Source organism: Gambusia affinis, linkage group LG15 (genome assembly GCF_019740435.1).
Source record: "Gambusia affinis linkage group LG15, SWU_Gaff_1.0, whole genome shotgun sequence".
Classification (NCBI taxonomy): domain Eukaryota; kingdom Metazoa; phylum Chordata; class Actinopteri; order Cyprinodontiformes; family Poeciliidae; genus Gambusia; species Gambusia affinis.
This window is the reverse complement of record NC_057882.1, coordinates 8,328,477-8,389,735: the sequence shown is the minus strand read 5'-3', so window position 1 is coordinate 8,389,735 and position 61,259 is coordinate 8,328,477. Positions and strand designations below refer to the sequence as shown.

At 40.0% G+C, this 61,259-nt stretch overlaps 1 protein-coding gene across 1 annotated transcript; it reads left to right on the top strand.

The window, feature by feature from the left end:
• The first annotated feature begins 18,379 nt into the window (after positions 1–18,379).
• Positions 18,380–60,434, top strand: jam3b (junctional adhesion molecule 3b). Its single transcript, XM_044140723.1, has 10 exons — positions 18,380–18,515; positions 48,938–49,006; positions 49,085–49,198; positions 49,272–49,424; positions 49,924–50,126; positions 52,960–53,059; positions 54,276–54,405; positions 54,529–54,583; positions 55,915–56,097; positions 56,187–60,434. The coding sequence occupies exons 1-9, from the start codon at positions 18,467–18,469 to the stop codon at positions 55,948–55,950; spliced, it is 909 nt and encodes a 302-aa protein (XP_043996658.1). The 5' UTR covers positions 18,380–18,466; the 3' UTR covers positions 55,951–56,097; positions 56,187–60,434.
• Positions 60,435–61,259: the final 825 nt, after the last annotated feature.

Here is a 61,259-nt window from a genome sequence, read left to right as displayed (position 1 = left end):
CCGCCGCTGAAACAAATCTTGCATAACAAGGGGTGTGTGGGTGTGTGTGTGCGTGTGTGTGTGTGTGCGTATTCGTTTGTGGATGATCTGTGATTTCTTGTAAACTCTCCAAGGAGCTTCACCAACCTCATTCTTCCACCGGCCACCCATTCTTATTCGATGAAGGATTCTCTCTCTCTTTCTTTTCTCTCTCTCTCTTTCTCATCTGTCTGAATGCGTAGCCTTTCATGACTCTGAATTGGGGAACAGGTGAGCACTGCACTGCTGAGACTTATTGATCGTGTCATTTATCTCACAGCACAGCCCTCGGAGACGCGGGGGGAACATTACTCACCACCTTATTACACCCTTAACTCATTTTGACAGGTAGGAAAACCTCCATCTCGGTGGAAAAGCAGCTTCGGTCTGCCAGGTTCATCACGATTAGCAGATGATTATCTAAAGGGTTTGTTCTTTTATGGTGAGTTTGAATGCCCTCACCCAATATAGAATTGCATTTGGAGAAATCTTCCAAATCTGCGAAATGTTTTGGTTTCGAGGATGTAGATCCAATCCGGCATGAAAATAACCTTTAAGAAGACGGGCGAGGTTGTTGTGCTCTGCTCCAGTGCTTCACACTCAGTTTGCAGGTCTAATTTTAGCCCTGACTGGCTTTTACCCCTTTGAGGATCAACATTTTTGCCACGAGGTTTATCATAATAGTTGTAGATACATAATCCAGCCTTCTGGATGAAAGCAGTGAATGATCTTCTGGCAGGTTTGCTGTGGATGTCTCAGGTAATCTTTTTGCACCGTTGCTTTATTCAGAATTTTATTTCAACGTTTTGCTGATTCTCATTTGCCAACTTAACCTGTCATCGCATTTGTTGGTGTGGAGCAACTGAAATAGAGGAAGGATGAGTATTGACCCCCAACCCAAAAAAATAAATAAATAAAAATCAAGATGCCCTCATGTTGCAGTTCAAATCAGTTTTAGTTTTTTTGGGGGGGTTTTTTGCTGCTTTTTTCCTTCGGGGCCCAGATGAGCACAGGATGAGGCGCTGCCATGGAGAATTCTGGGTGACAGAAGCTCTTAGTTTGCCTGTCTATCAATTTGTAAGATGTGAGACATGAGGGATATAAATACACCGTCTAGATCCCCTCGTCTCCATCCTTCAACAGTCCTCTCGCTGTTGGTCCCTCTGATGGCAGACTGTCAGGCTCCCACGGCACCGGGTGGAGGCTGGAGGTCCGCCCTGGTGTGCCGAGTGTTTCTCGGTTCCCGGCTCTGATAAGGAACCTCAAAATACCAACAACCTTCATCTTAATCAGTGTGTCCGGCCACCACGACCCAACGTAACAAACACCAGCATTAGATTTGCACTTTACCGCTTTTTGAGATTCTTCATGGCCTGGCTAACGTATTTAGGCCACGTCACAATACAACCAAATGTCTCGGAGGACAGATGCTCCGTGTGTCTTGACTTCTCCAAATTCCAATCAGACCGACGAGACAGTGGATCCCCACTAACTGGGGGTTCAGTGTTTCACCTATTTGTGGATTTTTTTGTCTTTATGTACGGTATTCCTGTGAATACATAACGACAGTGTATATAGAGGAGCATTTACCAATTCACACATGTTTTTGTAAAGCACATCTAAAATATTCAATAGAAAATTCAGCTTGTTAAGCTGAAATACTTTGGTACTATTATTGGTTTGCATTTGCAAAGCAGCCAATTCAGGAGGTCTGTCCAATTTCCTCAGTGCTGATTGCCTGTAAGGAAATAAGGAAAATAGTCTATGTTAGCTTCTGTGGTAGTGCTAACACAGTTTACAGCACATAGTAATTCATGATAAGGTATACGTGGTGTTTAAACGTTTGAAATATGCAGTAATAAATGGCTATTGAGGTGCCTCAAGGCGATTGTGCTACTGAAACCCTGCAAAAACTGGACATCTTCAGTACAGCAGATTGTCCAGTTTTTGTAAAACCAATAGAGGTTTTTTGAATACAGTCAAATTTTCAGTGACATGTAGTGCCGTGCCTTTTACTCGTATTCTTCTCCTGACTGATTCCTTTTTTTACAGGGTGGTGATTTTAATCTTTTGTAACTCGTCTGGAAACTGTGGCATCAGCTGAAGGGTTGAAATAAGCAAATGTAAGGACAAACCTACCTGGAGAGGTGAACTTCATTTCAGCTAGATCAGATTCACTAGAACGGACAGCAGGTGTGAACTCAAGAAGAACTGAATGTGCAGGTGTTTGTTTACAAGGGCAAACGTTAATGCCACAAACATTTATGCTCACCACGTAAAGTCTCATTAAACATTCAACCTGCCATTTCAGAGTTTTTGCTATTTCCAGATTCCAGGTAGAAAATAAGGACGCTCGCCAGTGAAAGAAAAACCTTCTCTTTTTTTTCCCCATTTGACATTAATTCCAGTCTGAATCAAAGATTCCTACTCTGCAGTCCGGAAGGTACCTCACCCTGACCTGTTCCCAAGTAAAGGTTGCCGTGTCAGCAAGTATCTTCATCTTACACTTAAATGTGGTTCATGTTTTCTACTGGGATGGGTTATTTTAGGTTAGAATGAACCAAACACATTCACCAAAGGAACTAAATGGGATTTTTTTTGTTGTTGTTTTTTTCTCTCTGTCTGCTGACTCGGGAGTTCAAATTCACACAAGTGGCTCCCTTTGCTGCATTATGAGCGTGTCTCTGTTTATCTTTAGTCGAATTACCTAAAAACATCATGACGCATTACAAGCAGGGCAGAGAGACTCCCTATAATGCGAAAAACTATAAAATTTTCAATACTGGCTGCAATAAAATCCCCCAACGAACCACTAGAGTAGCAATAAACTTATTGGAAGTGAGATCATGTGGGTAACTTGACAGCCCCACTCCCTGGGGAGACGCCTAGAGAAAAAAAGGTTTCAGTTTTCACCGATGTGTGTTTGCTGAGAGCAAAAAAAATTGCCTTAAATATTCATGTGTGGTGGAAAAAATAACGGTACAGTCAGTGCGGCAAGACGAGCATTTACACGTTTAGAAATGTGTAAAAAAAAAAGAAAAAAGAACAAGCATAAATGAAAAAAACAATTTGAAAAGTGAATTATCTGAAATGTATTAACAAGGACGATTGACATTGAAGCAGCCTGATGATTCATAAACACATACACCATGTCCAGATCTACACAGTCATTACACCGAAGTTTTCTGGGAAGCCTCTGCACCAATCAGAGAGATTTTACAAATATGAATAGTCAAAGTCTCTTACAACCTCTTTCCTCCTCCTTCATGATGCTCACTTTGAACTTCAGCATAGAGTTTCTGTCATATTATTTGCTCTTTTATGCTAACAGGCAACATTTGTAAATAGTAAAAAGATAAAAATGGGTGAACTGCACGTTTAATCACGCCTTCCATTTTAACTTTGAAGTCAGAAAAGCTGAATTCTTTAGAGGGTGTTATTTTTTTTTCCCCGGGCAGTTTTGGGGAGCTTTTGAAGTCATTCAACATTTTTTATTAAACATGAGACACAACCATGTGTTTTCATGTAAGGAGCCGCTGTTAATAACATGATGATAATAAACTCACACTGTGTAAGGCCCTCGACCCTTCCCCGAATAACATGGTGTTAGCAACTCAGCTGTAAAAAATAGATGCCATTGAAACAGAGCAGATTTTTTTTTTTCTTTTCTGGTGGCAGTTAACCAGAGGGAATCCAACCATTATTTAGTTAGGATTCAGTTGCATTTATATGCAACATGTTAATAAAATGTTGTCTTACAACTCTTCAGAGAATACCCAGAACGGACATTTGTGACAGAAACAATAACTTCTGCTGCCTTGGCAGGCGCAAGCAGTTTTTCTGAAAATCAAGAAACCTCATCATTCCCAGGCTAAAAATCCAACACAGCTGTTCCCTCTTAACAGCTTTGATAGCAGCAGGAATAAACAGCCTATTAGCAATACCATCAGCATATCATTAATTAATGAAGAAGTAGTCTGCATGACTCTGAGTGTTCAGTGATGTTTTCCAACAAACCTGTGACACACACACACTGGTTTTTATTTAGTGGTATCGGGGTAAAGATGGCTGAAAGGGAGAGCATTATGCAAAATTCACTTTCTTGAGCTTTACTTCATGTTATAATGTTATTCCCTCATCAAAAATATACCTGGAGTGTTCATTTGATTCTTTCATACATGTGTGAGGAATCCTTTCATCTCCCATGGCAACCGTTCAGCTGGGCCAAACACGTGGAGCAACAGAGCCTCGCCTTTAAGGATGGAGCTCCTCCTCAGAGCCACAGTTTCCAAGTTTCCACATTTCCAAGCTCTCGAGCATCGGCCTCACAGATCAACCCTCCGACTCCTCCACTCAGTTCCTTCAGACTAGCTGGCAAGCAATTGGCAAACAACTGATGGAACTGTGAATCTGCTGAGCTCCTTATGCCAGCTACTTCTCAGTGCAATGCTGGTAAAAACATTATTAATGGGTTAATAGAGGAGCAATGTTGTAATGACTATCTGTAGTGGAGTGTCAGGAAGAACAAGAGTTTCTTAAAGAGACAGATGCCCAATTTCAAGGCGCTAAATTACGGTAAGTAACAGAAGGTAACATAGTTAGTTAATTTTCCTATAAAATGGCACTACACTTTTTTGGCCCATTGTGAAGTTTGAGAATAAGACCCTGTGGACGTCTGAACAGACGTGACATTCAGCTGCAGCCCAGCAGCTTGAGGTGAGGACCCACTCACGGCCGGTTCGGAGGCCCACAGTGAACACTTCTCTTTGGGGGTCAGGGTGCAGCCCTCAGAGCGATAATGCCTCTATTCATGCAGGGCAGAAATGGTTGATGAACGGCTCGGTTTGTGTGGAAACCAAATCGTTTGCTGGTTCTTCCACCCTCAACTGCTCTCAAGTGAGGGATTTCTTTTTTCAGCAACTTCTCTGACAAAACTCCCTAATCTCGTCAACATAACCCAGAATGAAAGAATATTGTCAGGAGGATGTTGGCAGATCCATCTGCCCTACCCTGACTTCTAGAGTAAATGTTCTTTTTTTTCCCTTTAATTTGTCACCCACTTGAACACCGCAGACTCTTTACAGGCAGAGGGAAATAATTAATTGATGAATGAGTATTATGACATCATTAAATATTTTATATATCTGCAGTGGGAGGAGAACAGCAGTGCAGTGGTTGGGCTCAGGGTTTGAACCTGCTGGCGTTGCTATTTGGAGTTCAGATGTTTTCTCCTCCTGTTTCTACTTCTCCAGTCTGAATAAATGCAGGAAGGGTTAACTGGGGGCTTGTCTTGACTGCATGCAAAGAGTAACTGACTTATTCTGTGACATGAAACGATTGCCACTGCTTGGCACCAATTTCAAAAGTTCTGGCTGCATCAACTGTAAAAGCTGAGGATTTAAATGTGCAATGAATGTATTTTATTGATCCTTTGCTGACATTTTCCCAGAAGCCATAGAAAGATGGGCAACAATGACCTTGTTTCGGTTTGGGAAAGCCCACACACCCAAACAGGTCTGCATTCAGACCACCATTTGGTTTTGATGAACGTTCCCAATATGGCAACTTGGCAGCAGCCATTCATTTTCTAAAGACATAATTTCATGATCAGACACACATTCGCTGACTGTCCTTTACCTGGAACTGGTCCTAGAGTCAAATGGTTGAGCAGCAATACATGGGCTAAACCAGACTTACCCGCTGCAGCTCAGTGCACCAAGAGACCATCTCACTAGGATATCATCTGTTGATGCTTTTTTTTTTTTTCAGATATGGAATTTTGTAAGATCCGTGTTGAAATTTTAATTCAGCCTGAAGCGTTGACATGACATATTAACTCATTACCATCTAAAACACCAGGGGAGCTGGAGGCTGCTTTAAGAGCAATAGGGGTTCCTTTAAACGGATGTTTTCAGTGATGGAAGATCAGATTATCAAAGAGTAGGTCTCAAGATCAATCTACCAACCCATCCGTCCATCTGTCCGTCGTCTACTCACTAGATTGTGATGGGCCACAGTTTTATTTTGTTGGTCAAAAACTAAACGGTTTCGAAAACATTAGAAATCAGCTTCCTCTCACAGTCCAACAACGTGGCGGTCTGCTTGATCTTTCTTTCATTGAAAAGAAAAGTTAGGAATTCGTTTCGCTCCTGCACAGGGATACTGATGGTAAGTTTTGTTCTACAGAGACCCGAAGCAGTTCTGTGGAAACAAGACTTCAGTCGGCTGCATTAAGTAAACAATGATGCAGCTTAACGATTATAGTGGAATACATAAGAAATGTTATTAATGTCTTGAATTTTTGAAAAGCGTTTATCGGGAAGAAGTTGTCTCAAAGGTATATTTGCACATTAAAATATTTTAAGAATGATATGAAGTGAAAGTATACTCCATCTAATCTCCGAGGAATTTAGACCAGGAAGCTGACTTTATCTATGTCACAGCCAGTCAGTCTGCATTACGTCCAGGCTAATGCACTGACTAAGGGGGCAGCACAGGTGATGAAAGGATTCTTAGATAAAATCCCCTCCACCGCTGCTTGGATCAGTCAGAAAAGTCAACGCATTAGAATGATCACATCTTGATGGATTTGACACGTTAAAAGGTGTGGAGCAAACCAGTCATCCTCCTTCAGGGTGTGATGACGTACAGGGCCGTTCTGTTCCATGTTTCTGCGGAGCTTTTTCTGCAAGACCAGAAACAAGGTGGTCAAGTTTGGTAAAACAACCAGCTCACCAACAACATCTGTCAGCTGTCAGGGACAGTGTTTGGAAGTCACTCCAGTGATTCTTTCGCATTAAAAGTGGTCAGTAAACACAGAGAACATCAGCTGTTTGTCATGAGAGGGGATTCCTCTCATGTGGTTTAAATCTGTAAAAGCTGCCTGCACTACCTGCACACACTCTCTGGAACATCATTAAAGGAAGAGCTACCACTTGTCTCTGTCGTTAAGGGGCAGTATCATATATTTTTCAGGCACATAGTCCCATTTTAAACAACTATGCTACCATCACTTGATTGATATCTGATTGATATCAAATTCATTTCCTAATTTGGTGCCTTCAGATTCGGCAGCTGTCTCTTTAAAAACCCCAAAGTCAAAACCCCCACTGCTGCTGGCTAGTCTGAAGGAGCTGGGTGGCGGCTTTACAAGGGAGGGCTGCTTGTGGAAGTGTGGAAGCCGCAGCTGCATCATGAAGGCGGCACTTGGTCCAACCAGACGTTTTACACAGCTGAACGGTTGCCGCGAGAGACGAAAGGATTTGTCAAACAATCATGAAAGAATCAAAGCCACACTCCAGGTATGTTTTTGATGATGGAATAACATTATAACATGAAGTAAAGCTCGAAAAAGTCAATTTTACATAATATTGCCCCTTCCAGGAGCAGAAACAAGGAAACAAACCAAGATAAGTTAAGGAAACTAATGGCAAAGTTACATTAGATTGTATTTAAAGAAGTCGTTTTTATGCGGCAAGCTGGTTAAACAGAAAAGTTTTAACAAAGTCTTGAAACATGCAAACTAACATAAAACAGGTCAGAAGGAATGTTTGATTCAATCAAGTCCATCCAATTAAATCTTAGAAAGTAAAATAGGCAAATATTCAATATTCAGATGTGCAGAGCTGGTAGACCTGGCTGTAACTGGATTGAAAGGTGGTTCTAAAGACTTTTAGGCAGATTTTTATCTTCAAAAATGATTCAGAGCCATATATCCTTTTCCTTCAACTTCAAAATTATGGACTTCTTTGTGTTGATCTACAGCGGAGTGCGCAAGTCCAGTCCTCGAGAGCCACCACCCTGCAACTTCTGCCTTAATCGGGGCTCCAACACAGCTGAGTGAAACGGCTGACTTCCCTCTGCAGAGGGTTTCCATCCATTTGATCCAGCCGTGTTACTCTCGGACTCTCTCCACTGGTCTATAGCATAAAATCCCAACTAAACACGTTGAAGTTCTGTAGTGTCACATTTTTACACCACTTCTGTAAGATGCTGGTTTTACCTTAGTTCTATAATGAGGTTTTTTTTCTATCTGATTTGCAGACATATTATTTGTATTTTGAATGAGCAAACTGCATAACGGCAAGTTTGGACGTCTGCGTTCATAGATGGTGTTCTTTTGTTTTTTTTTCCTCATCCTCAGCAGTGATGGCACAAGCAGCGCTGTGGACATTTTCAAGATAAAAATCTTCATTGGTTGCATTTGAATGCAGCTAGGAGTTTCACCCTCACGTGCTGTAAAAAATGATAATATTGTACCGGACTGATCTTGGAAATTTAACTGAGTCTGAGAAAGAGAAAAAAAAACGTCTTCTTAGACCAAAACAGATCTTAATCACGTCAATGTGACAGAAGGTGGGACTTTCAATGGGTTGGAAAACGTTTCCTTTGAGTTGAATAAAAGTTTTTTTGTCTTCCACTTATGTCACAGAAGAGTCAAAACCTCCGAAACACGAGTGAAACAGCCCTGACGGTAGAGCCAAATTCCCTGACCTGAAAATATAAATGTTTACCTCTGACTAACATTTCTGAGCAAGCGGAGGGGGAATTTCACTCCTCTTTCCTGCTACAGAGTCCAACTTGTGTGTCTGGTATCTGAAAAGCCGAACATCTGAGCTGTGGGTTGCAGTCAAAATATCGCAGTGTTGAATTTGATCAGTGTGGGAACGTCCAAGCAGAGATGGAAGATACGAGCTTGTGTGAGAGGAGAAACAAATGGCTTGCCCGGGGTGAGAGAGCAGCAGAAGGCTCGGTCTGGTGGAACACGTGTCTGGCTTTAGCTCAAATTAGGACACCACAGAGTCACAGTTTGGAGCGTTTGCAGGGGCCGCAGCGCCTCAAGGTCACGCCAAGCTAAACAGAGGCAAGCAGCTTTTATGTTTTCTGCTCAGGTCGGTCAGAGAAGGCAGTAGGAAATTATGAAGTCTTACATTCAGTGGGTCATCTGTTATATAAGCAAACCAGTTGTATGTTTTACATTAACAGAGCGTCATGTAATAGTAAGCGAACACATTAATCTCACTACGGTGACCAGAATGTCCAAAATGATCTGCTTTCAAACTGACTGATCAGATCAGAACATGTGTCGATTCCTGTGAGGAACAGGGGATTCTGGGAAAATAATGCCAACTAAACTGAGGAAAGTAATATTAGTGTAAATAACAGCTGGTGTACGAACTCCACAGTAGCTGTTAGCCACTGTTCTCCAGGAGTGGAGTTCATCATAATTAAATGCAGAGCCCGATACCCTCCACGTGAGTTTAACGCCATTCTACTCACTGCGGTTTTCATACCACCGGATGCTAACGCCAGCTCGGCCGTGGGAGTCCTGCATGATACTATCAGCAACAACCAGAACAAGTACCCCGAGGCTGTTCACATCGTTTCTGGGGACTTTAATCATGCTGATCTGAAATCAGTCCTCCCCAAATTCCATCAACACGTAAAGTGCACAACCAGGGGTGATAAAACTCTGGACAAGCTGTACACAAACACCAGACAAGTCCCTGCTACTGATCCCTGCTTACACCCCCCTGCAGAAATGTGTCCCCATCACAACCCGGAGTGTCACCATCTGGCCTGAGGATGCCTCCCACCAACTACAGGACTGCTTCCAGAGAACTGACTGGGAGGTTTTTGCACATCAGGACCTGGAGAACCACACCTCAGCAGCCTTGGACTACATCAGGTTCTGCACAGACAATGTCACCAGGAACAGACTCATGAGGATCTATCCGAATAGGAAACCCTGGATGACTAAGGAGGTCCGGGGCCTCTTGAAAGCCAGGAACGCTGCTTTCAGGTCAGGGGACAAAGCACTCTACAGTTCTGCCAGAGCCAACCTGAGAAGAGGCATCTGCCAAGCCAAGGCCTCCTACAGAGGGAGAATAGAGAAGCAGCTCAGGAGCAACAACACCAGGCAGGTGTGGCAGGGTGTCCAGCACATTACCAGCTACAGATCCAGCAAACAGCCGTGCACGGAGGGAACCACTTCCCTGGCAGAGAAGATGAATATCTTTTTTGCCCGCTTTGAGGCGACACCTACAACAGCTCCATCACAGCTGCCTGTCCACAGCAGCTCTGCTCTCACAGTAGAGGAGTGTGAGGTGAGGCAGGTGATGAGGAAGGTGAACTCAAGGAAGGCTGCGGGACCTGACAGTGTGTTGGGACGAGTGCTTAAGGACTGTGCAGACCAACTGGCTGGAATCTTCACAAAGATTTTAACCAGTCCCTGTCTCAAGCCACTGTCCCTCCCTGCCTAAAATCCTCTGCCATTGTCCCCCTGCCGAAAAGAACCAACACCAACACCCTGAACAACTACCGTCCAGTGGCACTCACAACGATCATCATGAAGTGCTTCGGAAGACTGTTGCGGAGTCACATCCTCGCCTGCCTGCCTGCTGAGCTGGACCCTCTCCAATTTGCCTACAAAGCAAAGAGGTCCACAGAGGACCCTGTATCCACAGCACTTCATGCTGCTCTGACCCACTTAGAGAAGCAGGGGAACTACGTCAGAATGCTCTTTGTGGACTTCAGCTCAGCATTTAACACTATACTCCCCCAACGTCTGGTGTCCAAGCTAGTAAACTTTGGGCTCCTATCAGCCACCTGCAGTTGCATCCTGGACTTCCTAACAGGTCGCTCCCAGAGGGTCAGACTGGGCCCCCACGCCTCCACTGCTCTGAGCCTGAACACCGGATCGCCACAGGGTTGCGTGCTCAGCCCACTTCTCTACGCCCTCTACTCTCATGACTGTGTCTCCACCCACCTCAGCAACAAGATCATAAAGTTTGCAGATGACACGACTGTTGTTGGTCTCATCTCAGACGGGAAGGTGGAGCTGGAATACAGGGATGAGGTGAAGTGGCTGTCAGAGTGGTGCAAAGTCAATAACCTGCTCCTCCACATCTCCAAAACAAAGGAGCTGGTGATCGACTTCAGGAAGAACAAACGGACATCCAGCCTCTCACCATCAGTGGGACCTGTGTGGAGAGGGTCCCAGTGTTCAGGTTTCTGGGCATGGAGTTGGAGGACAAGCTAACCTGGAGCACCAACACCAAGGAGCTGCTGAAGAAGGCACAGCGGAGACTGTACTTTCTGAGAATCCTCAAGATCAACTGTCTCCCCTCAGTCCTGCTGCAGGCCTTCTATCACTGCTTTAAAAAGAGACAGTGCTCACGTACAGTCTGTGTGTCTGGTACGGCAGCAGCACATCCTCAGACAAGAAGGCGCTCCAGAGCGTTGTCAGGGCAGCAGAGAGAACCATAGGCTGCCCCCTCCCCACCATGAAACAGGTTTACACTTCCAGCCTCCGCAAGAAAGTTATGGATATTTTAAATGACTCTTCACACCCTGGCCATGGTCTCTTCCAGCTGCTGCCATCGGGCAAGAGATACAGAGCAATAAAAACCAGGACAAATCGCCTAAAAAAACTGTTTCTGAATGTATAAGATAAATATAACTTCGGATATGCTAGGAGAATTTTTTTTAACATCATACTTTCTTGTTTGACAAAAGAAAAGCAAAACTTTCAGTTCCCGGTTGGCGTAACAGACGAGATGTTTCCCTCCGCTTACGAGTGCGCTGCTGGAGAACAGCAGGAAAGGAGTGAGCTTGAAACACTAACATGAAAAAAGAAAAGGAAAACATTTGAGCGTACAATGCCGGCTCGGCGCCAGCAGCTCAAGTTTTGATCGAATGAAGAAAGTGTGAGCGGTGTTTCCAAGTCCTGAAAGTAAATCTGAGACTTCGGCAAGTCTCTTGGCTTTTTTATTATTTAAAAGGTACAAGGAACACAATGAAAACAAAAGATGCAACGTAGTGCATATGGATGTGTGTGTGTGGTGTGTGTTGGCGGGTGGATGTGGCTTGGTTCCATTTTATCCCGCATCTCACTAGAAAGCTTGATGCATTTAGTGCATAATTTAGCCATGTTGTAGCTGTGTACACTTTGGGATATGGCATAATTGTTCAATGGAAATAACTGAAGTGTAAGTAGTACATGTGCAATGATGTATACTTGTTGTATCTGTCTTTTATTCTACAGCAGCTTTTACAACACGATTATCCCGGCAGGGACAGTTTTATTTTGTAATTTAATGATCATCATCAAAAATAATTTTTCTCCAAGCTTCCAATTTTCTAAAAGGATTAATGTGGCTGTACAGAAATGTCAGCTCGTTTACAGGGAATAGCAACAAGACTCTAAATTAGACTTCTTTTCATAGATCTTTTGCTTACCATGGCTTGTTTACACAAACCAAACCCATATCCCTATCTAGTGTGTGCTTACAAAAAGCATGCATCCTAGCATGCTCTCATGGCATGTTCTCCTGTGTTCGCTCCTTCACTGCCTAATCAGATTTGACACAGCTTTAACCGTCCCATCCCACCTCTTCTCGACAAGATGTAAGGAGTGAAAGTCATGCCTTCAAGATATTTTGTTACTCAACATTCCTTAAAAAGAATTTTAAAATCAGCAACATTTCAGACAGTTAAACATTAGAAGATAGTTTCATTATTATATATATATATATATATATATATATATATATATATATATATATATATATATATATATATATATATATATATATATATATATATATATATATATATCGTAAAATGTTTTATTGATAATGTACAGTGTTGATTTTGTACCACATTTACCTTTTGAAAAAAGTAAATTTATTAGTATATTTATTATATAGCTTCTTTACTAGTGTCTAACTTCTTTATTAGCGAGTTTCTTTTTAACTTCTAGCTTCCTTATTAGCTTCTAGATTCTTTACTAGTGTCTAACTTCTTTATTAGTGAGTTTTTTTAACTTCTAGCTTCTTCATTAGCTTCTAGATTCTTTATTAGATTCAAGCTTCTTTATTAACTTCTAGCTTCTTTATTAGCTTCTTGTTTCTTTCTAATCTTCTAGCTTCTCTCTCCCTTTCTCTCTTTGTCTCTGCAGAGACAAAGACAAGGGTTTCTGGTGTGGGAATCTTATGGTGTCATTTTTGGTCTTCACTTACTTTCAGCGTGTGCTTGAGCATTTTGCTGCCAAGTGTGAAGTGACCAGGTTATGAGTGAGCCCCTATAACTCTGAGGACATTGCTCTTAATTGGAAAAGATGGAGACTCCATTTTTTCAGGGAGTCAGTCATTCTAGGTGTCTTGTTCCTGAGTAATGCCGTCATTGGAAGGACTTGGGATAGAGGGATTGGGGGCTGTGTCTGTTGTAGGAGGAAAGAGAAGGGCCAAAACATACAACGCCTCTGGAAAGTATTCACAGTGCTTCACTTTTTCCACATCTTATGTTACAGACTTATTCCAAATTGTATTAAATTAATGCAATTAATTTCGAAGGCATATGCACACTTTTATTTTTACAGATTCAGTTTTAATAAATTGCTCTAGTGCTACACTATTATAGTGAGTAAAAAAAATAAGGTACGTTTTGCTTCATTTGTTCTTGCCACAGAGAAAATATTCCTACAAAGATTTACTTTGTACAATCAAAACAAATTTATTCATTCACATTTCTCCAGATAGCTAATTACAAGCAGACAAAAGGAGAAACAGATTAGTGTAAAAATTACCCAGCAGATTTATTTATTTATTTTTTATATTTTTGAAATACTTAAAGGGAGCGTAACAACATGTTAACCGTCCTGTTGTCCTCGGGTCAAAATGACCCGCCACTGTGTTAAAACTCCCCAAAAATCCACTAAATTTTATTTCAGGACATGCTGCAGTAGCCTATATAGAAAGTATGTTTTTAACATGTCGTGACAGTATGATATGAGACATTAACTGTGAAAAGATCAAACTTCTCAATGCACCTCTTCCAGTCAGGGACAACCAATCAAAGCTGTCTGTTGATCTTGTGAACGGACTGCTGAATAATGGCAGAAGAACAATTCACCGCAACAGGAAACCTGTTGATCGGCTGTCGAAACAAGGGGTGGATATCAACAGTAAAATAAAAATATTCTAAAAAAAAAAATCCGATTTGAGGAGCTAAGATAATATCGGCTGCTGACCTGAACAGTTTGCAGCATCTGTGTTGTCCTGATCATTGCTGTGTCTTTAGTTTTCATTTTCCTCTTTCGCTGCTCTTCCAGCGTTTTCCTCTTTCGCCTGTCATTTCACGTACGGCTCTTCATCTTCTGCACATAGGTACGGGCCAGCTTCCGACCTTGTCAGCTATCACTTTGTGCTCCCCTCCTGCATACACTGGTCCGGACCACGTGCGTTTCCAGTTTCTTTGTTACCCTTTTGTGTCCCTTTTATTTTGTTACCTGTTTGCCTTTCTGGTCCCTTTCAAAAGCCCGAGCCGCATGTTTCACAGACAAATCTGCTTGAATCGGATACAGTTTCCAGAACGAAATTCTGCTCTCCGGCTGAACTGGAGACAGGACGTCGTTCACGTGTCGGCTGACTGTCGAGTGTGCACATTGTTGGAGCAAAAAATACTTTATTTGATTGATCGTAATGTAATCGTCTGCCAACATTTCTAAGAAAAGAACCTTTGGCTTTTTGTAGGCAGTGCCGCTTTGAGTAAAGCTGAAGCTGCTGCCATGTTTTGTTTGTAGGGCAGGATTAACTTGGCATGACAGCAATACGAGGTCCATTGGGATGCCATTAGATATTACCATCTGGTTGGCAGATCCACGTCTGACTGCATGGGCAAGAAATACACCAATCATAGGTGAGCTTTGATAAGCAACCATTCATCCCCACGGCCAAATGTAATGATTGAAATGTAACAATAGTTTTTATGGGACACCAAAAGGAGGTCGTATGTTAAAGTCAACTGCAGGTAGGCTAGGTGGCAGGTGATTAAGCAAGCAGTAAAAGTCCAGCGAAACATCCACTGCAACAAAAAGAATAATTTGTTTCTCAGAGAGTCTGCCCTGACATGCTCTGTAATCATTTTTACCTCATGCAGAGAAACTGTGCTCTTTTGGTTGTGTGTTTTCCCCCCATCGGCTGTGGGAGCAGAGTACATAAAAGCCCTTTGGTCCAATTCTGTTTTCCCTGACAAGAGGAAAGGGGAGTAAAACACTTCTACAGTCATGCACAGTTGTTGTTGTTGTTTTGTTTCTTTCTAACCAGGTTGTTACAGAGTAGACTCACTCTCACAGAGAAAGATGTTGAACCGGGTCTGTGTGCCTGGGTGGAATGCTGACAGCTGAGATGTTCCGCGGCACAAAGCGTTGCTGTCGTCGAGGCTGCGAAGAAGTCAGAAATGGGTTTTTGATGAGCGAATCCGAGGATCTTGCTGCTTTCTCTGACTTAAGTGTGTTTCCTCTCCTGATAGATCTTCATGAGACTCCAGGAAGATTCCCTTCAAATGTTCAACCATAAATATTCTCACGAGACAAAGTAAACATGAACTGTGGCATTCAAATGTACATTTGGTGCTCCGTGTTTAGAATGCTGCTTTGTAATATTTAAAAAGTTTGTGTTAAAGGCAAATATAAATTCTAAGTATTTTTGGCTTTACAAATTGGAAGGTAACACATACAACATTAAACATTTAAATCAAATAACTGATAAACCTGGAAGATTTCGTGCATAACGCCTGAGCTTCCAAGGTGTTCCTCTGTGAAACATTATCTTTATTACACAAAAAAATAGGTCCTATTGTGGGTAAATTGAACTTCCACTTGTAAAATCAAATTTACTCTCCACATATTTTGGGATGCTTGAAAATCTATCAAATCCTAAGACTTACCTGTTCTTAAATTTGAATATAGCAAAAAAAAAAACTTCTTGTTTCTCTGTGATTAATTAATTTTATTCACCATTTTTATGCTTCTTTGTTAAAGAATGAAAGGAAGCTAAAGCTTGGGCACAATGGGTCTTCCAAATGAACAACGAGCCATATCAACGTCAGAATATGCATCAAAAGTCAATCATAAAGTCGATTTATGATTGACCGAAAAAAAGCCGAATTGACTTAAACTGTTTATTTTTTTTAAACACAGACATGAATTACTGAAATACAAATTTATTTGATAATTCTGCATTTTATTGATCTTAGTTCATTAAAATGTAGACTGAACTAAAAAGGCGTGTGTGTGTGTGTGTGTGTGTGGGTGTGCGTGGGTGTGTGTGTGTGAGCAAGGTGCCAGGAATTGTTGAACTAAGTTATAGTTTAAAAGTCACTTCTACAACAACAATGGAAATACTTGCTAACCTTCAACTATACTAGGGTTAAATTCTCCAAAGTTCTCATTATTCTAACCTTTAGCAATAGGAAAAAAAAAATCATTTTTGTTATCTTAACTGACGCAGTACAGAAAACGTTTGTCATTGTTTAATGTCAGGCAGAGAGGAAAAAAAAGGTTGTGCTTTTTCATACAGGGTATGGAGATATCGGCTTTCCAGTGACAAATGTTTCATAATTTCAAACAGGAAAAATTATGTTTTTGCCAGTCACAAAAAGAAACATTTTTAAAAAATCTGCAAGAGAAATCTGAAAGAATTCAATAATTTTTCAGTGCACTCTGTATGAAATGCTAAATGGTAAAAAGCCACTCACAAACACATCTGTAGTTAAAAGGGATTTACTTTTTTAACTTCTGATACTTATTCGGATGTCTGTATTGGTTACAAAAAAAGCCGAATTGACTTTAACTGTTTATTTTTTTTTAACACAGACATAAATTACTGAAATACAAATTTATTTGATAACTCTGCACCAGTACAGCGCAATTAACTACATCAAAAGCGTCATAAGCTTGGTTAAACATGATTACAAAAAAACCCAAAACTTTAATTTGTTGAGTCCATGCAATTAGGAGAATTACAGCCAATAAAAAATTATAACAAAACTGAAATTGACAATCTTTCCCTTGGTCAGACAAGGAAAAATAAACTTCAACAAACCTTCTTTCAAATAGTTTGGAAAGTGAAATCAGGAATTCTAAGTATAATGTAAAATAATTAAGAAAGCATGACATTGTGCAGAGCACAAAGCATCAAAATAGAGTGAATAAATATGCCCTTATGGGTTACCGCCGCTATCCAATCAAATTATTATTTATTTTTTTAATTTCGGGACTTATACAGATTTCTATATCGTATCGGTGCATCTCTAGTAGTTATACACCAGCACCCAAATCAGAAAGTAGGAGCTAAGTGTCTTACTCAGGAGTTGGAAACTGGATTCAGACCCTCAACTTCAATTACTTCCAATACAGATACTCCTCCCACTGAGACACAGTCACCCTAAACATTTACTTAGAGGCTGATATGAGACTGAAAATGACCATTTCAGGATTCCAGCATCACACAATCTTTCTCACCTAGAGAGTATTTGTGACAACGTCACCTGGCTTACATTAGTGTAAAGCTCAAATTAGACATATGCACAGGTTATGTAATGCAATTCATAGGCATCCAAGCAAAATATAGACATGATATACCTATATTTAGATGGAATTGCTGCACTAATGAAGGGTAAACAACTGTCTGTACATTGACTTTTATGCAAACAGAATTCACCCAAAGTGCACATCCACTGACGGATAATGGGACATCTCTACGCAATATAGTAGCATAAAGTCATAAATAAGCTTATTCTGCCTCATAAGAGCTTGTTTACTTGGTTGGGAGTATTTTTCTGCCCTGGCAGAGTTACAGCAGAGCTCAGTACGTGGAAAAAAAAATTGCTAGATGCAAGCAATGCATTTTGGCATAACCACAGGACTGTATCCAGTGTGATGTGAAAGGACTTAACAAGACAGAGCTTGTTCTTTCAATGTGAACAAGGTAAGAGAGTCCTGGGCTGACATGACTCCAGTGCCATGTCAAGGCAGCAGTTCCTCAGTTTATGATAGAGAAATGATTTACAGCGAGTAAAAATAAATGAAGGTCTATTTGTTGCACTCCTCTCGTTGCACTGGTGGTACTTGTACTTACTGCATGTGCTGGTGCACTGGTGGTGCTTGTGCAAGACCCTTAGCTATGTAATATTAAACCATGTGTTACATTTCAGATTATTGGTTAATGGATAATTTTAGCATCACCTAAAAGCATTTGCGTTTACTTTTCATTCAAGCAAAAATAATGGAAAGACACTGTTTTATATATATATCTCTATATATTTTTTCTTTCAAATCTCAATTCCCTCCCACATCACATAAAAGTCTGGAAGCTGGTGGTTTCATATCTGGGTTCCCAGCTGGTGCCTGCCAACAGCAGTGTAAGGACACAGTAGTAAAAGCTTTCCTCATCGTGTCAACTATAAATTCCAGTCTGTGTGAGTGATGCTTTCGGTAGCCATGGAAACCCCATATAATAGCTCCCCCGCCCCTCTCTGCCTCTCTCTCTCTCCCTCCGGTAGTTTTCCCTCTAGGTCTCTCTCCCCCTCTCTATCCTCACCAAAGCTGTTGAGGCTACTTTGCGCATGTACGGCCAGCCGCACCGAACATTGCATCGACACCAAGATGGCGAAAACACGTCTAGCTTGCCTCCTGACTCTCCTCTCAACTCACTGTAAGTACAAAAAGCAACCCAAAGCAGCTGCTGTTTCAGTCCCGTGGCTTTGTTTGGGACGTGGCCATCATGGCCAGTCAACTCCTGCATCAGTTTTTAGCACCGTTTCTACCTCCGCGTTGTATGGAAAACGGACCGTGACTCACAACTAACTAGTTGGACGCAACCGTTAAACTCAAAGGTGACTGACAGTAAACCCGCTATGTTGGACCCCGAATACATGTGGACTATTTAGAAAATGTTAACCGAAATGTAAAGAGAGGATAGTGGCATTTTTTCCACAACTTTTTGCTTAGTACTCCTGTTGTTTCTCAATAGACTGCGTCGCATTTACTGCTGTTTACATCAGTATATCGCTTTTAAAAAACAAACAAACAAACAAAAAAACATTAACATAGCGGAGCTGTCGTTAAATCAAACTAGCGTTGCACGTCAGCTTGATTAAGTTGCACGTTTTGTCAGCGCGCGCGCTTGTATATGTGTGTGTGTGTGTGTGTGTGTGTGTGTGTGTGTGTGTATGTATGTGTCCTGACTCAAAAGGTTCAGACAGAAAAGAGAGAGAGAGAGGAAAAAAAACTTTCGTCAAGTTTGGTTAATCAAATATGTATATTTGCGGTTTCGTAGCTGGAGCAGTTAACTATTTAACGCGAGGCTGTGAGGCCGCGCTGACGGCAGAGATGTAGTGATGCGAGATAACGGTTTTTCCTGCGGCGGAATAAAAGCAGGCTGACCGCGGGAGGAGCCAGCCGAGCGGGCAGACTCTCGTGGTGGGTGCCCCCTCCTCTCCCTCCTCCTTCTTCACCGCTCCCTTTCAAACCGCACCGAAGCTTAACACTGGCTAATAGAAACAAGAGTGAGAAAAAAAATGACCCACAGTTTCTGTAGGACTTCAAAAATCTGTATGCTAGGTTTGTCTCCTGTAGCCGGAAGCGAAAAACGGACACCTGTAAGATATCACCGCAGTTCATTTATTTATTTCCGCATGAGCCCTAAAAGCCCTAAACATCTGATGATGTTTTATCGAGAGAACATAGTTACATTTGTGTCCTTATTAAGAGTCTATAAAGATATAAAATAGCTGCTTGATCGGTTTTATCATATATATAATTTGCAGCATAGTTACTAAAATTTTTTAATAGTTCAACACGATATGGACTTTAATTTAGATTTGTATGCTTTGTACAAAATAAAATAGAACACATTTCAATTTATATCTGACCAAAAAAATGTAGTTTTCAAAATACTCTTCCTATTGATAGCTGAAGTGAGAATGGTTTAAATTATGCTTATGTTCCTGATAATTTGTATTTAATGAAATCCCCCACAGAGAAACACAGCTTCTTAGTAAATAGGTGTCTAGTTTTTGAAAGTTCAGAACATCGTAGCTTTAGCCAGGCCACTGACTGGAATCAGTGCGTTTTTGTGATCTGCAACTACAATGCAGTTAATATGACATCATTCTTAGAACACAGTCTCATTTATAGAGGAAAATGTATATGGAGTCACAGACACTTCTTTTTATTCTCTGTCACATTTACCTTGCAAATCATTGAGTTAACAGGTTCCACCGCTTTGAGAACGGTGGATTTAAAATAATAAAGCACGAGTTTCAGTTCTAATTATCGATGTATTTATAAATGCATATTATCGTGTGTCAAAATACTCTGATGTCTGACTTTCGCTTTGATTTCTCTATAACAAAAAATTACTTTGTTTAGTGAATTAAAGGAAATTGTGCTTCCTTTTTAGGCTCTTCTTAGAAACATTGTTCTCTTTGTCAGAAACGTGCTTTCAGTTTTTCTCCTCGGATTAAGGTGTGAGAGGACAGGCGAACAGATGAAACCAAGTGGAGACATAAGAGCCTTTCCTGTGATCACTCACGTGTGTGAGCAGGCTTATTCCCTTTACTTTAATTAGGAACGGCAGCGGCGCTTGTTTGAAATATGTTCCTGTGCTCTCCTGACATACCTTGAGGCTGTAAGATGACTTAAAAAATTTTTTACATTTTATTTCCGATACTCTTAACGGTGTTCTCTTGTGTAAACCTCAATAGGAGAACAATTAGTTTTTCATGCGGGCGGTGAAGATTTAGGAATTCCTTTTGTCTCGGTGGACAGGGCTTAGCCATGTGGTCAGCTGGGCCCCAGCCAACACCGCCTCTGTCTTTGTAGAAACTGGACAAATGCAGCCAGACTTGAGCTCGCCACAAGCCGGGTTATGAATTACTAATTGTTGCTGGTAGCACTGACTGTAATTCGAATGCTTCTTGTATTTTGGAAAAAGTTCTGCTCCTAATATAGGTCCACATGATCCCCCCGATGTGTGAGACTGAATGTTCGTGGGAAATGACAAAGTGTCAGTGGTTTGTTCTTTCTCTGCAGGCCTTGCTTGGTTTCATTTTCTCTCTCTCTCTCTCTGTGAGAGATGAGCTTGTTATTTCAGTTCACGGTGCTCTTAGGGTGATGATCATCTTAATGGCCACACAACTCTAGGCGGAACATGCTGCGTTTCTACGGCCAGTCATTGGTCACTGGAGCAAACAACGAGGCAAGGCAAACACACTTCCATCAGACTTGCATCCACCTCTTTGTTTGTTGGCTTTGGCCTTTTCCCCGAAAATACTCCAAAGAAATTCGTTGAAAAGGAAATCTGCCATGAAGGTTCCTGCCAAGAGCACGGCCAAGATATGTGGGGGCTGGAAGATGCTCAAAGTGGATTAGAAGTGAGCCGATATATACTGTGAGATCATTTCTTTTACTTTTATAAGAAACACCTGTGCTGAGGAGTGAATTCAAAAGGTCGTTGTTGCTTTTTAAACCGTGAGCTGTGACTACAGCGAGCAGCTCAGTTTTAGCACTCCGATAAGAAAAGGATATACACATCATCATTCAAATGTTTTTAATTTTCAGCATTTAAAGGACCTGTTTTATTTTAATATCCTGGATTTAATGTAATTTTTGCAGTTCTCAGCCAAGATCCAATTTAGGGCTGCAACTAACAATTATTTTGGTAATTGGTCGATCACTTGATATTCTAACTATTCATTGATTAATCGGATAAAGCAAAATTGTCACAGATTTTTCATTAAGCTACTTAAGCCTTTTTGATATTAGAAATAAATTAAAAGATGGGAACAAATAAATTATTAAATTCCTTTATTTTAAATACAAAAATAAACACCTCATTGCCTAAAACACAATAACATAACGTTGAATTAATTTGAACAAACTAGGTGAAAATGCCACTTGATTGCTTTTGGGTAAAACATATTGGCAAACAAAAGTGTTCTTATCTTAAATGCAAAATGTATAAATATTTTTTACAATATTGGGTTATTTACTGCTCTGAATATGTTGTTTTTGTCAGCAAAAACCTTTTTTGAGTCTGCACACTCCAGTTAACGGTTAATCAATTACTATATTACTAAATTATTTCACGTAAAGCGTCTTTGAGTTTGCTAATAAAGTGCTGTAGAAGTCTCATAGTTGATAATTATTTCAATAATTGATTCATCATGACTAATCTAATTCGAGCCCTCTCTTTATCTCCATCGATTAGATAAATAAAAGAAAGCTGCCCGCCTGCAGATTGCTTAAACCTTTGAAAATCTTCAGAATAACCCATAGCCAGGGTTCTGTCACCCAGTGTCTAATGTCTTTCTAAATGGAAACCTGGGACTCTGTCTTTTTGCACCGTTTGGCCAGGCAGGAGACACTTCTCTTCCAGATAACTGCTGATGGCTCCCCAAGGAGAGCCTTGTTTTCTGACTTTTTCTCCCTCCACCTAAAGCTAGCAAGCAAATGTTAGGAACACACTCCAAATGACACGTTCCGTCCCCGTGGGCAAGTCGCAGACAGTCTGACATTTTTCTGAAGGGACGGTAAATGGCAGAGGAAATCGGGGCAGGCGAACAGAGAGAAGCCCTGCGCTGTTCGAGATGCGTTTGAGTCAGAATGGGGTGCGAGTTAGGAAGTTCTGCAGAGTTATTTGCAATCTTCACGTTTGAGCTGAAGCCGATACTTACTTGTGCAACCGAAGCCCTTCCATGTCATAAGGTTAAAGCGCTCCATGTGGAATGACCCGAAACAGCTGAGTGGGAGCGGGCGGTGGTTGTTTTGAGCTGCGTCGCAGGCGTGACCAGAAATATCTGCTGAGTCCCTCCTAAACCTGACTGTGCCATGTTAGCAAATGCAGCATTCCAAATAGAAAACACATGGAGGCAGACAGCTCCGCATCATATGAGCTCTGACTAACAATCATTACCACCTGTTTTTCTAAAAGATAAAAAGAGTCCCCCGCCGATGAGCTGGCTGAGGTCTGAGGAGGCGGAGGAGGAGGGGGAAGTTTTGAAGAAGGAAAGCTAAGTGTTTTTTGGCACTTGAAGGCCTTCAGAAAAGAAGCGGGGTGTGTCGGTTCGTCTCCCGAGACAGAAAATCCACTTCCCCGTGACTCAGAGAAGTATTCAGGACCTTGGCCTGTTTTTATTCTGTTTATTTATTTATTTTTTGACAATGTCTCGCAGCGACTTACCGCTTGCTCCAAAAATGGCAGTGGCATGCGCGTGCTTCAAATGTCAATAAGACAAGTAAGCGAAAAATATAGGGCCCATAAATCACAGGCCATCTTGAAGCTGCACATGTTGGCCAAACGTTCATGATGAAAATATGATAATGACCGAGGTGTGGACAGGGAGGATTCTTGTGGGAAGTTTGGCTTCTAGATTGACCATATCCTGAACCTGACGGGGGGACTGTGAGTTCTTGGAAGTGACCAGTCTAATTTAATTAGAGCCATCATCCATTGTTTGTTTTGTCAAGATAGCTCGATTCAGTGTTTAGGCTGCTCTATATCAGGAATGATCTGCTTCCTAACTGGGTGCCTGGGCTTTGGGCAGCACAAGAGCAGCTTCCTGTTTGATGATCTTTATCTGCGATCACATGGTCCCCAGAGGGAGGAAGTGCCGCGCCGGTTCCCCCTGCTTATGTATGCGCTGGGTACTGATGGGAGTACATCAATGGGTCAGAGGATCCCACCATTGATCAAACACTAGAATGCTGTCAGCTTAGTGAAATAATTAGGGGGTTCATTAATGACGGTGAAGCAACGAGCCGCAGTGTGTGCAAGAGAAAAAAGCTCGAGGCTGCGCCCCTGCTGGGAGTCACAGCCATATAATTGCTCTGGATTCAGCTTTTGTTTACAAGGCTGTAGCAAAAGGGCAATTATTTTCTAAAAATAGCCACAAGGCAGAGTCATCGGACGACCTCAGGTGTTTGAAATTGTTCCAATGTGATAATAATAGTGGACAAGACTTCTGAACAGCAGCTCCAAAGTTTCGGAATGTTATTTTCTTTGTTTAACAAGAAGTATAACTCATTAGAATGAATGTAGAAGCAAGATTTACCTGTTATTTTAGGGCTTGATGTTTCCTCCAAAGTTGTGACATGTTCCTATAAAAACAGCAAGGCACAGCTGTAGCGCTGCGATTTCTAAAACTTTAAGGGCCTAAAGGAGTCAAACATGACGTCAAACCTCCTAGTCAGAGGTTACTCTAGACTTTTTTCCCTGTAAGTCATGTTGACAAATCTATTCCTCTATCACCAGCTTGTCTCCAGATATTGCAGCACATGTAGTCATCCCCTTTTCTCAGCCGTGGGAACTCCCACAAAACCCATTAATCCTTCCTGAACTCCCCACTTCCACCTGCTTGCCCTGTAAGCTGAGTGGAAGTTTAGAGCTCGCTTGTCTGTCATCTGCCACCACATCACTCCTCCTTTTCTAACCAATTTCAACGAACCAGTGGCTTGTTTTCTAATAATGTAGGTGTTCAAGTGTGTTGTAAACTGCAATGCCTTCTCGTCTTCTCGCTGCTCGGCCACAGGTGGTTTACGCATGTCTATCATCAGTGAATCTGTGAATAACACTGTTATTATTAGGCGCCGCGTGGTTATGTCTGAGTTTCTGGGATATATTCATAAAAGTATTTCGTGGTGCCTAATGTGGACAAACCTGCGTTCGCACATGCTTCTAATTCTGAAATTAGACGCAAAGGCAGAGCTGCTCCTAAAATAGCTTGAAAGAGCAACCACCTTCTCTCTGCCCCGACACAATTCAGGGGTAAACATGCCTGCACTTATTTATATTTATTTCAGTTACAGCCAGAATAAATTGCTTAGCTTTCTCAAAGACTAGAGTTACTTTTGTTACACATATTGCACAAAAAATGGGGATCTGCTTGAGAAAATTTTGGCAGAAGACATGAAAAGTGGGGGTAAAAAAATAACCATCTGTTCTGCTGACTTTACAAAAGATGAGTCAGGAATGTCACAAAGGGCAGAGTTCTTCCTCTCTACCAATAAACTCTTCCCAATATTTTTGCAGAAAATACTTTGAATCAAAGAAACAGTTTATAGTTACACTGCCCCTATTTGATGAATTTTACAGGATCTAAACAATGACTGGAGGAAGTTCCTCTGCCAGCAAGTGTTCTTTTGTTATGTAATCAGTGTCTTTGTATTGCTAGTTTGCAATAATTTTAATTTTACCCACATTCTTACTTTAGTTCATGCTTTTTTATATATCTTTGTTTGGATCAGCTAAATTAACGCATTATTTCAAATAAGAAACATCCATCCATTTTCTAACACCCTTGTCCCTAATGGGGTCAGGAGGGTTGCTGGTGTCTATCTCCAGCTACGATCCGGGCGAGAGGCGGGGTTCACCCTGGACAGGTCGCCAGTCTGTCACAGGGCAACACAGAAACATACAGGACACACAACCATTCACACACACACTCACACCTAGGGAGAATTTAGAGAAACCAATTAACCTGACAGTCATGTTTTTGGACTGTGGGAGGAAGCCGGAGAACTCGGAGAGAACCCACCATGCACAGGGAGAACATGCAAACTCCATGCAGAAAGACCCCGGGCCGGGAATCGAACCCAGGACCTTCTTGCTGCAAGGCAACAGCTCTACCTACTGCGCCACTGTGCAGCCCCAAATAAGAAACATCCTTTTCGGATTTAGAAATGCCATTCAGACGTTGTTCCTTAAAGTTTTGAGGAGGGCTTCACATACAAAAAATAGGAACCAATAAAATCTGAAATATTAAAGAACAGTATGCTTAACCAATCAATCAATTTGTCAATCAGGTTTATTTGTATAGCACATTTCCGCAACAAGGCAGTTCAGTAAGATCAAAGTGCGTTACATTATAAAAACAAAAATAAAAAGTTATTAAAATAACATGCAGTCGACAATTGAGACATCAGTGATATTTAGATTTATTTAATAGGCACAGACACACAATAACATAGGCAAACTGAATAAAACAGCAGTCCAATGCTTGCATCATAGTGCTTAGTGTGAGCTAATTTGCAGAACTTGTCCCCAGTGACAAGTGACAGTACATACCATGAATATTAATAACTTGAACTGTCAACTTAAACTCCCAGCTCCCAAAAGGAGGCAAAACAGATTTTGGGAAATTTTTACTGTGAAAAATGTGTCACTGTATTCCTACAGTCTACATAGCAGGTACAGTTGCCATCCCTGTTAATTAATTATTTCAAACTTTGCCAGTAATGGACAGAGATTTCTTTTAAAAAGTGAACCTGTAGAGCTGTTACGTAAAATACAATGTGGTTGAAAATTTGGGCCAGGTCTTTCTGCTGGTGCACCTATGAAAAAAAGTGAGGCGTGCCAGTGCAACCAGTGTAAAATGTTGGTCTAGAGCCCAGAGGAATCTGAGCCTCACATTATTTGATTTAAAACATTGTTGCCTTAATAAGAAGAAGGTTATTTTTTAATGTTTCCACATCGTGACTGTATTTAATTTGCTACAGGAAATATTTCCGAACAGCCATAATTGTCCTTCTGGACGATGAGTCAGAGGTTTCGGAAACCCAAAAATGTAGCTATTTTTTTCCAGGAGGGTGCCACAAGCAGGGTTGTAAACAGACACAGAACCTTATTGGTCATTCATATTATTGACATTGTTTGTCTGTAAAAGAACATGAGAAAGTAATGGAAAAAGTTTGGGACTTATAGCAACTGTAGAGGTTAAAAGTCCAGATTTTTTAAAATTATTTCTTTTACATTGTCACATTAAAATAACTTCCTGATCCTAATGGCCATTGGTTCACCAACAGGCTTTGCTGTACAGAGTTTTAAGAAGAGTCCTAATTAACGCGTTTTTTATCTAATTGTTGTATGGGTCCCCGAAATAACTCCTCTTGATTTTTACAATTTTTTCTTGCCACAACAGTAATGATCAAATCAAGGTAATTAGAGTGTAGAAATTGCCATTATGATAAAGACTTACTGATGACAGTAACTCTAATTCAATGTCAATGTCAAACAGCTTCATTCATTTTAATTAAAACATTAAATGTTGCTGGTAAAATCATTACAGGGCTATTATGGTTTTGAATATTTATATTAATAGTTTTATTTTAATTCCTTATGTATTTAATTTTTCAGTTTTATGCACAACTAAATAGTTGTGCATAAGTTCTCTGGAAAACAATTTTTTCTAAATGATTTTATTATTACTGTTGAAAGTAATCTTTTTTTTTTATCATTCTTCAACTTAAGACTGTGGAGAGATTTTTGTATATAAAATGTTAATTTCACAGGCTTTATTTTTATTCCTCACGACCAGCGGCGATCCTCTCTCATCCATCACCAGCGAGTGTCAGTGAGTGTAAATTCATCTACAAAGCAGGAGCCATCGACATAAAAAGCATACATCATCTGCTAACATCTGTTTGTGACAGCAGCTATCGGGTAGTTTAGTAATAATTCCTCGAGTTAAGATTTAAATATGAGACAGCAAATGAACAAATAAAATGTGATATTTATATTACATATATAGAGAGAGTAACTAATAACTCACAGTTTGTTCTATGTGCAAAAGTGTGCTTGTTTGGTAATCCTAAATGCTTTATCTGTGTTCCTTTTGAAGTATTTCTTAGACTATAGTCTAATTATTATTTTTTTCTCACATATGACTCGATCCAAAAACTGGATTGAATCATATGAAATAAACAAATTTTATGTGCAATTAGTGGATGTTTCTGTAAAATATTATTCCTTACTGTTTTATCTGCTTTCATAGCTTTCTATCGCACCATGCCAGGTGCATGAAGTTAATGCTCAACATCCAGTTGTCTTAAGGCTTTCTTGCACCATCTCAAGTTCATCTTAAAATAATGCGGGATGCTTCTGACTGTAAAAATAAATCATAAATAAGTGTTGGACCAGATCACTTTGCTGCGACTGTCAGTCCTATTTGAAATGTCAGGGAGATATGATGTTACTTTGATAGGGGACAAGATGTAACGCTCAGGAATGCCGGACATATTTCTTACTATCTTCACATATGGTGCATTTATCTTCCCCATAAATGTGCCATATATGAAACAAGCCTGATGAAGTTTTGATGAGCAGTAAGAAGATAGGATCAACTCAGGTGTCCTACAGAATCAAATAGAAGTCTATAATTAACTAAAACTATTGATCTACATGGTGCATTTTCCTGCTTTAATTTCTACCAAACTCAAATGCAAAAACAAAAGTTTCCCGGTTTGGCTTGGCTGAAAATTTCCTTTGTTGCCTAGCAACTGCTTGGAGCAAATAAATGATTTGGCATATAAGCCCTAGAAAAATGTCCAGTTGTAAACAAGCAGGATCTGGTGCATAAAGCTGTGAACTTTATACAGGTCACTGCTTTCTGTCATTGTGGTTGTGGTAAATTTGTTGTTGTTGCTGTTGGTTGGGGTGAGATTTACCTCCCGTATCTGATCCTTCAATCTGTCGAACGTGGCACCAACTAATAAAAGAAGTCTGCATACTGTCAACATTTTTCTGCTGCTTTTCTTCTTTTATTTAACAACAAGCAGTGAGAAGTAAGAAGTAGTGCTTAACGCGTTAACGCATGTGATCAATATGAAAATTTGAACGCGCTAATATTATGTTATGTAGATTAATTGCGCTTTCTATTTTGACCTAAAAGCCTCTCTCCTGCGGAGGGTTAGCTGGTTCACAGTAGTGCGTTATGGGCTCGACACAGGGAGCGACGAACAGCGAAAGGTGAAATTTTTCCATAACAGCAGGCAACAACAAAAGTTGAACATTTTTCAGTTTTCTTGTGTTGCGTTGCTAGTTCATGTGTGCATGTCTACATGCACAAGCCTAAAATTTCACATGCATGAAGTGGAATAGGTTTTCCTTAGTTGCTCGTTAGTACTGGGAGAATACATAACCTAATTTCTACTACAACAAAGACAGCAACAACAACAAAGCTAGATAATTACTTGCATTTTAATTGGTTGGCAGTTGTGGTTCCTGCAAGAACCACAACTGCCAACATATTTTAGTTTAAGTTTACAAAGTTAGGCATAGTGATTAATTGTGATTAATCACAGCACTAGAGTGTGATTAAGCTGATTAAATTTCTTCATCGATAGACAGTGTGAGATTGTATTTGTGCTATAGTTGTGGTCATTAGCTTTGTTTCAATTGAATAGTCCCCAATAACAGCAAAAGAGTAGGTAACATTCAGTTGAGCATGCCTTCTGACCATATGGTGTGAGGATGATCCCTTCAGGGCTGCTTAGTGCTAAAAGTATTGAAACCGAATCGCAATTGATAGCATTGTGGTTGGTTCACATGCTTTGGCAGAAAGCAATTCAATGTGATAGATCAAAATGGCTCTGGCAGGGCCTGGACCGAACAACACCGTATCTGTTTCTACCGAACCTTTCTCATCAGAGCTTTGGAAGCGGAGTTATTACTTCAAGAAAAATGTGACTTTTTCCTGTTGAGATCAATCACGAGAAGTGGTCAAAGCGTCCATGCCTTTTAGACTTTGCTATGACTCATATCCAGAGTGGAGGCTCAGCACACACAGAGCTGCTGGCACATGTGTGTGAGGGCATACTCTGGGTAAGTGAGTGCCTTAGATATTTGTCAGAATGCCAGACATAGGCGACGAGTTTGCAACACTGTGGTGGGTTCCTGTCTGAGCTCCATTAGTGGTTGCCTTACAGTAGGGCATCCTAAGTTTCTGCGTCCACAGAGCAGCGGAACAAGGGTGTAATTTGGTGAGATTTCACTCTAGATTGTTTATTTTATGCTCTGAATTACACTAACAGCGTGGCTCAAATCTCAAAGCGGATCACAATTTTTAGGTATAACTACATGAATTAGGGTACATGAGGGACAGCAGAAAAAGAAGAAATTATTCAGTAGTAGAGGATGTGACTGTGGATATTCCACACCCTATCTCTTCTAAGGGATTTCCTGGATTTTTTTTTTTTTTTTTTTTTTGCAATAATGTAGTAATTGAACTAAATTGTTAGTTTGTCAACATTAAACCTCATAAAACGTTCAACAGGAGAGTCACTCCCAAAAGGACCATGTTATCTCCTGTGCCATTTCCTTTCCTGCTTTACATCAAAAGTCAGATTAGATGTGAAGCCAGACTCTTCTAGAGCTATAAACTGCAACTTTAAATCTGTCTTTCTACCTCTGCCTTGCTTATCATTACACAATATTTCCCAGTCTAAAGCTGTTCTCCTTTACTAGAATATACAGCAGAAAATTACAAAAAGACAAACAATATAAGTTTTAGGGTTGTATTGAATTTGTTTAAATCACCATCTTGCAGCAACAATACCCAATTTGTAGGCGTGTTTTTGTTGAAACACAAGTGTAAAAAGATTTCTACATCCGTTCGCCGGAATCTTTTCTTCCTCCATGTTGTTGAGTTAAAACTTAAAGCTTGAAAACAACTTTGAATGACATTGGTGGAGCCATCTTCCCAGAAAACACACATAAGTGTTTCAGCACATTTTATCTCGCTCTCTTAAAGCTTCAGCCATTTCTTCAATAGCGGCAGACCCCTGAAAACAAAGCCATTTCTCATATTTGTTCTGCTAACCCTAAAAAGCTCTGAGCACAGATATGTGCTTCCTAAAATATTCAACATACAAAACCAAAGAGGCACAAATAATTTATTGAGAATTTTTCAAAAATAACAACAACAGGAGGAGAACAAAAGCCATTTTGCTGTTAGGGATAAAACAGAGAACAGGTGAACTCAAAGAAACCACTATACTCATAGTACTCTAGTAAAGTTTATTCTAGCTTGCTCTGGGTTTAAAGTAGACCTATGATTGCTGGGTTTCATCAGACTCCTCACCTCAAGACTCAAAGAGAATTTACCTCTCCTTGTATTAAAATGTAACAAATCTCCTCTTTTTTCCCCCGGCCAGCACCGCCCACTCCTACTGTCCTTCCTTAAAACAGACTCTTTCATGCAGAACTGATCAGCTGTACAGTTTTATCTCAAATCATCAACACTCGAGATCTGTGGGCAGCTTCCTTTGGGGCGATTGTTAGCGTGTTAATGCCGTTCAGCGAGAACAGCTCAGTTGTTCAAAGAGAGGAGACGACTGCAGAGCTGTTGTGACGTACTGGTTTCTAACCTAAGGCAGAACAACAGCCTGTAAGGCTGGGACTAAACTGCTGCTGCCTGTTACGTTGTTTTCCTACTGATACAGAGCGGGTTGCGTTCAAGCAGATTGAGCCTGGCTCCTTGCCAGTTGCAGTCATGCTTTATCAGGACAGGGCCTGCTCTGCTCAGTTCACTTGGTGAGCTCGCTACCACCGAGCTAAGAAAAATCAACGCTATCTGTTATCTGTGTCAATGAGTAAAGTAGCTCTATTTTATTGGTTTAAGCTTTCAACCTGTCTGTCATGACGAGTTTTTAAGTGTTGGCAGTTTGGTTTTTTTTTTTAAACGAAATTTCAGATGTGCAATATGGAATCGACTGTTTGCCTCCTCACACAGCAGGCAAATACGTGCCAAATGTGATTCCCTTTTTGTCCATTTGCAACACTTATCCAACATTTTTATGGCAGTCTGTATGGTCCAATTCCGATCTCCCTCACCCAAAAAAAATAAAGAATTTGATTCATGCCACTTCCATAAGTTGTACCAAATCAGATACCTATCAGATGGTTTTAAAAGCGATGCAGTCTGAACGGTTATGTGGCATTTAATCCAACTTTTACATCATTGACGTGATGCATACATCATAATTTGATAGGTGTGGTAAATCCAGTGGCTGAAAATTATATGAAATTATGAACGAAGTCTGTGTCGGACAGCATGATGTCGCCTCTGCTCCTAATATAAACAACTCATCGCTGCTCCTGGCAGAAAGACGAGAAAGTACCATTGATGATGCTGTTCTGGTGATGCGTAGTTTTCTTACCAGCAGGTAAAAAAAAATAAAAATCACCCATTCTCTATTTTCACCATGAAACCTGTCCGTAAGTCAGCCGCTGCGTGCTGCTTCAGCTCTGTAATTGTCCTGCCCAGCTTTGTTTCCTCCATCACTGCACGCACAATAGAATAGTTGATATAGAAGCACAGCTAGCAGCGTGGACGAGTGGATTATTCTGCTGTCAAGTCCCCTTTTCCTGAATTTCCCATGAAAACCAACAAGCAATTCCCCTCCAAGTAGGGGATACAAGTGCGGCTCCAGCGGGTGTGGAAGCAGGAGGAAGCGCCGATATTTTCCCTGGCCACCTGTTACTCCTGCGACATTCTCTCCCATGCAGCCTGAGCAAACTATTCGAGGATGCCATTATCCACACTTGTTGTCTGAGTGGACTGCTTGTTGGGAAATTCTTGCTCAGTTTGTGCGCACTTTGATGTCCCAATATTGTTTCGCAAGACACATCACGTTCACAAACAACTGGGCCCTGAAATGATTAGGAGTCATTCCCTCTGTCTGCTGCTGAGTGGAATGTATCTGACTGGAGAATGCAGCTCATAAGAGTCGACTCCACCCTTTTAATTAGGAGCTCTTTTGCAACATTTTTTATTTTCATGTTGATTTAGTTCTTCAGCAAAGACACTAAATTCCAATTGTTGTTGAGTTTTGTCATTCCAAAGTTAGCTATTCTAAGAAGAAAAATTTAATTTTGTTCTTTTTAATCCATCAAACAAGGGAGAAAGACGCCAGCCCCCCTCCTTTACCCTGAACCAGATTAAGTGGGAATAGAAAACAGATGGATGGCATATATTTAGCAATCCATAGCTCGGTGACCAAGGCCATCTGAACCTCTCCTGCTATTCAGTAGGTTAGAAAAATAAGAAATGTCAAGTTTGCGATCTTTCATCCAACCAGTAGACTCTGGGACCATTTTATCTAAAGCAGCATAGAAAACAGTAACACTAAAAGCACACAAAGTAGGAAACTGAGAGAAAATAGACAGTGTTTAAAGGGACAGTATGTCTTTTCCCTGCATCTAGTGCAGAGGTGGGCTACTCTAGGCCTCGAGGGTCCTGCAACTTTTAGATGTGTCTCCATTTCAACACACCTGAGTCAAATAATGAGGTCATTGGCAGGATTCAGGAGAAATTGACCGCACTTAAGAGGTGATTTAGTTTTTGGATTGAAGTGTGTTGAACCAGGGAGACATCTAAGGGTTGCAGGACACCGGTTCTCGAGGACTGGGATGTTATCTTCAGTTGTTATAAAAATTATATATATCGAATATGACTTAAAAGAAATCTGACTCTTAACATCTTAAAATTGGGCCTCTGTCTCTTAAAATAATCCTGCTGTTTCCGAAACTTCGCCTTCGGGAATTCATCGCAATATCGCTCCTCTATTATCCCTTTAACAACATTTTTACCAGTGTTGCACTGAGAAGTCGCTTGCATAATTAACTTTGTTGATGCGCAGTTCCATCAGGCGTTTGCTGATTGCTGCTAGCTAGTCTCATGGAGCTCAGTGGAGGAGTCGCAGGAGAGGGCTGCTGTGCAGCTGAAGTCATGGGAGTTTCAAGGATTTCTAATAAGGCATAAATTAATCTAGGCAACATTGCAAGTATGTTTTTGATTACAGAATAACATTACCACACGATGTAAAGCTCAAAAAGTGAATTTTACATAAAAAGACCCCTTTTAAAAACCAAACCACATTTTGTTATGAAACCACCCAGTTTAAGAAATTTGGTTTCAAAAGACAGACCTATTTAGCTGGTGAATATTATCATCAGCTTTGAGCATTAAACTCAAAGACAGTAATACAGCAAGCAGACTGAAAGTAGAGTAGTTGCCAATTTACTCGTTTGATTTTCCCTGCAATGATTATGTCACTGCGAGCTGCTCAGCACCCTTACCAAGGTCATGGACCGTTTGTACTACCAATATGTGTAATTTAAATATGTTTAAAAACAGAAATAAAATAGCTTTGACCGAACAAAAAGAAAACATAACATCCCCAAATTAAAGCTTATCTGCTTGTGCCATTCAGAGACTCAGATTTTTTCAGCTTCAAGCTCAATTTTGTTATATGTGTGCGCGTGGGTGTGTGTATTCTTTAGCTACATAATCCATCTTTGCATTAAAAGTTAATATTTAGAATGATGCTGTAAGCTGATTAGGTACAACATGCTCTTCAGTGTAGCTAACATGTCGGAACATGGCAGCTAACAGCCTCTCTCTCTCTGCTAATGCTGCAAAGAAAAGCATATAGTCTGAGCACTAACGGGAGGTCTCTAAACCGGGAGGAGCATGTCAGAAATGTAAATGTAATTCACTTTTAAATTTGACATCTTAAGTATGGTTATTATGGGGTCAATTCAGAAAACTATTTCAAAATTTATTAGGAGGGGCTTTCATTGTTTTTATACTGGAATAATACAAATCTGTAGACATTATGTAAGCCCAGTTCCCTCACTCACACCTACCCAGTTCACATGTCCAGTCGCCCACTAAATAGACACTTAAGACCTTTTATTTGGTCTGTTGGTCTGATAGGGAAACTTGCAGTCCTCTGTATTTAAATACCATAAGTGCTGACTCTGCTGGTGATCTGGAAGCTGGATTTAATAGCAGAACAAAAGAAATCCCAAAATGAACCTTCTTCCGAACTAGGGTGTAAATCTGATTCATGTTTATTAATGCAGAAATTGTTCAAATGTAAATTTGTAGCCCTTGTTAACCTTACATTTAGTATCTGACTGCAGTGCTTTTCATAAAGGCTCCTTTACACAACATGGCTTTTGTTCCAACGTGAAAACAAAGGCTGCTTAATAGCCTGAGCTGTGTGTAGCGTTTGTTGCAACAGTAGACTTTAGGAAGACTGTATTTTTTTGTTCAGGACACGTTTCAGGATTGATAGCATCTTGATGACTGAGCTGAACTCTACTGGGAGGCCTTGTTATAAAGCCTTCATAAGCCTGCTGCTGCTACCATCTCACACATTTTGCCTCTGTATGCCAAAAACAATGTTGGAACATTGCAGACTGATTTCATTCCCCTTTATTAACAATAAAGCAGAATTAGCTGATTCAGTGAGGATAAACGTCATAGCTATTTATTTAAAAGACACCTGGAGTTCTACATAGAGCCTGGACGGCCACACTTACCTTTTCAGTCAAATTCTTTTTCTTCTTTTGTTTTTTTCTCTTAACCAAAAGTGAGTTTTCAGGACGTGATGCAGATTAAACCTTTTGGACCTGCTAAGTCATCATGTGTCTGCTATGAGCTGTTCGCTTATTGTTCTGTTGTCAGTGGAGCTTTAGCCAGTCGTGGTCGGATACGCTCCGCGTCCACAGGCTCAACAATGCAGGCTTATCCGGCAGTGGCAGAGTGGGTCAGCTGTCCCTTATCTCTCCATCACTGTGTTGGCCAAATAGGGCGTTATTAGGAAAGGGGACTGCTGGTCGGTCATAAAACGACCCGGGTTATTATCCCAGCAGTCAGATTAGCCTGCTATGTCCATATGTGAATGTTTCCAGGTCTTCACGTGTTGTTATGAAACAGCTTCTTGACGGCTTTAAGAAAAAAGTGTTGTTGTTTTTTTTCTGCTCCTGTACTGTACTTTTGTTGGACCACTGTGGTGCTAGTATAACTTATTAATTGAATTTATTTAAAGTAACTAGGGCTTAAACAATTAATTGGATTAATCGTGATGAATGGATTACAGAAATAATCGGCAATTAATTTAGCAATCAATTAATCGTTAACTGGAGGTAATAGACTCAAAAAGGCCATTTGCTGAAAGAACATAGTGAGAGTGGTAATTAAGCCAAAACTGCCCCAACAGATTAGCCCTAAACTGTATTGATGTTAAGTAAAGCTACAAGTGATGAACCGAACATTTAAGGGATGTTATATTGTTGCATTTTAGGCAAGAAAATGCTTTGTCTTTCAAAAAAGGAACTTAATTATTTAGTTTATTAGAATTTTCTTATGCATTTCTAATATTGTGTAAAAGTGGATAAATGTAAATTCTGCAGTGTGGCAATTTCTTATCCTGTAAATCGTCAAACTAATCGATAGAATAACCAATTCTAAAATAATTGTTAGTTGTAGCACTAAAAGTAACATTTATTTGGTGATTACTTGAAAATGTTGGAATTATAAACGTATTTCAGTATTGTAGTAATGCAATTGTACTTGTTTCTGTTTGTTGTAACAAAAAAATAAATAAAGAAAAAAGGCATGTGTAGAGATTGCATTCCTAATTAGGATTAAGGAAAAGGGTTAGGCAGCCTTGGCTAGAATGTAAGGCATTTGCAGTGACTGTCTCTGGTGCCATCTGTGCAAAGTATGGTGAGGAGCTAATTCTGGCTCCAAGTGTGGCCTGATTCAACAAAGATTTTGTGGTCGCAGTTTCTCTTCAAACATGGGATTTTGACTCTGGCTGCAGACTAAAAGCTGAAGCAGAGAGAAGAATTACCCCCCACCCGCACCTCTCCTCTTAGATGTCCTTTAAGCTGACGCCACAGAGCTGCCCAATTCATTTGGACATGGAACATGTGCAGCATGTCAGATTGTTCGCATAACAGAGACGCTGCGCCAGAAGAAGCACGCTCACTATCTACCCTCAGTGCTTCGACGTGCTGTGGCAAGCCGTCCGTACTGTCTCCCTCAAGAGGCTGACCTAGGCTTGAGCAAAGGAGTTGTTAATTAGTTCATCATAAACAATGGTCAAGTTTTTTTTCTGTTGTGTGTGTGTGTGGGCGTGTGTGTGTGTGTGTGAAAGAGAGAGAAAGAAGGAAGAGTCGCTGCTGTTTCCACCTACCTGGGAGAGATCCCGATTTGAAGGTTTCCGTTACAAACACTAAATAGTGTCTGAGCGTCTGACCACTCACCTATTATCAGTATTTTTTTAAACAAATCATAACTACATACTTGTAACATTTCACTTTATGTTGTACAGTTATCTTTTACAGATGATTTTGCTTCTGAACCAGGACATTATTTCGAGTTGGTTATAACACCATACTTGGTATACACCAATATAAACATGCAACATTGCTGTTATGACCGACATTGACATCTATTACTTCCAAAGTTGCGTCTAGGCTGTTTGGTTTTGTTGGGCCAATACCAAAAAAAAAAAACAGATATTCATATATTTTTAAATACATTTTATTTTTGTCGTTATAAGGCCATCTTGCACATGCAACAGTACTGGCGCATTATTAAACATCACAAAATGACTGCATTATATAACAAAATATTCAGATATATCGTTCGTTATTAAATATACCAGGTATTCCTCACTGGATAACATAGTCCTTTATCCCAATCAATCGATCAGCTTTAGTTCACATTATAAGATAGAGTTAATCGTTATGATAAATCACAACTGTTATCACGTTATTATTCTGTAAATATTTGGAGCAGCTCTTTTGAACAAAGTTGATCAGCTCCACTGGCTTTTTGCAGCTATGCAGGGTTGTTTCACTGACTGGTCAGTGCAACATCCAGCTGTTTGTGATTACTGTTTGGTCTATCCTTTCATTGATTTTCTATGGACGTATTCAAAAAAAAAATAAAATCTGGATCGTGTTGCTAATTATTTGTGTTCAGAAAAGAAGAGCGGGGGGGTCATAGTGTTTCCGAGGAGGCTGAATTACAGCGCATTGCAAATATAACCCGGCGGCGGATCATGTTTTCCATGAAGATCTCACGCCTGGATTTCTGTCATTACTTTTAGGTCTGTGCCTGTTCTATCTTTGTGTTTGGTGCTTATTGTTTCCAAAGTTACAGTACACTGTCGCCGTTGTTCTGTTTAATTAAGCCGTGATTCGCACTGACTGCCTGAAACTGTGTCAGAAAACAAAGGTCCTCACTGGCATGCCGGGCCGCTGAGGGCATGCGAAGAGGCAGTTTGACACCAAATAACCAGACTATTTTTATGCAACAGCCATCTGATTATCTCAGGCCCAAGATGTTTCACATGATTTAACGAATGTCGAATGCTATTGAAGAAAATCGATGGTTTCATGGTTTCTCATGAGCTACAATCACAAAAAAATGCTGAGGGATCAAATGAAAGAATGGGAAAAAAAAACACCCACTATCACTAAGTGCTTGTTTTTTACCTTAAGGCATCAGTTTAATTTGTATGTCAAAACCCTATATTTGTTTTTTTTTTAATTATTATTTATTTGACACAAGGCCTGAATTATTAGTTCTTTATTTTATTATATGAGCTGATAAAAAAAGGGATCCTTAGCTCTTGATAATGCTTAACACTATGGGTATTTTTTATTTTTATTTTAGCTATTTTTTATATCAGCATGTTCCATTGGCAACTAATTACTACATTTGGATGCCACTCATTTCAAGCAAGTGAAACATTAAAGCAATCAGTGGCGGCGGCTGTGTGTAAGGTGAAAAAGTGAAAGTTTGTCTTCCTCCTCTGTGGTCCGGTCCTGTGAGCTAGTCATACTTAGCTCGGGGTTAAAGCGAGAGGAGGCCAGATGTAGATGCTAACGCTGACACAATGTGACAGGTTCCCAGGCATTCAATGACACCATCAGCCCCAGCGCAACGCCCCCACCTCCTCCACCCTCTCGTCAGCTCCATCCACGTCTTTGACCCTGCTGGATCAGAGGCCTCACCGGCGGTAAGACTCGTGGGTCACGCCGGACTCACCGGGCTCACAGATAACGGCCTGCAGCAGGTGCATATTTAAATGCAGAATAAATGAATACACAAAGGGCTCTTGCAGGCAGAGCAAACTGTGTTTGAGTACACATGGATAAGATACCGGAGCATTTGAATAAACCCCTGATACCGGGATCCAGTTCCGAGACAGAATGAGTTTATCCAGTTATTGTGGGATGTCTGGGACACCCCAGTTTGTTCAGTTTTACAGACTTCTCTTTCTATTTCTGGCTTCCTTTACCCCTGTCATTTTATATTTTGTTATATAAGTTATTGAAATCGTTTTGTTTGGAAAAATATTGCTTTGTAACTTTGCTGCTAATGTGACCACTTTCTCTGAGATCTTATGTTTCATTGTTGTCTTTAATTTTATTGAATATAAAATAATAAGACAAAATCTATTCTGAGTAAATAGAAAACATACATTAAAGTGATTTATTGAGGACATGTAAACAAGGACAGGCTACAACTTTGTAATATATTGAGTTTGGGGGTTTTTTTCTTTCCATTTTTTTTTTTTTTTCTGAAGAATTTTTCCGGCACTAGTGGCCCGTATTTTTTGCGACAGTAAGCAGACAGGAAGGAGGGCGAGGAGAGGGGGGAGGACATGCGGCGAGGGCCGCCGGGACCGGGAGTCGAGTCCGCGGGATCCGCATCGAGGTCTGGGCCCTCCAGGCGTGGGGGCGTGCTAACCCCCTACGCCACCACTGCACCCCCCAATATATTGAGTTTTTAATCTGTGTTACTAATTTTCAGATACAAAAACTAGACAGTACAATATAATATTTTTGTGTCAACATATTCTTTGCCTGATGAACTCTAAAATATAATAATATTATAATACAGCTTGTCAACCTTTCATACTGCTCTATTTTCTTGGTCATCTTTCTTTAAGTGTTTAAAAAAATAACTTTTCCCTTTCTGCAAACTTTTCCAGAGAGACAATCTGTTCTTAAAAGTATTCAGTAATATTTTAAATGAAACCTCTGCACTCAGAGTTTTAAATGACCTCCTTTTCGTTTTTGAATTAGATGACTTTGCTGTTTTGAGTGCAGCCTTTGGCAAGGAATTATAGAATCATTTTTCACACGACTTTCACAGATTCTGTTGAAAAGTTTTGACTGCACTTTTCAATAAACTCAAATGGACAAATCAGTTTGTCTAAACAAGTTGCTTTGTACTTATTGATAATTTTATGCACTTTGACCAGGTTGATGAAAGTCCCAATCATGTTAGCCTAAAGCCAGAGCAGTTAGTTTTGTAATTTATAATCTGCCAGGATTACAGCTGCCAATGGTTTCAGCGGTTGGTTTTGTTCTGTTGATGAACAAAGTTAACATTGTAATGTTTCATCTTATTTGCCCCTAATAAGGAGCCATAGATAGTAACATTTTGCTCCCAACAATCATTGCTTACATAACCAAAAGTTATCTGTTTTAAAAGTCGTGGTGTGGAAACAGGAGAATCATTCTTCACGGTTTTAAGACAGGAGAAATACAAAAGACACAGTAACAGGCCAGTATGACTTAAACCTGCTGGTGGTTTAATCTTCCACCCATGTGCATACTTGTTTCATTTTTAAAGACTGTCATGTAACTAACTTTAAATTGATCTCATTATTTTTGTCTAAAGTTTTTTCTTAATTGATAGAAAAATTTTTTAAAATTATTGTCATGGAAATAGAAAACATTCTGATTACACTTTTTAATACGAGGCAAAAATGACAAAATTATAATTAGTGTAATAATCAATAACATTCTTTTTGAAACGCCAATGTTATACTATTTCTGTATTAAGTAGGTAATGGTGTACATTTAGCTTTTGATTTATGCCTCAAAAGAGCAGTTCAGTTTCTTTTTTGGTTCTAGGAATGTTCCATCGAACATGTAGACAGCAGAACCAAACAGCTGAGTGAGAAAAAACAGGCGAGGCTTCCATGAACACCTTGAAAACCAGGGTCTGGTCAGTGTCTGTCCAGCTAAATGTGTTGTGTACTTTGTTTTCACAACCAGACAGAGATCAGGAAAAAGAAAACATTGCAGTTCACCCTTCTAGTTTTACCACAAATAGATGAGAGGTTTTATTTACTGACACTGTGATGATCAAATGAGGCCCAGTATTTAGAAAAAAAAAAGATAATTGTTAGCCAGTCTCTGTATTCTCAGTATTTCCAGATTATTCATATTTGATCCACTAATCTGTCATTGTTCTAATTTTTGTTAAAACCCCCAACATGTTGCCATGTCGCATCTTTATCATGTTTTGTTGTCATTCTGTCAGTCGGATCAACAAGAAATCTGTATTAGCTGACCACATCTGCACAACATAGCAACAATTTAAGAACTACTACAAAATGAATGTATACTTCAGAATAAGTCTCTTAAAAATAAATGCATAATATTAAACTTTCCTTCACTTCCTAGTCTCATTATAACAACTTGTACTGCTATCAGTCAGTTTCTGACAGCAACTGGATTGCGGTTTGTGAGGTAGATTATGTTTTGATTTGTAAATGGTGCAGAAGACATTTTAGGCAGAAGATAGAAACGGTGTTGGAGGACATGGCCATTCATTGTCAAAGACCAGTTCCTCATTTTTTGATAACCAGTCACTGTTTATAATTTGGTTTGATCATTTTGATCACTGAATTGTATGCTTCTCTTGCTTTTAGATATCTCTTTAAAACAATCATTTCTAATTTTTACCTTTGTAAAGTATTTTATGTTGCATTTGATTGTATGGAAAATGCTATATAAATAAAGTTCTTCTAACAAGAACAAGAACATGGGAACATTCAACTCCCCCCTGGAGAACCTACTGATTTCCTGATTGTTACAGAGGATTGTAAGGTTTTATTGGTTTTCAAAAACTCTCATCCCAGCTCAGATCCAGGTTAGAGATGTTCAATAATCCATGGATGTGAAAAGTGTTCATATTCATATTCTGAATACAAAACAGCAGCATCAGACATTCCTGCTTTATTTTGACTATTTATTGTTGATTACTGGAATCATCTTTATAGCAGGTTGTTACTCCTTTGTTTCTCTCTTTTTCCACATCACCAGCTTTCAGCCAATAGAAAACATATACGACTCTGATCTTTTAGCGCCTTTTTAAAATCCTTCCCACATCAGTAATTTGCATCACTGCACCTAAATCTTGGCTGTTTTGGTCCTTCATATGATTGCGAGAATTCCATCAGATGGAAGAATGGGAAGAGGGAATGCTGCTTCCTGACTTCACAGGAAACATGTCAGCCTATGCCATTCATGCCGTGACACACCTTGAATTGAGCGGCCCACTCCACCCATGTTCAGTATGTAATACATTTATATGAAGGTTTAATATAGCTGCATATTTAGAATTCACTTGAGGTTTCCTGACTCTTGGAGCGATGCGTTGCTCTGGATTCAGCTCAGTGAGGTGGCATTTGCTTAGCAGCTGAAGGAACATCTGACACTTTTGTTTCTTGCGAGTAGCCATATGCTGTTTTTAACCTCTTGGCCTGTACACGCATTCTTTTTCATCACTTTATCTGTATTTTGTATTAGACTGTCCCAGATAGATCAGTGGCTGATCTAAAGTGATTAACCTACAGTGTTTAACCAACGAAAAACAGAAACATGTTTGTGCTTATTGTTGAGTATTCTTTACTCAAGCTCCAAAAAATAATGAGAATAATAATAATAATAATAATAATAATAATAATAATAATAATAATAATAATAATAATAATAATAATACTTTGAAGCATCTTACATCATTTCATTTCATTTCAAAGGATTTTTATCTGCCAGCAAACAGTGCTTTTCTGTTGACACAGAGCTAGCGGAGCCAAAGATTTTGGTTGTCACTGATCCAATATTAATATCTATATCCGTCCCAATAGTGAGAATAATTCTCTATCGGGTATTGGTGACAATGTGCCCAATCCACAAGGGCTGATCTATTCACTCTAACTCTATGTTTAGTGCTCTGAGCGAAGCCATGCTTTATCATTTATTTCACATTATATTTAGAATTTCTTTTTGCACTTTTCAAACTAAGACAGTCAGCCTGCTATTTTTGTCAGTTTCCGTTTCTTCATTATTTATTTTTTACACTGTTTCTCCTAAATGAACAAATTCAAGTTGGGTTGTTTTTATATGCTTGACCAAGCTTATGAAACTATTGGTGTTATTTAACTGTGCCGTACTGCTGCAGAGTTATTAAATACATTTGTAATTTAGTGCTTTTATATCTGTGTTTAAAATAAGAAACGTTTTAAGTCAATCCAGTTTTTCTGAACGGTGTTGGTATCAGCTGATACTAAACATAAGATATCTGTATCATTATCGTAAGTAAAAAAAAAAAAAAATAGTGGATCGTGCATTTATAGTTATAATTATTTTGATGAGGCATAATTTCTCATAGTGCAATGGAGCCCCATTACAATTGGCACACTAAGAGTTAAAAACTACCTTTTTAGATTCAGCTACAAAAATTGTCACCATTCCATGATTTAAAATGCGTTTAATGAGATGTCAGTGACACTGCCCCTTGCCTACCTATTGCTGGGCACTGCCAGTCACCTGACTGGAAAAAAACAAACAAAGTCTGCTGTTCTGGTCTGTAAAAACTCAGACGACAAAGCTTCTGAAACACAGACGCACCATTCATCAATCTTATTCAAATAATACTGTTTGAAACTAGAGCTGGCAAGTCACAAGCAGCATGTGTGCAAAACAGCTGACTGCAGAAAAGCTCACTAATTATACAGATAGTTATCCAATATTCAGCAAAATGAGCTCTTGGGAACTATTACCAGAGTTATAGGGAGTTCCAATTAATAAAATAAAATAAAGCTGTAATAATCCATATATTTTGTTATATTTACTACAGTTTTTCTGTTTGTATTTAAAGCACTGCTATACTTTGATGTGTATAATTGTGTAAATAGCATACTTCTCTGAAACCAAAGTATTTCTACTTTATACTATGTTTGAGAGGTTTGTAGTAAGTCTAATCTCTCGGAGCAGAGAGATAGAGGCAGGTGGATGTTTGGGAAAGATGTGTTGGGGATGGAGGCGAGTTGCTGGATGACTGCAGCAGTGACGAAACAACCCGGGGTCATTCCACATGCCAGCTCAGCTCTGAAGCCTTCCTCCTGTCTTCATCGCCTCGCAAGCTGACTGCTTTCATGAACGAACCGTTCTGGGGCCTGTTTAGTCACTTCCTCCCACAGCCACGGGAACAGGTGGGAAAAGCGAGTTTCGCTGGTGGTCAACCTTATTATGGTGGAAACTCTGTTACTATAGAAATCTCCCTGTGTTTCTATGGGAACCGGAGCATCAGAGCATGTGTCATGATCATGTTGCAGAAAAAGGCGTGCATCGTCACCGGCATATTTCTGATCCTGTTTTAGTTGGTGGAATGTGGGGGGTTTTTTCCGCTCTTCTATTACTGGAAGTTAAACATTTATACCCCTTGGTAGTCATACATTGAGGGAATAAAACTAGCGCTAGCTTGTTTGAGAGCATAAACATTTACACCTTGTAAAAGCAGCTCTGAGTGCTTCCAGAAAAACATTCCCATCAGAGACTGTTTCTAGGGATGACCATGGAAATCTCCACAGTAAACCTAGAGGAGAAACTATCTGACACATATCTTTATTCACATAAGATATTTAATAATAATAATAATAATAATAATAATAATAATAATAAAATAATGCTTTAAGCTGCTTCTGCTGGTTAGTATTAAAATAAATCATGGAAGCATCATCATTCTATCAATAGGAGATCCACAACAAATTGCATAAAAGTGACAGAGGCCCTAAAACAGCTCATTCTGGAAGGAGCTCTAAATAGGCAAACGTTAGCAGGTGAAATCTATATATTTCAGAATGATTTTGTGCAAGTGGATGTTTTGTATTGCCATAGACCTATTCTAACTTGTTCAGAAGGAAACACAATAACATCCCTTTAATAGTTGAACTAAAATATTTAGCAGAACATTTTTATATCATTGCAGGTCATTTTTATCACTACATTTACTTAATAATACTACGTATTTGCACATGCACAAAACCTTAATTACTTAAGTGGCTGCAATAACTCCACCTTTAAGAGGATTAAAAATAGATGTAAGATGTTATAGAGAAGAAACACCAAAGAGTCATGCTCTGAAGGTTTAACTGGAGAATAAAAACCACTGATCCCAGTGGAGTCTTCCTCAGCCGTCCCAGTCTTCCTCTCTCCCCCACAGCAAACGGCTTTGACTCGTCACCAGCCAAGCTACTTAGTTTGCCAGTGTTGAAACAGTGAAACAAGGCGCTGAATACGAATCAGGGGTATGTAGGCCATGTTGTTCAGGTAGCAATAGCAGTGGAGCATCTACCGGGTGTTCTCCTGTTCTGGCTCCAAATGTACATTAACCTGTTCTACCAATGTTACAGGAAAGAGTTACAGCCCTACTGTGGAAGTGTAGCCAAAGGTATATGGTACGTTATGTGTTGGACTTGACCTTGGAAACATCCTGGTTGAAGTGACAAACCACTCAGAGAACAGGGCATTATTTTATTGTGATGTCAGCCATATCTGTTGAGTAAAGGATGACTGTTTGTTGCACCATCTGCACTGATCAGGTTTAAATAGATGAAATAACAGATAAGATAAGAACCGTCAAAAATTATTAACAAAACAGTTTCGATGCCAGCTTTTGATCGCGCGTAAAACTGGCCGTAGCCACTTTGATGTCTTGAGTTTCCAAAGAGGCGTGGGAATATTCTCCACAGGCATGAAGTTTGGATGTTCCACGGGGAATATCACTGGTTGTTTAATTGAACCTTTCTATTTATGATGCCGGCGTCGTCTCGCAGCAGCAGCAGCAGCAGCAGCGTAGGAGACAAGTGCAGCATCCCAGGAGACGTTACCAAACAAGGAGGAGCTCATTACAGCGCGCCGGCACAGAGAACTCCTCCGCTCTGCCGGGCCTGCTGTATTATTCAGTGATGTAAAACTGAGAGAGTGGGTTATGAGGGCATTACACTAAGATTACAGAGAATAGCCTGAGCCCATCATAGAGTAGGCAAGGAAGATTAGAAAAAAAAAAAAAAAACAACTTTGCAGATTTGCAGATTAACACAACTCACATCTGTAGCGAACCAAGAAAGGAAAAGCGCTATGTAGGTCAGTGAGCACCTGCATGATTTAAATGCTATTGATCTGCACCTCTGTTTTGCATCTTGATCACAGTGACTGTGGACTCATCCCTGGCTCCATTAGAGCAGCACCAAGGAGGTTGTTTAAGAACAGCAAGAATACCAGCAGGAACTGAACTGGGCCCAGTCAGAGAAAGGTGCTTGGAAAGAGAGCGGGAAACGCCCCTCCCATATGCTCATCAGCACTTCCTGATATTTTACTGGATTTGTGTGCTGAATTGCAAAACACTTGCAGGGAAATGCTGAAGGTATTTTTTGCTGGATGGTTACTTTAGCCGTTTTTTTTACATGAATCAATCTGATCTTCAAAAATTTGTTTTTGCCTTTTTTATGTGTTTTATGAGGGTGAATAGGAGGTTTAACATCAGAGCAGAGTTTGGATTGACTAGACACTAGAAATCCAGCTAACATATTCTGAAAAATGTTTATACAACTAACATTTTTTAGGTATTTTACTTATAATCAGTTAAGATTGCTTTGGAATACAGAGCAGAGGACCACATGCAGAAATTAATCATGAATTGGTATAAATTTACAATCGACTGATGAACTACTACATTTTGGTAAATCAAATCTGTACACAATGTGTGTGCAAGTTCTAGGGCATAGTGTTACTAGCGTAGCTTGTGAAGATGTCCTTTCTGTGCCTTTAAATAATAACACAAGGATATATTTTTTCTAATCAAGGGAAAGAAGTATGCCAGAAGCCAGTCCTTTTGAGTGGGGGCTTAATGTGATTTCCTGCACAGCTGTTTTCAAGGCACATCTCTCTAGTTTTTTTTATCTCCATGTCAAGCTCACTTAGGCACCTAATCTGCTTTAATACTGACTGAATAAAGGAGAAGTGTGTGGACTGGGAGGACACTCCAGTACTTGTGTCAGAGCAGAGGGGAAACTGTTGATGGCTTTGTGTGTAAAAACAAAGGTGGACAAAATTTCTATTTCAAAATACAGCTGGCATTCAGAAAGTCACTTTGCCCTGGACATACTACAGTATGGTGATGGCAATAAAAAACTTTTACATGCCAAACATTTGCAAAACATTTGTAAGTAAAGTAGAACTGATTATGGGAGAGAAATCTGAGCAATAAATCAGTCAATGGCACAAGTTCATGGTAGACAAAAACGTTAATGTTACCGTTAGAATATTTTTACATGTTAAATTTATTTTTCTATGTTTATTTTGATAATAATGTGACAACATGGAATACAAAGATGCTAAATTTAGTAGCAGTTTTCAAATAGACATTCTTATTAGATAGGCAGAAAGACAGACAGATAGTTAGACAGATAGAGCGTGATAGTTGTAGATTTAACTATTACACTTGGAGCCTGAGAGTGTACTTCTCACAGCAACAAACATTAATTTCTTTGTTCAATAGTTAGATCTCTGTTTCTTTTATTATTATTATTGGGTTGAATACTAAGGCGGAAAAACGTCACACTATAAGGGTGTCACATCAGTTGAAATTGATAATTACTGATTAGTTTTTTGTTTTAAATATCCAAAATACTCCCAAACTGATCACTTGACCTTTCTTCTTTTATACACAAATTCCTCTCAAGCTGTTGTACTCATTTTCTGCTTTCACTCCACGCTGCTGTTTTTCTTTTGTTTTTGTTTTTTGTAGCAGTTAAGAGGTGAAACCCTAAACTGCTGCTGTGCATTTGTTTTTCCCCTTAGTGAGCACCTTTTTACACTAGTATTGTGTTGTGGCTGTGAGCATCAGCTAAGTCTAATCTTCTATCTTGTTATGATCTTGGGTTAGAGCCTGGGCTAATCAGCTTAGACTGTCTGCTTTAACAGGTGACCGAATACACTCTGCTGCGTATTCAGATGCCAGTTGGCTGAGGTCACTTTATCCCTGTTTGAGTGCTTTCCTTTGAATCAGAGGGCTTAAACCTCCCACCGCTCATTAGAGGCTGACTGCACCATTTCTACTGGAGGACATTCACTGGTAGCGTCACACATTTGTGGCCCATTCTGTTCAGGTTCACATCCCTGGCCTGAAAGGACCACCAACCTATGAAAAACATATCACAATATTGTCGTTTCATATCAGTTAATTATTGATTATTTTTGAGTTATAAATATCTAAAATGGTGAAAAAACATTTTAGAAAAAGTCAAGGTGACTTGACTTTTTCTGTTTTATCCACATTTTTTTCCTTTGCTTTCCATTTTTTATGTGCTATGCGGTTCTGGATTGGCGTTCAGTGAAATTATTGAATATTCAATCCGACATATTATATATTAATATTGTCACCTTCCTAATATAGTTCTGGCCTAAGTAATTTTTTGCCAAATGTCTTTTTTTTTGTCTAAGTGATCTTTTTAGGTCATTATTTTAGGACAGTGACAGTATTGATCATGTTTATCTCCATATATGTTAATGATTGGTTCTTCAGCCCTTCCTACACCTTGTAGTTCTGGTGGTTCAGGTCCGGCTTCACCGTCACTTTTTGGGGCCCGGACTCTCCAATGCTTGCCTATCCAACGTATCCTCGTTGTGAAAGCAGCATCTTGCTGATATGAATGTTCAGTAGAAAATAGCCTGACGGAAATAGATTTTCAGTGACCCTGCATCCAAAAGCCAGGCCATCATTTTAGATCTCAGCCGATCTAAGTGTTGATGAGCGCGTACTTCGGTTAACAGTCATGCAGAAATGATTTCCACGAATTTGTTCGCAGACCATGGGCTGTCAGGATGATTCAGCAGAGGCCCCTCCCATGGCCCCCATCCTTCACATCTTTCTGGGGTGTTTATACACTGTTAGTCCCACATGGACAGCAGCATCAGGCCCAGAGATAGACAGTGAGGAGGGGCGGAGGAAGAGAGGCTCGGCAGGCGGTTAAACAACTGCCATGGTGAGCTCGCCCTGAAAAGGCCACATGCCTCCCTGCGCAATTATCCACTGTGCATAGAAGCAACACCCCAACCTTCCCCCACCCTCAACTTCCACACTCACCCACACTGACATGCAAACACTTGACTGGAAGACGGACAGTAACAAAGCAAGGAGAAATACTTCCGCCTGTCCAGATTGTTCCACAGATTTAGACTTTATGTTCCCTTTGATTATGTTTGTGAAATTGAATACAAGCATGAAATCCATCCCCAGGGAGGGTGTTAGACCAAGGCCAACATCAGCGGAATTGGGCACGCAGCACGAGATCATCAGTTCATCATGAAAGTCTTATGTTGCCTTCCTGATTGTTGTGTTGCAGGTTACTTCAGTGTGTTAGCAGTGGTGCTAAAAACAAGCGAGGAATCCCCCTCCACAGACGAATTTAACAGTAAGCGCTTATGACCGAACACACAACCCGAACTGGCCTGGAATGAACTCGTCACCTGGTGTTTCTCTTCCTTTGCAGGGGTTGAGTTGTCATGTTTGATTGATTCCATATCCACAATAAATCCACGAATCGAATGGAAAAAGATCACCAACAATAAGCCGAGTTACGTTTACTTCGACAGGAGGATCTCGGGTAAGGTTCGACTTCAGCTGCTGCTGTTTTTTTCTGCTGGTTGTTGTTCAACTTTTTTCATCTCTCCCGTCAGGTGACCTGGAGAACAGAGCTGTGATCAGAGAGCCGGCCACGTTGGTGATTACCAACGCCACGAGGTCAGACACAGCCAAATACCGCTGTGAGGTCACCGCCGCTGATGACGCCAAGTCATTTGACGAGATTGTGATCGACCTTGTAGTGAGAGGTATTCCGGCTTCCTTTCATCCCCAATTGAACTCTGTGTGCTTTTGTTGGAAAACAAAATAAAATCACATGAAACGTATAGAAGGAGCCGTTACTTTGCCCTTAAAAGGCAGACTTCACACTGCGGATGCTGTAAAGTGAAACCCTGTTGTAGGTCGCACCGACCCGGGTGGCATACTCTCTAGGATGCGTTCAGAACTGCCCAGCTGCAAAGGCGTGTTCTGGGCTATAAGAGGAAGGCTCTGAAACTGCATCTGTTCTGAACTGCAGTGCTAAAGAAAGCTTGCGCCGCGTGTTTCGGTGACATTTTCTGGCTGATTTTCGCCAGGGCTTGTTAGTGGTGCCACTTCCGTGACCCATGAGTTTTTGGTCTTTCTAAAGCTTCAGGCTGATTTGTAGGCACCGAGGCATCAGTTTGTTTCTCCTCGGTGATGCTTTTGGAATGTAAAAGCTCAAGATGTACTGTCCTGATTCGTGTCATATGTTCTGTGCCACCACAGTGAAGCCAGTGGTGCCAAAATGCAGCGTTCCAAAGTCTGTGCCTTTCGGGAAGTTAGCTGAGCTCAGCTGCGTGGAGGACGAGGGCTTCCCCAAGTCTCAGTACCAGTGGTTCAAGAACAGCGAGGAGATTCCAGAGGACCCCAAGTCCAGTCCCAAATTCCTTAACTCCTCATACACGCTCAACACAGGAACAGGAACTCTGGTCAGTATGCGGGTGCATGTGTTTTGGGCAAGGACACACAAGCAGGGCATGGGCGGGGCATTGAGGGGACAGTGGCCTAACGCCCAGGGGAAGGGGCAGATATTTTAGGGAGGCAGTCGAGGAGCTCGGGCCGCGACAGGAATCTGCTCTCCTCGTTTGCACATTCTTCAATTCTAGGTTAGTTTCCAGCACAGCTTAGACTGCTGCAGTCTCAGCCATCAGATGTGACACAGCGCAGTCAATTGCTCTTTGTCTCAAAACCAGGCAGAGCGGTAAGACGAAAGACATTTCCTTCAGCTCTGTCTCACTTTCTCTCCTAACCTGTTATCCTGAATTCCAGTCTTCACAGAAAAAGTAGCTGTAAAGTGTTAAGAACAAAGTCAAAGTAACTGCATTCCCATTGCAAATGGGGTATTTGTGGACATTCTGCCTATGCCACAAAAAACATAATTTTGCGATTGCATCGTTTTCATTAAATGAGAAATTAAATTAAAATCACTTTTGAATAGCCTTGTTCGCGCAATAAGTTGTTAAAAATCATGGCAGTTTCATGTCGCTGTCATTAAAAATCATCATGAAATTGTTTATAACAATTTCATGATGATTTTGTAAACATTTTACAGCTGTAAACATTTTCATGAAATAAATTCATAATTCAGCCACGGCACTACCGCTCATCATCTGTCAGCCATCAGAGGAGACATCGCCGTCTCATTCAGGGGTTGCTGCGACAAACCCCTCATACATATGTGCCATTTTGGGGAATTTGTCATTTGTGATTTCACAGAACCACTAAAGATTCAACATGTTTGAATGACCGAACTTTTTTTGAACTGTGTAAAGCTGTGAGAGCTCTGGTGGAGCCGGCTGCTTTTTACTTTCACTTGAATAAAAATATGTTGAAGTAGTTCTAGTGTTACTTGTGTACAGCTTTTTTGCTACTCTTCCCAACCTCTGTTTATACCATGCCACAACTTACCTTACATTGCATTATGTAGAAGGAAAATAACACTCCTGTGTTTCCACTATGCAACATTTATGAATTTAGTGTTATTGTTGTGAACAATAGTAAAGTGAAATGCTTTAAAAACGAAGCAATTGTACCGCGGGACACAGAATTGCAGAAATAAAAGCTGGTATGTGCTGCAAGCTGGCTTTGAAACAGGACACTTGTCTTCAGATGTCAAGGTAGTCATGAGTCAGGACGCATAATGCAGGAGAACATGTGTTAGATCTGTTGTGGTTTTAGCCTGTCTCTATGTCGCGTAATCCCAGACTGACATGCTGTTCCGATCTGGACTCTATAGTGGTTAGACCATCTGTTGCAGGACTTTCTTCTATTCTAATGGCTAAAGTTAGTTGTTTTATTTTGACTTTGTGTTGGAATCATTAAAACACGTTCCTATTGGTACTGTGTCACTATTAAACTTATTAGTGTACCCGGTCTGCACACGTAATAGCAGAAAAATGGGACGAAAGCTGCAAATTGAGTTAACATTGGTGTAATAAATAAATGTTTGACTTTGATTTTGTGAAACAACTGTAACTACGGTAATACAAGCAATGTCATCAGAAAAGGCTTTGTACTAGGGATGCGATTTTTCAGAGAAAAAGAAATGGCATCGGCTAAAATCTGATCACCAAGCTTTTTAAAGCTTGGTGATCGGCCAGAAAACTGCAATTGGTGCATCCCTACTTGGCACTTTTATGACTGATTCGGAGCAGGACAGACCAAGGAGCTACGATGCTACCTTTGGAGATAAACAGCTTGTTGCAGGAAGAGACTACCAATAAAACTCCTAAGCACCTGTGCTCTCTTCCTGGTCAGCCATGCCTTTGGAAATAGCTAATCTGTAATAATTTAAATTAACATAAATAAATATCTTTACTTGTTTAATACACGAGTTCCACTTTTTGAATCTAATGACAGAAATAAATGAACTTTCCAATTTATTTTTATTGCTAATTAAAATTCTGACGGTCCATGTCAGAAGCCAGGTTAACCTGCACTGTAGGGCTTGTCAAAGGTTTCCAGATGGGTCCACATGTTGCGCCAGCTGTTGATGGCTGGCAGTCACTGATGAGATTCCTCCAGAGCAGAGCTAGATGGAGACGTGCACAATCCTAAATTACCTTTCTGAATACTGTTGTTATTGACAAAAGTTAAAATATTTGTTGAAAATCTTTAAATCTAATTTGTTGCTCCTCTTTTTCTCTCAGACTTTCAGACTGCTTTGCATGCTTGAAAGGAAGCAACAGATCGTAGCAGTGGAAAGGTTGATGCCAAAAAAACTGAAATATTGTTGACTTCATGCTGTCAACAGTGAAATACTAATCAAATTGTCTGATGACAATAAATTGCTGAGCACTATTTATTGAGATGTATGTCCATCTTCAGATGAAAACTAACTGGGCTAAAAACTGTTTATGCTAATATATGTATTAACCTTATTACACTAAATCTTGTAGAAATTAGCATTAGAAATGGTATTTTAACCAAATTGCCACTTTATCAAGAAAAGTGAGCAGATAGTCCATGTCTCTCCAATTTTCCTATTTATGTTTACTTTAAACTAAATTAATCATCTAAATATAACTTCGCCTGATTGACAAGTAGCATTTGGTCTATTAGTGGATAACATTAATAGGGTGTGAAAGTCACTGCTTGTTCTTTGGTAGTGACTGTCAGTACCAAGCGAAGCCAGAGTCTTCATTCGGTAATGTGTTGAGATGTTCTTAAATTGTCTTCAAATAGTGAGCGACGGAAGAAAGGAAAAGTGCAGTCGCAGCAGGGGCCTGTATTATTCTGACATGTTTCACCCTCTCTGTGCAGAGATTCACTTCAGTCATAAAAGAAGATGCAGGCGAATATTACTGCCGAGCGAAGAACGATGCAGGACATGCTCAGTGTGCACCCCAGAAGATGGAAGTGTGTAAGTGTTAACTGTCTTCATCAAACTGATCGTGTTTGTCGTCATTGTAAATAATCAGTCAATCAGTCATGTTTAATTTTAAAGCACATTTTGGTAACAAGTGCTTACCGTCGTGAAAACATAAAAACAATCATACAGTCACCGATTGCGAAGCCAGTAACAAGCACTACGTCTTGTCAGGTGCTACCATCAAAATCCTCAGATATGTTCATCGATGCTCCAAGGTTAAAGGGCTAAAGTAGCTCTGAGCAGACTGGTTTTCAACCTTGATTTAGCCTTGACCTGCGTCAGTGCATCAGCTATTTTGCAGTTTTCTGGTAATTTGTTACAGATTTGTGGTGCATAGAAGCTAAATTCTGCTTCTCCATGTTTGGTTCTGGTTCTAAGAATGCAGACCATAACCAGGAGACCTGAAAGGTTGATACGACAACAAGTCGTTAATGTATGTTGGTGCTAAGCTGTTCAGTGAAAACTAAATGTGTATTCTCTGGAAGAACTTTGGAACTGGAGCGTTGTGCTTTGTCTCCTTGGTTTAGTGGGAACGTGAGCAGCAGCGTTCTGGATCAGCTGCAGCTGTCTGATGTTTTAGGCAGGAAGACACTGTTGCGGTGATCAATCCGTTTAAAGTTAAACACTTCTAGATTTTCCTGGGACATCCTGGAAATGCTCCTCAGTTGATAGAAGGCTGACTTTGTAACTGTCTTTATGTGTCTCTGAAAGTTCAGGTCTGCGTTCATCACTACACCCAGCATTCTGGCATGATCAATACCTTCCAGCTGTCATAAAAACAGAAGCTGTGTGCTGACTTTAGATAGTTCCTCTTTAGGTCCAAAGATAATATCTTCAGTTTAGAGAAAAATGAAAGACTGAAGGAACTGATTTAGTCAATTTAGCAGTTGGACAGTAATGTTGTAAACTTTTCATTTATATCTGAGAGCACTACATCATGTAATGCTGCTGAAACTAGTTTGTATTGTTTCACAGGTATTGTTTTTGAGTAATAAGATTGTAACACTGATGTGCATCGTGGCCTTTATAACACCTGACAGTGTCAGTTATTTAAAAAAATGGTATTGACCAAAATCAGAATTGGCAGGTCAGGCTTTTTAAAGATTAGTGATTGTCCAGAAAACTGCAATTGGGGCATCCCTAAAGTTGTTAGATTTATTCTAAATGTCATTTCTGATTTTCCCCTCCCCTGATTTAACCTTTGCAGATGATATTGACATTGTGGGGATCGTACTGGGAGTGCTGGTGGTGGTTATTGTGCTCCTGTGTATAACGGTGGGAATTTTCTGTGCATACAAACAAGGCTACTTCTCCGGTCAGAAACAGACCGGAAACAAGTAAGATGCCCAAATATACATGGATGTCACCTCAACATCCACAAATATATTCTTTTATTTTAAATTAATAAACACTTAAGCGAGCCAGACTACAACAGCTGTGCTTTGATTTGTGTTTGCCAGTTACAAGGTTCCAGCCAAGGGAGACGGAGTGGACTACGTCAGGACAGAGGATGAGGTTTGTACATCCAGCCTACAGAAATCATCCTCAGTAAACGATAGCTTGTTGAAACTGGCCCATTAAATACATCCCAGGCTCAACAAACACTGACAGCCTCAACAGTCAAACTAACGTGAAACCAGCCTGTCAATTTTAGCTGTTTCTGAATAATAACTGCTTAGGATGGTGCAGACTGGAACTATGACCACATGACACAGCTTCGTGTCAGCTCTGTCCTTCTACTGAGCAGGATTACTATTGCAACAACACATTATCAGTAGGGTAAAACTAACCTGTCTCACAACGGTCTAAACCCAGCTCCTCAGTCATACTAAGATGGCAGGGAGGTGATTCTGGTCTGGTTTGAATGTATTTTGGGAAATGGACTAATAGCTGTGAGGTCAGGACCTTTAACACTTACCATTCTAAATTAGGCCTGTAGAGTTTCAGAAGGAGTTCTCTCTAATTTTTCTAAGTGGCAAAGATAATGACGACTGTCACATCTTTCCATCTTAGTGTAAAATAATGAATTTATGAATTTTGGGCCATTGCTTTGTGTAACTTCCAATAATAATATTCTGTAAGTGTAATCAGAAAGTACACAGTGTTTCCATTTGGGTATATTTTAGGAGATAAATTTGTTTACGTAAGCTATCAGGTAATAATGCAATTGATTATTTGAACTGTATTATAAACTATAATATTTAGAAGTACAATCACTTTTCTAAATGTTATTTATTAACCTTGCAGATTATCTTTATAATAGTTTAGCCACAATGATCATTAAATATCCATTGCAACTCCCCTTCTCAGCCCCTTCAGACTAGCCAGCAGCAATTAGCAAACACCTGGTTATAGGGGCAACTTTTAGAGCAACTCTGTGAAAAATGAAATTAAAGGGTTAATTGAGGAGGGATGTTGTGATGACTTCTTGATTTAGAAAGAGCAGGAGTTTTTAAAGAGACAGACACTCAATTTCAAGATGCTGAATTTCAAAGTATAATTTCTTTCGAGTCATATTTTATATATGCAGCAGTTTTATAACAACTGGAGGTAACATAGTTACTTAACTGTGATCGAAGATGATGCTGTGGGCCTGCAAATTCATAATACTGCCCCTTTAACTATGAGGAATTTCCACATACATGTATTTAAAACATGACATTTAAAATTAGAAAATGTTAAATGTCATGTTTATATATATATATATGTTTTGTTTTTTAAAAAGAAATGTAAACTTAATGAAATTTAAGACCTGCTTAAAGGCTGTTCATTTCAAATCTCACAAACAGGCCTCATCAGATCACATATCCTAATTTACGGAATATGACTGCATGTTCTCTCCGCAGGGGGATTTCCGACACAAGTCTTCATTTGTGATCTGATGACGAAACAAGGACAGTGAGGGCTGCCGCGCACCGAGACGTGACACGCGGGCCCCGCCCTCCACGCTGCTGGACCGCCGAGCTGCAACAGGCTGAGCTCTGGGGGTCCCAGCGGGACTGAAACCCAACCACTCAAACTTGCCAAAGGTGACAGGAACTCGCAGGCCACAAGATGTACAAAATATTATCACCCTCATTTGAGTTTTGTTTGCTAAATTATGGTTCTTTATTTCCAGTCATTGCATGGTTTTTAACATAAACTGAGGAGGCAGGAAGGAAGCATCTCTGATGTGCCAGGTAGAAACGGAGGAGGCAGTCTATCATGTCAACTTTCTACTGTAAACATTTAGCTTTTGTCATTTGTATAACATTTGTTTTCTACTGTTGAAACACTATTTTTGATGGAATATATTTTAAAATGCCTATAGATAAAAGTTTACTTTTTTAAATATTTGTAATATACTAACATGTGTGTAGGGTTTTTGTTTTTTTTCCTTTGGTTGTGGATAAAAGTTTGTAACACTTTAACCACTTTGTGTTAAGCTGTAAGCATTCTCACCTTCTCAAAAGAAAGACTTGCTGCTTCTACATCCAGAAGTAAACCCCGATGGCCGCTCTCACTTACTGAGTCGCTCCACCCAACCCGCGTTAGAGCGACAAACTTCCACGTTCGTGTTCGTAGATAGTCTTAGCGAGAGGCTTCAGTGAGCGCCAGTCCAACGCTGTAAACGCAGTACCAGTCGGAGCTGCGTGTTTTCTCATTTTAAGTGTCCTTCAATGCTTACAGTTAGTCCTGTGTGTATTGCAGTTCCTGTCAGGATAGAGTTTGCCGTCGTACACCGCAGTATGTGTTGAGTATTACGCCATAGCAGTGAGAGTGACGATAACACAGGGTTTGCAAGTTAACCTTCCAGAACCAGAGGACCCAAACAAAACTGCTAAAAAGCTAGATGTGGTACCGGCGGGGTCTCTACGCCGTCTGGGAAAGTCTGGGATTTGATTTCAGTGTTACCGAGGTCTGGAGGTAAACAGAAGAAATTTGTTTTTCCAGACTTTGTTCCCCATCCAATTGACTAAGCATTGTTTCTTCCCTCATGTCTTTTCTAGGCCTGTCACAATAACACATTTTGCTGGACCGTAAATTGCCCCAGAAATTATTGCAATTGACAATAATATTGTTGGTTTGAGTCAATTTTCAACTAATTTGTTGGCAATGGCCTAATAATGCAAGTTCGCAGGCTTATAAACTTTAATTTAGTACAGAACACTGGAACTGAAAGATATTGTAAATAGACAAAAAATAAAACACAACACTTAAAAACAATAGATGAAGCAAGTGCAACTAAAACCATAAATTTACTTGATTATGATGCCTCCACACAAAATTGTCCTTCAAAAAATGTTAATCATCAGAATTGAAACTATTAAGCTCGTTTTAATTTATCATGTGATTAATGGTTATTGTGACAGGTCTGATCTTTTCCTCCTTCTCCTGTTCTCTTCCCTTCAGCCTTTCATTCGTTCCATCCTTCCTCCGTGTTTGAAAATCATAAATATCATCTTAAAAAATGAACATTGAACTGCAGTATTCTACATTTGAAGTAAACATTAAGAACTAAATATGGAAAAAGTCTGGAATTTCCAGAGAAAACCTGCGTAGGAACTCTGTACTTATTTTTAATTCTACTAAGAAAATGACGTCTTTGAAAGACGACTAAATAATGAATTTAACAAGAGGAATAGCTCATCAGAACCCAGTACTTTAACTAGACTCCACCTTATCCAAACTCTGCGTACTAACATCAAACAGCTCTGCTTAGTAGCTTTCATAGTGCACAAAGCTAAATATGGAACAAAGACTGATAAAGCCCAGGGGCTGCACCAACAATCCTTCAATCTGGGAAAAGTCTTATTCTGGTTTGAACAAACCAAGGGAGCCCAGAGATGCTGCTGACACAAATAACTAAACACAGAAAGAATGAACCCGGTTTGTATCCATACTTATTCACAAAATGGCTGTCTAGTTTGCCAGCTGAGCCAGATGAAACAGCAGCATCTTCTGTTTTCTTAGATTCCTCTTTCAGGTGCGATCCTGTCCTAAAGCCTACAGCAAGCTCCCTCTGGGAAAAGTATCAGCCAGGCATGAAGGGAGTCACTTTAATTCCTCTGTCGCATTATCTTCCTGCTGATGATTCAGATAAATCAGATTTAACTGGAGTGAGAAGTTCCTCAACTAACATACCAGAAAGCTGCAAAAACACAAAATCTTACCAAGGATTTTTGGTCCACGCTCTAGTGCAAATATCTTTGAACTAAGACAAAACTAACTTGCAACAGAGGAGCTTTTTTGATGGATTAATATTGTTGGAAAAAGTAGTTTCATGGGAAAATGTTACGTTAATATTTCCTCATGTGAACGTAACATGGGAAAATGTAGTTATAAGGGGAAAAACCTGCCAGTGGAAGTGATACTTTTTCATTAATATTAAGGAATTATTGTCAAGCTCCTGTATTGTGCTTAAAAGTTACTTACATGTTATTTTTGTCTTATTTCAAGTGCACTAACATACTGCATTAGAAACCAGACCATTCCTGGTAGGAGTTTGTTTTTCACAGTGAACCCTTGAATCTGTTGGACTGAGACAAACATCAACAGACACGTGTGGCTTCAATTATATTTCTACTTGGAACTTATAATTTCCGAGTTCCAAGTCTGAGAAATAAAGTGAAACTTCCTCTCTGAAATCGGAATTTTAGCGAGGAATCTTGACAGTTGTTCCCCAACCCTAAATAGAAAAAAATAAATAAATAAAACCTCGACATGCTGCTGAAGTTATCGCTTTTAACTGGGAACATCATCATTCCCAGATCCAAACTCCCAATGAAGCGAATCAAATGCAGAAAAAGCCTTTTTAGACGCCCAAATACAAAGAAAATTTTTTTCTTTTGTCAAAAATGCTTCAGACCCTGTAATTTCAAGCTGATGGTTTGTTTTGGTGCAGCTCAGCCTCTACAGCTTTAATCATAGCTTGTTCTCATTCCACTCAGCGGAGCGTTACGTCACAGTGAATTGATTCATTTGGGGTCTGGATGGTTAACACTTGTACTGATTGTAAATAGATGTTTTCTTTTTTTCTTTCTTTCTTTCTTTCTCCAGATTATGTGAAGGAGTGAAAACGCGTTTTGTTTTGTTTTTTTGTTTTTTAACTGAGGCAATATGAAACTCTTTCCATTAGTGAGACTGAAGAACATTTCGGGTCAGCTTTTGTTCCGAGCTCTTTGTCCATTTTAGTTTTGCAATCTGATCACCTGCTTCAGTGTTTTCCAGAAAGAAGGCCAGCTGTGATCATCAGAGACGGCGAATCAGCTGAAATGTTAACTTATTGTCAGTCATGGTAGAGACGATGTGCCCGACTATTTTACACCGTCAACATGTCAATCGGGTTCCTGCAAAGTTGGAAAAACCTCCGGCTAAATGCGCAAGTTGAATTTATGAAGATGAAATTCCCCACTTTCACATTTATTGTCACCAGACAAAGGCTAGAAAATACAGAGGATTTTTTTAAAAGTTGGCTCTGGAACTACTAGATTTAAAACCATAAGCAGGAACCCTGTGTCTAAGTGTACTCTTTTCCCAATAAAAAGTGGGACAAATACGACAAATCAACATTTTTCAGCATGCTGCTGCAGAAATCCCCGCTCTTCATTTGTAAAACAAACAAAAAAGTTTATTCCTCTTAAGTGCCTTCCGCCTTCAGACCCGTCCCGTGTCACCGGAGACGTCTCATGGCGTCGTCGGAGGTTCCCTCGCCGTTTTACCCGCAAAAGCTTGAGAGGAATGACGCTCCTGCAAACTCTGCTTTCCCTCTTTACATATCTGATCATTTGTAAATATTTTCTTTTCTTTTTTTTTCATGGATTTGAAGATATAGACATGTTGAAGTAGAAATTGATAATTGTTCGTGCCTATATATTTAACTATATATAGTAGGACAGATTTTCGGGGAGTGACGACTGCTACCCAAAGGCACTCCGGCTTTACAACAAGTTTCCTTTCCACCCGCCGCTGCGACGCTCACCCACATGATTTCATTTGCCAGCCCGCCCCTGTTCTGCTGCTCGCTGCTGTAAACACCGCGCGCAGGGATAAAACCAGACTGTGTGTTCACTAGTATGACAGGCAGGTGGAAATGAGGCAGAGTTTTTTGCCTGCAGGTGGCTCTGAAGGAGTGTGTGTGTGTGTAGCGGCTGGGACGATGTGGGCTGTTTTTTTTTTTTGTTTTCACATCATGTACACGTGGAAGTGACGCTTCCCACTGTGTGATAAAGAACATGTCACCTCTGCCGCCTGTCGAACATGACTCTGAGCTACCTGGGCAAAGAGGGGATCGTCTTTAAAAGAGTCTCTGGGTTGCTTTTGTTCATTTTAGAGCAAACTGTTTGTGATGAATAAAACTCACTCCTTATTTTCCTGGAGAAACATATTTGTGTGGTTTTCTGTTCTTGTGTGCCAGTCCCCAAAGTGTCTGGTTGTTTCTGTTTAGAACTGCTTAATGTCTGTGAAAACCGCCAACTGGAGGTGTCCCACACTGCGTATTTAAATTTAGGTAAAGCAGGCCCAGTATTACCGATATCGATACAGATACCGGCATCGGTATCGAGACTTTTTATTATTTAGGGTTAGTAAATCATCAAGCCTCTGATCCTGAGGTGTTTTTCTGGTTTTTCCTTTGGATTATTATTTTTTTTAAAACATGGGACAGAATTTGGACAAAGTTTAATATGATGAACACAAACGATTGAAAAACTAACCAAATCTGTGATGTGCATAATTTTTCTAAAATTAGAGCAAAAATAAATTATCACTTCCGAGCTAATCAAAACAAAAATATTTTTGGAGCTAGATTTGAGGAACTAGAGTGCAAAAAAAATGATCAAATTTCAAGACGGAATCAGAAACTAATGTGTTGATCTCACCCCAGTAGTATCGATCCAATACTGATACTGACTTGGTATCAATATTATCAATATTGTGGATGAATCTGCTCACCTCTACCGACAACCACTTGTTGAATAAAGAAATCCATTCATAGAGAAAGCAAGCGAGTAAAGAGGCACATAAAGGACCTTGTATAAATATTCATCCCTGATGTTTAGTCATGTTACAACAGTCAGTGTATCATTTAAATAATGTTACATGTGTGTATTTCCAGGCACATAGTGTTATTTTAGATCACAATCAAGTAACTATGTCAACGTCAGTGGTTATAAAAACGCTTTATACATCAAATATGAAAGAAATTTGACTT

What these genes read in the sequence shown, in the direction of transcription:
- jam3b (XM_044140723.1), top strand. Translation starts at nt 18,467, where the DNA reads ATGGCGAAAACACGTCTAGCTTGCCTCCTGACTCTCCTCTCAACTCAC. An exon ending in GACTCTCCTCTCAACTCACT is followed by an intron (nt 18,516 to 48,937) that starts GTAAGTACAAAA and finishes GTTGTGTTGCAG; the next exon opens with GTTACTTCAGTGTGTTAGCA. An exon ending in CTTCGACAGGAGGATCTCGG is followed by an intron (nt 49,199 to 49,271) that starts GTAAGGTTCGAC and finishes CTCTCCCGTCAG; the next exon opens with GTGACCTGGAGAACAGAGCT.